We start from the raw sequence: 72,089 nt of genomic DNA, 5'->3' as shown, positions 1-72,089 counted from the left end.
AAACTGTGGTAAAATATTTTATCTGCGTTTGTTGTTAACTGTTGTCAAAGGGCCAAGATCATTTCAATGTTTATATACAGTTAACAATATTTTGCATGAGACGTTTAAATCAGCATGTGTTGCAAGCGTCTCTTAGAAGATGATGAAGAATGGATATAGTGCCTGAAAGAGGCTGTAGCTATGAAAACCGGATATCAATTGAGGAGATTGTTTTGTATTATTCTAACTCAATGTTTTCCACTACAACCACATACGTTATGAAATAAATTTTCAATTCATATCTGTGATGATCTTGCACATAAGCTTCGTAAATTGTTTGCCATTTCTAACCCAACTGAGGCTCAAATTGAAAATTATGGTTTGTATCTTTTGAATCAAATGCTTCAAGAATCAGGAAAGACGTTAATTGACTTTCCGCCCATGGCACAACCTACAACAAATTGGAGTGCAACAGTTGGTAACCGATTGATATTCTAACATCAACAACTACAGAATGAGGCACAACAGACAGATGTGCAAATTACTATTGATTGCCTCAATAATGGATAACGAATTGCTTATAACGCAATCACTTCTTCAGTCTTTGAAAGTAAAGGGACTATTTTCTTTTTGAATAAGGGTGCCGGAACGGGAAAAACATTTTTGTATAATACGATTACATTAAAATGTCGCAGCCTTGGCCATATTGTTGTTACCGTTGCTTCATTTGGAATTACATCATTGCTATTAGTAGGAGGTCGCACTGCACATTCAACATTTTTCATTCCATTAGATGTCTTGGAAAATTCAGTTTGTGGGTTTAGAAAGCAATCATTATACGTTGAATTGTTTAGAGAAACAAAACTCATAATTTGGGATGAAGTTCCTATGCAACAAAGACATTGTGTTAAGGCGGTTGATCGCACACTTTGAGATATTTGTGATAGTGAAAAGTCATTTGGGGGTATCACTGTTGTTCTTGGTGGAGACTTTTGACAAATCTTACCAGTTATAATCAAAGGAGTTCGTGAACAAATTGTGAATGCGTTATTAAGACATTCTATTTTGTGGAAGGATCTACATGTTTTATCTTTAGATTTCAATATGCGCTTGAATCATGCAAACCTTGGAAATGCTATTTTTGCAAAATTCTTGACGAAGGTAATACTCATTCGAACTTTTTCCTTATCAAATGGTGTTTCAAATTGAGGATACTTCGATTATATCATTTCTTTTTAATTTATTTTATTTTATTTTATTTATTAGATTGGGACCAATTCACAAGAAATCATTAAAATTCCATCAACAATACACAAATGCCAGGATCTAATGGAATTACTCTCAGCAATTTATCCACATTTAGATGTGGTGGATACATCAACCCCATCATTTTTAACTGAACGCATCATTCTTTCAGCACGAAATGATGATGTCAGTGCTATCAATAATGCTGCATTGAATATTTTTTTCAGGGAATACATATGCGTATCTTGTTGCAGATAAGATAGCTGAAAATGATGAAATTGATCTTTCTATTACAAGCAAATATCCTAATGAGTATTTAAATTCATTAGATCCTCCTAGGCTACCAGCTTTTAAGGTATAGTTGAAAGTGGCTTGTCTTATAATGTTATTAAGAAACATTGCAAAAGATGGACTATGTAATGGTACAAGATTGATGGTTTCAAGGTGCAACACCTGTATAATTGAAGCTCGAATCTTAACTGGAGAGAAATTTGGCAATTTGACATTTATACCAAGGATATCATTGACTCCGTCTTCTTCAGAAATGCCTTTCCGAATGACAAGACGTCAATTTCTAATTCGATTGGCATACGCCTTGACCATTAATAAATCTCAAGGGCAATCTGTGAAATTTGTTGGGGTTGATTTGCGTATACCTGTTTTTAGTCATGGGCAACTATACGTGGGATTATCCAGATGCACGTCTTTCGATCGTATCAGTATCCTCCTTCCCAAGGATGAGCCAGATTCCACTACAGATATTGTTTATCCTGAAGTTTTGTTATAGTGATATGTTCGGAAATTGATGAGGTGTTCATAAGAATTGTGGGAAAGAACAAATTTGAAGACATTGTCAAACACATATTTTTGTAAAGTATACACATTTTGTAAAGCAGACGATAGCTATGACCCATTTTTTGTGAAGCTTTCCACCGATGTGGACTTTGTTGCATTTCTAATATTTTTGTAAAGCCTTTTATTCCCCAATATTTTTACATTTTCAGTATAGCTAAGTTTAGCTTAAGTGTATTTAATAAAATGTTTGTTTGGATTATGTAGTGGCAAATCTTATTTTATTTTTTTACCTCCAGTTATTTTAATGGCTTTATTTTTGTCTAAAGATGCACACGTTAATTTGGGACAACTCTGTATGGGTGTTTTTAGGTGTGTTTGTATTTTGTTTTCATGCATAATTCTTGATTTCTCATCTAGAACATGTTTCTTTTCTATAACAGGTTTAATGCTTCTTTGTACCAATTAAACGTATCTAAGGTCAACTACTTCTCATGCTTTTTTTGAAAATTTAGTATTGTCTGATATTATTCTGCTTTTGAAACTCCATACCTTTTGTTTTCCTTTTGCACTTATACATGCACAATTTATAGATTGTGCTACGACGGATTTGAGCAATATATTTTTGGTACCTATTAATAGTTGGAGCTATTTTATGTTTATTTAAATTGTTTTTTGTTTTTTGTTTCAATATATGCTTGTAGCATTTCATTACACCATGTTAACCCATTAAAGGTATCCTCATTCTTTAATAAAGTAATTGGCTTCCATTGGGAATGAAATTGTGTAACTTTTTTTTTAGTTCATGAAATTTTTTAAGATTTAATATTGTCAATAGCCATTTCCTATTGCATAACATTTGTTTAGAGTGCACTGCAATGTGGCATATGGTTGCTTGGTCTATTTATTACTTCAATTTTTGAATTTTTTTAAATTTTTTTTTTAAAGTTTAATAGGAGAGCTCTGTTTTTGGTTAGTTTACTTTTTTGTCTTGTTTTGTTTTTTTTTTTTTTGGACAAATTTGTTTGGGTTTACTTTAAAGTGTTTATGAAAGAGATCATGCTTTAATTACACCTGAAAGTCATGTGTTCAACCCTTTACTTGATTGGTATATTCAATTGCAACTCTATGTTTTGACATGTGTCTTGGATATTGTTAAATGGATATAGTATGAACTAGAAATTGACGTTTTATTAATATGCCTTTCTTTTATTTTTATCAATCAAAAGAAAACACAACATAATCATAGTCTATTGCCTTAGTTGTCCTATTGTTTTTTCTACTTGGGAGTTGATTATTTAAAATTAGAGGAGGTTGATTATTTACTTGGGAGTTTTTCTACTTGTGTTCATTTTTTGTCAAGTGCTTCGAAGAAGGTAGTAAAAATAGAGGAGGAGAACATGCTAAGATCAGGGTAGCGGGACTATGTTAAGATTATAGGAGGAAAACATGTTAAGATCGGGGGAGCTGAACTATGTTAAACCTATAGAAGGAAAACATGTTAAGATCATTTTCATTTCAGGTATTGATATTAGCAACAGTTGATGGCTATTGGATGACTTTAAATCTTTTAATTTGGCTATTTATTAAAAGCAACAATTTTTATTCTAAAGTTGTCTATAGTTGATGTTATAGCGATCCCGGGTTTACCCTTGTTGTACAGTGATCCGGACATGTGTCCGTGGATGTTGGTAGTTGTTTATTTTCTAGTTTGCATCCTCTTTACTTTGTATATTGAGTTATAAGATGCGTTGGGCAGGTTTGTTTCAGGTTGGTTGCGTTTGGGAGCCTAGTGTTGCTGCCCAGATTTTTGGTCCTTCGCTCGAGCGAGGAGAATGTCGCTCGAGCGAGAGTTGTGTTGCACCTGGTTCTGGACCTGAGAGTTGTAGTTTCTGGCTCGAGCGAGAGTTTCGTGGCTCGAGCGGTCTGGGTTTTTCTTCGCTCGATCGAGAACTTCTTGGCTCGAGCGAGAGTTTTCTGTGTCTGGTCGCTCGAGCGACCAATCCTTCGCTCGAGCGAGAGTGTTTTATATCAGCGGACAGCAGCGTCTAAAACATCACTTTTTCACTTCTTTTCTTTGAGCAAACCCTTAATTCGGCACTCTCTCTCTCTAAACTTGCACTCTCTCTAAGGTTTGATCTCCCTAAGGTGTAAATCTAGCCTAGGGCCTTTGTTAAAAAGATAGAGGGCGTTGAGAGCTTCGATTTAATCTGAAAAAGTTTGGATTTGGAGCAAGTTGATCTTGGAGTCTTCATCTCCTTTTTGGCTTAAACTTCAAGGTAGGGATATCCTACTCCTCTCTATGGGTTTTGTCTTTAAATTTTGGTATTTTGAGATGTTGGGCTTGGTTTGGTAATTTTGTGAAAGTTTGGGGCTTTTGTGCAATTTTACAAAAGTTGGGGTTTTATTCATAATAAACCTAGATGCATGTTTGGCATAGAAAAATGGAATGATTGTTGAATCATTGATGAAAATGGGACCTAAGGGTTGAAATGGTAATTATGGAAAATGGCCTAATTACATTGCTTAATTAATTGGGATAATTAATTGGTGAGAAATGAGGAAATGAAATGTTGATTGAATATCCATTTGTGCATTTATTTTCTGTTTTAGAAATAACTGCTTTGGGCTATCGGTGGAGGATAGTCGAGATTGTTGTAGACAATGCATGATGATTAGGTAAACGAAAACTAATAAATGGAATGTGTCATGGAACTTGACGGTTGATAGAATACATTAATTGTGTGTATTGTGTGATTGTATATAGAACCAATGTGTTTATATACGTTATGTGTAGAGGAGGAGATAGGGGATGTACTCCGCGGTTTAGGGGAAGATAGGGGATGTACCTCTAAACCGGATAGGTATTGGGAGGAGATAGGGGATGAACTCCGTAGACAGAGCTCATATGCTTGTCTAGAGAAGTGAAGATAGAGCTCATATGCTTATCTTTGTGAAGTGAAGTGTGGATACAGCTTGTATGCTTATCTGTGGATATTGTTGATATACATATCTGTTGTAGAGTGTGGATACAACTTGTATGCTTATCTGTGGATATTGTTGATATACATATCTGTTGAGAATGTGGATATAGCTTTTATGCTTATCTGAATGTGAGATATAGTTTTTATACATATCTGTGGAAATGATGATAGAGCTAGCATGCTTATCTGTTGTTAAAGGGAAAATGAAAAGTAATTGGGACTTGTAAGTCGTTGACATAAATATGTAATTTATGTGATTGTATCAGTGTTGTCCAACTATCAATTGCTAATGTTTTAGTCATTGTCCATGGTTAGTTTAGTGTATTTCTACTGGGCTGTGGCTCACCCTATATGGGAATATCATTTTCAGGTGCAGGAAGCATGCCACCTCCAAGGACATAGCTGGGAGGCTAGTGGCGGGCATAGTTTTTTCGTTTTACTTTTGATGTATTACATGTAATTTCAAGCCAAGGGCTTAATGTGTAAACGAGTTAGAACTCTTCGTTGTAACCAAGTGTTAACTTGGAAAGCTGTAAGCCCGTAGGGCATTTTGTTATGAGGTTAACATGTAATACTTATGTAATGGAATTCTAATGAATGAAAGGAATGCGGTTAGTTTAAATGTAAATGCATGTCTTATCTGATGGGTTTATTGTTATTATTTTGAGGGCGTTACAACTTGGTATCAGAGCGTACCGGGTTCGAATACTTTGGGTACGTGGGAAGTGATTAGGATCACAATGGGTTTGTCTCGTTTGATAGAGACGTAGATGTAGTACCATATGCTATGTGTTTATTTGATAACATGCTTATGTGACTATGTGGGTATGGGATTTAATTTCTAGGATATTGATTGGATCCTTGAGTTTCTGGGAGTCTTGTTGGAAAAGCACTTGATCAATGCTGTTTCTAACCGGAACTCTAGTAACGTCTCGGGACTATCATTATCCGGAAATGAAATTCGTAAGTGCTTATGTGTTTATGTGCTTATGTGGAGTGAATTACAGTTGTCCATGCATTAGGACGTGAGTGTTTAGTTTCGGCACACTTATGAATGTGCTAACGTTCTGTGTTGCCTTTATTAGGATGTCAGGACGAGGAAGAGGTGCTAGGCGTGGTAGACCTGCGAGGCAGGAAGTACCGTTACAGGGCGAGATTCCGGCAGTGCAGGAGGGAGTTGGGCAGGCCAATGTGGCCGAGCCAGTGGGTCAGCAGGCTATGGGTGCCTTGGCCAGAGAGATAGCAGGAGCTTTGGGTATTCTTAGAGCTGGGAATCAGGCAGCTGAGACAGGGCCTTCTTTCTTGAAGAGGGAGTTCTTCCGGTGTAATCCGGACGAGTTTATCGGGGATCCTAAAGAGCCGCTTAAGGCAGATGAATGGCTCGAACAGACAACGAAGACGTTTGAGATGCTTGGCATCGAGGACGGAGCACTGAAAGTGACCTTGGCATCCTTCCAACTGAAGGGAGATGCGGGTCAATGGTGGAAGTACGAGAAAGCTCGTGTTGGTGGTACTTGGGAGGCGTTTGTGAATGCTTTTCAGGAGAGGTTTTTATCAGCAGCAGCTAGGGAGAAGCTGAGGGATCAGTTTAGCCGGCTTAATCAGCAGGGCTTGTCAGTGGCCAAGTTTGAAGCTACTTTTACCAGTCTGTCTAGGTTTGCACCTGAACTGGTGGCGTCTGAGGAACGCCGTTGCTATGAGTTTGAGCGGAAGTTGAGGCGGGGCCTCAAGTTGAGAGTTGGTGGGTCTTATATTCGAGACTATAGACACCTAGTGGATGCTGCAGCTCATATGGAGCTTATGATGCAGGAGGAGGATGAGGGTCAGAGAGGCTCCAAGAGGAGCCAGGATAGTCAGAGTGATGGCAGGAGACAGAAGGGTAATAACCCTCAGCAGTCTCAGGGTACAGTCTCTAGATCGACCTTTCCAGTGCCTAGTGTAGGCTCGGGGAGAGGCAGTCAGGGAGAATTCACTTGTTACAAGTGTGGCCAGCTGGGTCACAAGGTATCTGTTTGCCCGCAGAAGGGTGGGGGTCAGAAAGCTGCTTCTTCTTCAGCTAGACCGCCGAGTCAGAGTTTGGGCAGGGGGCAGCTCTTGACTTGTTATCAGTGTGGACAATCTGGGCACATGAAGAGGTTTTGCCCACAGTTGAGTGCCACTTCGGGAGCGTCTGGTTCTAGGCAGACGCAGGGTTTTCAGCCAGCTCAGTCGGTGCAGGCCTCGAGGGCCAATCCGGGAGCTTCGTCATCCCAGTCTGTGCAGCAGTCTTTTGCTCCGAGAGGTGAGCAGGTAGACCAGGGGCCTACGGGGCGCGTGTATGCTGTTACCACGCAGGATTTAGTACCGGCTCCATCAGTAGTGAGAGGTACTTTTCTGTTTTGCAACTCAGTTGCTAATGTGTTGATCGACACGGGCGCATCTCATTCTTTTGTATCTGCTGCATTTGCATCTGTTTTGGAATTGGAGTTAGCACAGTTAGCATCTCCTATTTGTGTGGTATCGCCTTTGGGTGGTGAGTTGATCCTGAAACAGGGTGTTAGAGGATGTGATATAGAGGTCGCCGATTATAGGCTTCCTTTTCCGTTTGTTGTCATGCCCATGAAGGGTTTTGATGTTATTTTGGGTATGGACTGGTTATCGTCATACCGGGCTGTTATTGATTGCTACCGCCAGAGGGTTACATTGTGTACCTTGAGCGGGGAGTGGTTCCATTTCTTGGGAGACCGGGTTGGTAGTGTTTTGCCACCGGGGTATGATTCGCGAGGGCGAAGTGAGCTTAGTGGTCTACTTGCTAGCTTTGAGAGTAGTAAGTGTGATGAGACACTGATTGTGTTACCGAGGGTGGTTTGTGAGTATTCGGATGTCTTTCCCGAAGATCTTGTTAGTTTGCCACCTCACCGAGAGATAGAGTTCTCTATTGATTTAGTGCCCGGCACGGCGCCGATTTCTATGGCACCTTACCGTTTTGCTCCAGCAGAGTTGGTTGAGTTGAAAGTTCAGCTCCAGGAATTGCTCGATAAGGGCTTTGTTCGCCCTAGTGTTTCACCGTGAGGAGCACCGGCCCTCTTTGTTAAAAAGAAAGATGGTGCCTTGAGATTGTGTATAGACTACCGGAAGTTGAATCGGGCTACGGTTAAAAATAAGTACCCTATGCCCCGTATAGATGATTTGTTTGACCAGTTGAAGGGTTCCCGTTGTTTCTCTAAGATAGACTTGAGATCGGGTTACCACCAGTTGAGGGTCAGGGATGAGGATATTCCGAAAACGGCATTCCGTACGCGGTATGGCCATTATGAGTTTCTGGTGATGCCATTTGGGCTTACCAATGCACCGGCAGTCTTTATGGACTTGATGAACCGGATTTTCCGGGAGTTCTTAGATCGATTTGTGGTTGTCTTTGTGGATGACATCCTTATCTATTCGTCTTCTGAGGAGGAGCACGAGGCACACTTGAGAGTGGTGCTTGAGTTACTTAGAGCCCATAGGCTGTATGCCAAGTTTGGGAAGTGTGAGTTCTGGCTGGGGGAAGTCAAATTTTTAGGTCACGTGGTATCCGGGGAAGGGGTGTCTGTTGATACATCCAAGGTTGAGGCAGTGCAAGATTGGGCACAGCCTAAGAGTGTGTTTGAGATCCGCAGTTTTCTGGGATTGGCTGGGTATTACCGTCGGTTTGTGAAAGATTTCTCCAGGTTAGCGTCACCGTTGACTAGACTGACTCGGAAGGGAGTCAAGTTTGTGTGGAGTGAGACTTGTGAAAAGTCGTTCCAAGAGCTGAAAGTTAGATTGACCACCGCTCCGGTATTGATTATTCCGGAGAGAGGGTTGGGTTATGCGGTTTATTGTGATGCCTCACGAGAGGGTTTGGGTTGTGTGTTGATGCAAGAGGGGAAAGTGGTAGCTTATGGCTCACGTCAGTTGAAAATACACGAGAAGAATTACCCTACTCACGACCTAGAGTTAGCAGCAATGATCTTTGCCTTGAAAATCTGGAGGCACTACCTTTATGGTGAGAGGTTCGAGGTATTCTCGGATCATAAGAGTTTGAAGTATCTGTTTACACAGAGAGACTTGAATTTGAGGCAGAGGAGATGGATGGAGTTTATCGAGGATTATGATTTTGAGTTACATTATCATCCGGGAAAGGCCAATGTTGTGGCCGATGCCCTTAGTAGGAAAACCATTAGTGATGTAGCTTGTATAGCCATCCGGGAATGGGAGATGTTGGGAGCACTTGGCGAGTTTGATTTGCTACTGGGCGAATCTGTCGAGGCTGCGGCCTTGTTTTCTGTTGTTGCGCAACCTACACTTGTGATTAGAGTGTTAGAGGCACAGAGAGGTGACCTTGAGGTAGAATCCCTCCGAGAGAAGATCTCCAGTGGGAAAGTTGAGAAGGGTTTGACGGTGTATCCCGACCTGAGTGTGAGATACCGAAACCGTTTGTTTGTACCGGAGTCTTGCCGAGAGGAAGTACTTCGAGAGTTTCACCATTCGCGCCTTGCGGTGCATCCAGGAGGTACTAAGATGTATCAGGATTTGGGTCGCCAGTTTTGGTGGCGGGGTATGAAGAGAGATGTGGCTGTTTTCGTATCGAAGTGCCTTACTTGCCAGCAAGTGAAGGCCGAGCATCAGAGGCCAGCGGGTTTGTTGCAACCCTTGCCTATTGCCGAGTGGAAGTGGGAGCATGTCACTATGGACTTCGTTGTAGGTCTTCCGAGGACTCAGCGGGGTAGTGATGCTATTTGGGTGGTTGTAGACCGGTTGACTAAGTCGGCGCACTTTATTCCTATGCGCGTGAGAGATTCGGTAGATCATCTTGCCGACTTGTATATTCGGGACGTAGTGAGATTGCACGGGGTCCCAGTGACGATTGTCTCAGATAGAGATCCTCGTTTTACTGCTAGGTTGTGGCAGAGTTTGCAGAGTGCACTGGGCACTAAGTTGACCTTTAGTACGGCTTATCATCCTCAGACTGACGGGCAGTCCGAGCGTACTATTCAGATCCTCGAGGATATGCTTCGGGGTTGTGTCCTGGACTTCAGTGGGACGTGGGAGAGGCACTTGCCATTGGTAGAGTTTGCCTACAACAACAGTTTTCAGTCTAGCATCGGTATGGCACCATTTGAGGCCTTGTATGGCCGACCGTGTAGGTCTCCAGTTTGTTGGGCCGAGGTGGGTGATGCACCTTTGTTGGGTCCGGAGTTGGTTAGGGAGACGACGGAAAAAGTTGAGCTTATCCGTAGGAGGCTTGTTACAGCCCAGAGTCGACAAAAGAGTTATGCCGACCGTAGGAGGAGGCCTTTGGCGTTTGAGGTAGGTGATCATGTCTTTCTGAAAATATCACCTAGGCGAGGCCTGATGAGGTTTGGGAAGAGTGGGAAGTTATCCCCTCGGTTTATTGGTCCTTTTGAGATCCTTGAGAAGATAGGCGAGGTTGCTTATCGATTAGCCTTACCACCGCAGTTGTCCGGAGTGCATGACGTGTTTCATGTGAGTATGCTTCGGAAGTATGAGCCAGATCCATCACATGTGTTGGATTGGACTGATTTAGAGGTAGATGAGGATGCCTCGTATGAGGAGAGACCGGTTCGGGTCTTGGATAGGCGGGATCAGGTCTTGCGTGGCAAGACCATTCCTTTGGTGAAAGTCTTGTGGAAACATCACGGAGTGGAGGAAGCCACTTGGGAACGTGAGTTGGAAGTCCGAGAGAAATATCCGGACTTGTTTGTTGATATGTAATCTTGTATTTAAAACTTTACATTTTGTTGAACTTAAGAGCTTTTATATATGTCTTAAGTTGTGAAACATTGAAAATGTTTTGGTTATTGGAAGTATGTTTTGGAACTTGCCTCATATGCAAGTTGAATGTAACATTATATGTGTTAAGTATATTGTTGACATTGGAAAGTTAGTGCATAATGTTGGTGCATGTTAATAATACATATGTTGTTTACATATTATGATATGTCTCTTGTTAAAGGGATGGGATGACCGGTAATGGGTCGAATTGTTGAATGTTCAAGTGTAACATTGTTTTAAAAAAAAAAAAAAACTTGTTTTTGAAAACTTGTACTTAATTTCGGGGACGAAATTCTTTAAGGGGGGGAGGTTATAGCGATCCCGGGTTTACCCTTGTTGTACAGTGATCCGGACATGTGTCCGTGGATGTTGGTAGTTGTTTATTTTCTAGTTTGCATCCTCTTTACTTTGTATATTGAGTTATAAGATGCGTTGGGCAGGTTTGTTTCAGGTTGGTTGCGTTTGGGAGCCTAGTGTTGCTGCCTAGATTTTTGGTCCTTCGCTCGAGCGAGGAGTATGTCGCTCGAGCGAGAGTTGTGTTGCACCTGGTTCTGGACCTGAGAGTTGTAGTTTCTAGCTCGAGCGAGAGTTTCGTGGCTCGAGCGGTCTGGGTTTTTCTTCGCTCGATCGAGAACTTCTTGGCTCGAGCGAGAGTTTTCTGTGTCTGGTCGCTCGAGCGACCAATCCTTCGCTCGAGCGAGAGTGTTTTATATCAGCGGACAGCAGCGTCTAAAACATCACTTTTTCACTTCTTTTCTTTGAGCAAACCCTTAATCCGGCACTCTCTCTCTCTAAACTTGCACTCTCTCTAAGGTTTGATCTCCCTAAGGTGTAAATCTAGCCTAGGGCCTTTGTTAAAAAGATAGAGGGCGTTGAGAGCTTCGATTTAATCTGAAAAAGTTTAGATTTGGAGCAAGTTGATCTTGGAGTCTTCATCTCCTTTTTGGCTTAAACTTCAAGGTAGGGATATCCTACTCCTCTCTATGGGTTTTGTCTTTAAATTTTGGTATTTTGAGATGTTGGGCTTGGTTTGGTAATTTTGTGAAAGTTTGGGGCTTTTGTGCAATTTTACAAAAGTTGGGGTTTTATTCATAATAAACCTAGATGCATGTTTGGCATAGAAAAATGGAATGATTGTTGAATCATTGATGAAAATGGGACCTAAGGGTTGAAATGGTAATTATGGAAAATGGCCTAATTACATTGCTTAATTAATTGGGATAATTAATTGGTGAGAAATGAGGAAATGAAATGTTGATTGAATATCCATTTGTGCATTTATTTTCTGTTTTAGAAATAACTGCTTTGGGCTATCGGTGGAGGATAGTCGAGATTGTTGTAGACAATGCATGATGATTAGGTAAACGGAAACTAATCAATGGAATGTGTCATGGAACTTGACGGTTGATAGAATACATTAATTGTGTGTATTGTGTGATTGTATATAGAACCAATGTGTTTATATACGTTATGTGTAGAGGAGGAGATAGGGGATGTACTCCGCGGTTTAGGGGAAGATAGGGGATGTACCTCTAAACCGGATAGGTATTGGGAGGAGATAGGGGATGAACTCCGTAGACAGAGCTCATATGCTTGTCTAGAGAAGTGAAGATAGAGCTCATATGCTTATCTTTGTGAAGTGAAGTGTGGATACAGCTTGTATGCTTATCTGTGGATATTGTTGATATACATATCTGTTGTAGAGTGTGGATACAGCTTGTATGCTTATCTGTGGATATTGTTGATATACATATCTGTTGAGAATGTGGATATAGCTTTTATGCTTATCTGAATGTGAGATATAGTTTTTATACATATCTGTGGAAATGATGATAGAGCTAGCATGCTTATCTGTTGTTAAAGGGAAAATGAAAAGTAATTGGGACTTGTAAGTCGTTGACATAAATATGTAATTTATGTGATTGTATCAGTGTTGTCCAACTATCAATTGCTAATGTTTTAGTCATTGTCCATGGTTGGTTTAGTGTATTTCTACTGGGCTGTGGCTCACCCTATATGGGAATATCATTTTCAGGTGCAGGAAGCATGCCACCTCCAAGGACATAGCTGGGAGGCTAGTGGCGGGCATAGTTTTGTCGTTTTACTTTTGATGTATTACATGTAATTTCAAGCCAAGGGCTTAATGTGTAAACGAGTTAGAACTCTTCGTTGTAACCAAGTGTTAACTTGGAAAGCTGTAAGCCCGTAGGGCATTTTGTTATGAGGTTAACATGTAATACTTATGTAATGGAATTCTAATGAATGAAAGGAATGCGGTTAGTTTAAATGTAAATGCATGTCTTATCTGATGGGTTTATTGTTATTATTTTGAGGGCGTTACAGATGTAATTGATGATTTTTACATTAATATGTAAACAATTTCTATATACTACTATTTGTCAAGTTATGATTTGTATTTGGCCTAATCCATGTTATTTGTTCTATGTTGTTTCAATCAGATATTTGTAGTTCGGGGTATTGTGACACTCACCAATTTAGAGGAGGTTGGCCACAAACTAATGGTAAGAGTATTGACTTCATCTTTTATTTTGAGTCAGTTTATTACAATTGAGTTCTCCACGTGGTATTAAAAAAATATTGTTTTTCTTTTGAATTGAATTAATTTATTATTTTGGACATGTAAGTTGTCACTACTTTAGACATGTCAGTTGTTTTTTTTTATTTTTTTCTTTTTTAAATACACTTTCCCCTCCTCTAATTGTCTTCTAATAAAATTATGTTCTCTTTTATTTTCATAGGACGATGAAGATTTGCACCAAACTGTAATATTGGCTCTTTTTACTCATCTTATTTCATTAGGAAAATTACAAATTAGTGAGTTTTTAAATATTTTGTGAAGTTATCACCTATTTATAATTTTTCTTATTTAATTTACTCTTCTTACTATACATTTTCTTTCAGGTATTGATACTAGCAATACTTGATGGCTATTAGATGACTTTAAAATCTTTTTAATTTGGCTATTTTGTAAAGTAACAATTTCTATTTTATAGTAGATGTAATTGATGATTTTCATATTAATTTGACAAATCCGATGAGTTGCAGGAATTATTTTTTTACAAAATTAAATTTCACCATTTAAGCGGTTTTATGAAAAATGTATTGCTATATTGTTGGAATGCTATGGCATAGAGTTGATTTCTTTTTCATAATATGATACATCTAGTTTTTCAATTTATAGTTGATTGCAAAATTCATTGATGTAGGATGACGATTCGTGTGTTTTGTTATATAGATTGTCTATTATTTGTTGCAGAAAATTTAATATTGGGGCTCCCTCCATGATGTAAAGATGTGTCAATGCTTTCTTCAGATTGATTGGAAAATTATTTCAAATATTTGCTTTCTGTATCTTAATATGTAAACAATTTCTAAAAATTACTATTTGTCAGGTTATGGTATTTATGTTGTCTATATTATGTTATTTCAGTAAGATATTTGTGGGTTAGCGTACTATGACACTCACCAGTGTATCAGGTGTTAGCCACAAACTAATAGTAAGAGTGCGGACTTAATCTTTTATCAAGTGCTACAGACTCTACAAATTTTAACATGATAGGTACAATTTACAGTTACATTTTGATCCCAATATTATTTACATCGTGTCTTCAGGCACGGATATACACTAGTAAAATTATATTACAGGATGTTTTGGGAAAGTAATTAAAAATTAATTTTTTAGATTTTTTAACTTTTTTATGAGAGCGGTAATGTAATTTAAAATAAATAAAAAAATTAATTTTAACTTCTTCTTTTTTATGATATTCTCGAATGACTCCACAATTTAAGAGATAGTCACTGATTTATTCATCAAATCGAATTCTAAATCTTTCACTCACCGCACTTTATAGTATGACTATATATCACTCGGCCACCACGGCCTCGACGTCCCAAAAGATGGAATAAAATTGAGCGAAAATTATTCGGTGCTCCCACAACATCATATCATGCCACCAATCAACAAAAAAATAAGGAAATATATATGGCTAAAATGCTTTTTTTTCCGTCAAGATATATACACATAATTTAAATTAAAAATAAATTAAGAAATTATCATTTAAATTGATATAATTAAAAATTAGAAGTTTATTTGGTTATGATAGTCAAATATTTTTGTTTTATATTGGATATATAGATAAATTATAGCATGAAACTAAAAAATATTTAAAAATCAGATATAGGGAGTTGAAATTTTCTGTTAGGATGTTATAAATAATAAAATAGAAAATATAATTATTTTAGTTTTAAATGGAGAAGAAAATTAGTTTAAAGTGACCTAATCTTTCTAATACCACCCTCAATCGGTACTTAATGAAAAATGTTGTGGGTCTTGATGCAATTTTCATAATGATTTGAATTACTACGCACATCGTACCATAGAAGGAGCTCAATGGGTCGTCTTCAACAAAATTTTGTATACAATCACAAATGAACTTATGCAATGTTTAATTAACAAGAATAAAAGTAAAATGAAACAGAATAGATTACTAATTCTTTAATTTCTCTGAACATTCACTGTGAATGATGATATCACTTATAAATGTATTTTTTATAATTTTACAACAAATAGTAATAAGCCGTCCACAAAATTAGATTAGAGCAGTCAATATTAAGATTGTAAGCTTGAATGCTACAAAGGCTAGCAGCATAGACAAGACAAGTGAAGAATACAAGAAAGAAGTGAAGAATCACTCATTAAAATATCCATCTCAACGAATAAATTGTTGTTATAACATCTCAAGTCATCAACCCTTTTGAATGACAAGAACCCTTCAGGGTCACTATGATGACCCTATCTCTACAAAGTAAATTTCAAATATCAACAATCACTGACAATTCATCAGAATAAACCATAAATACTTGTAATCACCAACAATACACCACAAGGTAAGCCAAGATGTTGCCAACACCAACAATCCATAGGTATCAAATAAGCCAAGGTGTTACGAACAAAAGTTGAACAGTAAACATTCAGATGTGGGTTGATGTGGGTTTATGATTGGTCTCCATGACAATCTTAAACCAGTAGGCAACCCCTCATGGTTCTTTAGTCATCAACCTATGTTATCTGATGCAGAGTAATCTTGTGTGTGTGTGTGTGTGTGAGAGAGAGAGAGAGAGAGAGAGAGAGAGAGAGAGATCACTGGAAATAGCACAAGGTGTTGCCTCGAACATTCAAGTGTGATTTTGAAATCGTTCTCCCAATTTGCACCCATACACACCAAAAAGGAACTGTTAAAACGTTCAATTCAGCAGTTTGAACCAACCAAAAGGATCCTATAATAAGAATAAAATCTGAACTTGATTAACCAACTACTACAAACGCTCCAAGGATTGGGAGTTGGCTCATTGAACAAAATATTAGTCTAAAGACAACACTCGGAATGATTTCTTTTTTTAGACAAGAACTAGACATTGTTGCATATAGAATAGACAAGAAAGCAAAATGACTTCCTGGCAAGCATTGGCCTACTGCCAACCTAGAATATCCCTGCAAGAAGGTTTGCGGCGGTGGAGATTGCTGCACCAGTAATAGCACTTTGCACTATCTGCTCATGGGAAGAATCTTCTGATGTAAGTGCCAGCGCCATGCCTGTTATTGCTCCTGCCACTGCACTATTTTTCTGCAAAATAAGAAAACAATATGCTGTTACGAACAAATTAAGATACATGAAATAGGAGACGGCATGGTATCTCAGGATATGAATTTAAAAAAATGTAATGAATACAACACATGATTAGAAACATTACCCAATCATGAGTTCCACGAGCCTCCTTTAGCCCATAGGTGACACCTGAGTACATTCCAGCAGCCAGTCCTGAAGTAGAAGAATGATTGTTAGCATCTTTAGGATTCATCAGTCATATCATATGCTACAAAATTATCCGACCTTGTGGAAGCACCAGCCGGTCAGCCATCTATAATCCACAATTCAAATACCAACCTAGCTATCTTCATTAGGGGGGAAAGAGAGATCCTTTCAATAGATGAGAGAGTGAAAGTCCACAAAAACTTCGAATTTTTAGAGTTTGTCGAAATGTCTAGAGAAACTGCAAAAAGGGTTGATCACATAGATTGCTGGTGTAAAATCAATAATATATCTCCCTCTGTTATTCCTTATCTTTATTTTAAAAATAAAAAATAAAAGATTCCCTGGTTTTGTTTTCTGTGCTTCAGGGTGAATTTGTAAGATCAACATCCATACCACTAAAAACAAGAATGCTAAACATGGTAGATACATTATGAAAGCTCGACATGAAGACATGGTTAAGCCTATGGTAGCCACTAGGCCAGATTTCATTCATCTAACTTCCTTTGGATCTCCAAGAAAGACTTCAAATGAGGATGAGGACAAAACAGTATCAGCTTACCCCACTGTAGAGATTCTTTTCCGGTGTTCTTCACCTGAAAGCATTGTAACAAGAAGGGTTTAGAAATAGAACTGCACAATAACACAGTAATGCTATGAACATCAACAAATATACCAACAAGACACAGCTTGCATGAGGATCCTACCACTTGATCTGGGCCCACCTAACATTGTGTCTAGTTGATATGTTTATTGGTATTTTTGTTATTATTTCAACATAAATGAGCCACCCAGCCAATACACAAAAAGCCAAATAAAATTTCCTTTCACTAACAATAAATATCAGCTGCCAATGCCATTTACCATCCATTCTAAGTATTTATTGGTTGTTCCATGACACCATGTCATGGTTCCATCAAAGACCTGATTTGCTTCTTGTTTTGTTTTTGGCTAGTTATTTAAGATCAAAATGTAACACACTAGTTTTGAATCTTACCAAGGCTTCAAGAGATTTTTTGTTGGTTTCCCCTGCAAAGCATTTAAAGGAAAATCAAATACATGGCTAAAGGAATTTCTCAAACAAACTGATTTCAGCAGCATTCCACATAAAATTAGAATAGCATGCTATGATAGTCAAATGGTATACCACCCATGTAAAATGTTTAGATGAATTTTATACTTAGTCCTCCTCCCAAAAAAAAAAGCCAAAATGAGTGGAAAACAAATGCATAGTTCATCAATCTGCCCCAACAAACACAGCTCCAGACCAAAACTGTAGTTCATTCACTATATCCATCAGGTTACAAAAGCTATAAACGTTTCTGATCCATTTTCTGACATAAACACCCCAAGACAACACCAGTCCCTTCACCCGAACACAACACAACCCAACCCTCCAAAAATGAATGTTTAATTAGTGAAGTCTATATAAAGGATTTCTATATTAGCTCAACATCTGCTGCTATATATCATTTGCTAGATAGTAAGAGACATGGGGAGTTGCCATGCACATACAAATTATCAAAACTCTAGGGATAAGATAAGACGAAGAAATTCTCTACAAATGGAAGAATTTGTAGGGAGTGAAAAGAGACAATATAAATTACAAGAATACCAAATCGTGCAATGTGATTGAAGTTGGTTTCCCTTTTTCTCCTCCGATAAAATGCAACTAGGTTCAGCTCATCTATGCAGCGCATACCAACATTTCTTTGATGTTTTCATCTGTGTTGATAGTTGATATGGCAGGTTTTCAATTATGAAGTTATCAACTATCAATGAAACATTCTAGCAAGATCATGGGGAAACCCCTTACCATTACCAACAACAAGAAGCAGGCTTTAGCAAACCTAAGCTAAGCTGAAAAGAACAACTGAACCATTCCCAACAGTCTCATTTAATAGATATCTTAGTCATTGAAAAGCTAATAGATCATTTTTTTATAAAAAAAAAAAAAAAAAAAAACCCTTATATAATGTTAATAAACGCCGATCTCTCAACGAAGATCTCAGGGCAACATTGTACAGTGACACAACATTTCACAAACAGGTTATACAGTTCTGTTCTTACTACAAGAGCAAAATTCAGATATACATCGATAATGCAAATTGTAAGGTGTCGAAACAGAGCAGAAATCACGAACCTCTTAGGTCCGGGAATCGCTGCTTCTTTCCGGCCGTGATCTCCGGTGGTAGACCACCGCTATCCGCCCCTGTTCCTGATTTACTCGCAAGCATTCATACAACTTATATATATATAAACACATTCAAATCAACAAATTCATGATTCGATATACCAAAAACAAATTAACAAACACAATCGTATCATCACACCTTCAAGGGCTGTGAAATAGGCCTCGCGCGACACCGCCTGGATTGCTCCAATCTGTTTGACAAAAGAATCGTTTAGAGAGAGAGAGAGAGAGAGAGAGAGAGAGAGATACAAAGTTACATATATATTTATACCCCAGCGGCTTTGACGAAGCTTTCGGTGATGCGGTTGAGGAGAGGGTGGCCGAGATCGAAGAGGCCTCCCTTGTCGAAGCTGCGAAGCTCATCCAGAAGTGTTCTTGTCTCTAAATCACCGCTCATTGCTCTTATGTTTCTTCTTTGATTTCAAAACACACGACACCACCACACCATAAACGCAGCAAATTAACAGTTACAGAATGCAGAGAGAGAAAGAGGGGAGAGTGAAGAAGAAGAAGAAGAAGAAGAAGAAGAAGAATGTGTGTGTGGGTGTGTAGGTTTTGCGAGTGGACGCGTGGAATAGTGGCCTTACGTGTCTGAGTTTCCGGTGACGAGAATGCGAGCATCATGCCCACTTTCTAGAACTAACCCACCGCTTGTTGAATCAATTTTGAAATAATGAATAGTTTTGAGCAACGCTGTAATAAAAAATAATTATTAAATATTTTACGTAACGTAATATATATATATATGAGTAAAATATTATGCAAAATATTTGGCTTTTTTTTTTTTTTTTTGTGTGGAGATCTATAGTATTTTTACAAAATATTATACTATTATGAAAAATATTTGATATTTTTTTTTGAGATCTATAGCATTTTGTATAGTTTTTGTACAAAATATTAAATTAAAGCAAAGTAAAATATAGGAATAATTCGGGAGGAATTTTCACATAAATGATAAATAAGAAAATTAGTTGTAAATTATAGTTTTAACTTATTACTAATTTACTATCACTATTAATCCAACAATAAAGAATTAGAATCCTCGCTAGTTTTTTTTTTGAATCAAATCCTATATTAATAATTTAAATTCTCACTAAAAAAAATTTCAAATCAACCCAGGCAACAATTTCTAAAACTAGTCCTTAATCATCTCTCTTTTGTTTTGACATTTCTATTTTTTAGACTCCAATCAAGATCCAATTAAAAGTAGGGTTGATTCTCCAGCAATTAGAAAGCTTGGTAAAAGAAACACCAAAAATATCACATAAATAAGGCAAACAAATTATTCAAGCTTTTGTTTTTGTTATTTGATGAAAATTTTTTAACAAGCAATGTGTAATCAAGATCGGGGCTTTTTCTGATTTTTCATGATTATATATTGTATTAGTTTTATTTAGTGTAATTTTTATTAATTTTGACTTAAATTAATAGTCAGTGAATGGTTATCGATAGGCATAACGCTAGGTATCATGATAGAAATATCATGAAAAGTCTTCATGACGATTCTCCACCCTTAGATTAGTTTATAATATTTATAGTGTTTTATTGTATGTTATACAATCACCCTTAGATTAGTTTCATGAAACTTTTTATGATATTTATTTCATGATGCGTAACATTACTTAATTGTTGGGATACTTGTCTTGTTCGAGGTGAAACAGCTTGTAATAAATTTGTTTATGAAGCACTTTAGTGCCAAAATAGAACCCAAAAAAACAAATTTGACGCTCGCAGGTAACCTGCTATGCACCTGCTTGCTATAGTTGAAAACATATCCTAATGCCAGGTGCATCAACAAAACAAGCAGGTCTGGATCATTGATGCTGTGTTGATTTGAGGAGAGATTTAACAAGAAAAATAAATAAAAAAAATTGGTTGAATATGAATAAAATATATTTACATTTCATTTAATTTTATATATCTTTTCTCTTTCTCTTTCCCTTTTCAAATCTCCCAACCAAATACAACGTAAGGAAAAACAAGTATAACAAAAAAAGAGTACAAAAGAAACAATGACTTGATTCGGATATGGAAAATCTAAGCTTGTCAATGTATCAAATTTAATCTTAATTAGGGAGCAAATGCCCAATCGCAAAAACCGATCAGACTGCAGACCCATGCCTGTCAATGGCCTGGATTGACCACCAAATCTCACAATGTACAATGTACTATAACCTGTGTAGTTTAACATGGCAAAACTATAATCTCAATAGGCTAGATAAGAGACCTTTCCCAGTTAACAGTCTGATTGGAAATATCACTTCAGAGAGAGTTTCAAAATGTACAGATGGATGTCTATAAATAAAATTATACTAAGAAAAATTAGCCTCAGACCCCGTCACTAAAACTTTCTCTCAGTTACAGCCCACACCCACCAAAAAACAAAAAAAAAACAAAAAAATCAAAATCAAAATCAAAAACAAAAACAAAAACAAAAACAAAAACAAAAACAAAAACAAAATGAAGGGAAACTATACGGGGCCATGTTGGTGCCCTATCTATCACATATAGTTCACATATAACTATGCAGAAGTGAGTAGAAGCGCAAGGAAAATGTAAAGGGTAAAGAAAAGAAAAATTCATGCTAATGAATGTTTTACAGCAGAAACAATAACTCGGCTCAAAGCATCAGAAAGAAGGGGAAGTTCGTGCATACAATACAAGGGTATGAATTTCTCCCTGCCATTTCAATGGCACTGTACAGTAATCCTCTCCCAGCATAGGTGGAAAGGGGCGTAAAACCAGTCATCTTCATTATGTCAGTTCCATTCTTCACTTCTTTGGGAAGAAAGCTCCTCGAGCAGCACAGCACAGGGCTGATTGCCAACTAGAGCATACACTGGCCAAATGTAAGAGATGATAACACAACTTTAAGACCCATTAACAGCCATTTCTGGTGAGGAGTTTGGCGGAATTAATGGGCTGTCCTCTCCACTTAGCTGTTTATTGTCTTGAATATTGTGCAAGCTATCAGAGCAGCTTCTAGGACCAGTGGGTTCTGTATCTTTATGGTTCTCCTCATCTAAACTAGGAGAGTTATCAGAACAGCTTATGGATTTCTTATCTGGGTGATTCACTTCATCTGAGCTATTCTTGGAGTCTGGGGAGCAAGGAACCATATGCATAGTGTTTGCTGTTTTTTTACCGGGTAGCACTGCATGACTTAGAGTTGAGCACAAGGAAGCAAATACACTATCTTTTGACTTCGAGATTTTACCTATCCGTTGCTTCTTTATTGGCCCAGGCTCCTGCTCCTCCTTCGAAGCCAACTTCCGTTTCAGCCTAAAGGACTCCATTGTTCCCTCATCTCCATCAGAAATTTCTGACTGTTTCCTTGGTGGTGGCTTGTCGTCTTCATCATCCTCGTCATCATCATAATCAACAAGTCCACCAAGTCCACCAGATCTTGAACTACAAAAGTGAAATGAACACATTACATGCATATTCTCCGAGTAATGCAAAAACACATTTAAAGGAGAGGCAATTCGAATACCTTAATGATGGGCAGCTCACAGCAGACCCATTGGATAAAACAGGTTGAGCTTGTGCACTGGGGGAACGTGACATGGATGCAGAAGCTGAATCTTCTTCATCACTGTTCAAACATCAACATTCAGTGGCTAATGGCTAAAATGCTCAAGGCAGAGACTATTACAAAATGATAAAAACACACCTGTCCTCGTTGAAGTAGTCTTCCTCTTCTTTCTCCAGGGCACGCTCATCTATTCGTTTTCTGGGTTCCAACACATCGATGGAACTTTTCGGTCCAGAGTTCTCCAGGGACTGCAAATGCACTCATCATGAAAAGATCTATAAAACAAGATGGAAAAACTAGATGAGAATTGGAGAATACCTGTTCATATTTAACTTTCAGAGAGTGAATGGCAACTAGATTTTCAAATTTAACCAACTGATCCCAGAATGAATCAACTAAATACTTGAGTAGTATCTTCAAGTTCTCCTGCATGAAATAGACTCATCAGCTGATTCTCCTTCCTGATATATCCATTTAGCAAGTAAATACATATAACGTTGAAAAAATAAAAAAAAAAAGTTGACGAGAGAACGTCACCTTCCGGATATACTCAAAAAGTTCTAGAACAGCAGAGTTCAACAAGTTATAACGATTCCCATTACAAATAAAAGCCTCCACAATTGGTTTCAAAAGGTTGTTCTTCACAATATGATGCATCAGGTGCTCATCCTGCACAATGCCATATAAAGTTACCAGCATGAGATTTCTCTCTTCCTATGCACTTCGTGTTCATTAAGTACTTATCATCGTGTTCATCTAGACAAACTATATATACCACGAAATCACAGGGATCAGTCTATGATCTTTCATCTATTAACAATCACACCTACACAACTTTGACAGATGCACATGCCATCAGATTACATTTGGGAGGAAGGGGAGAAAAACTGGCCAACAAGAAAAATGAGAGAAAAAAGCAATATTGAAAACAACTAGAACTTTATTTCCGTTGTAACCAAAAAAAGAAAACAACTAGGACATGATAAATATCAATACACACAAATATATAAAATCAATTTCCAAATAAAGAGTTCCAAAGAAAGAAAAAAAAAGAAGCTCCAAGCGAAAAATAAATCCCTTTGTAGAGATGAGCGTCAAGGAATCACGAAATAGTAATAACATCTAAAAAACTTGGCACAAGACAAGTCAACCCAACGCATAGGGATAAGAGTGAGCAAATAAGCAAACAAAAAACAGACTAGAACAACTTGAAATTGGAAAGGATGCACCTTAGTGAAATGAAATCACTAACAGTAGAAAAATCAGAAAAACTTCCAACAGTAAAAATATGCCAGGAATGGAAAATATGTTAATGATAAAGCTAGTCCTGTGTGAACCTTGCCAGTGGTAGAACAAACTTCAGTACTTGACAGCATCTACTATGCATAGGTACCCTCAGGCAGTAAGCAGATCATCACTAAACCTTTGTTGTCTCATCCAGGATAGACAACAGATGCACAATATCAAATAAACCCTACTCGAGTGTTCAATAATTGCGATACCATTTTTTTACATAATCTATGGAAACTTCAAAATCCAAGTTTGAATTAGAACCAATGTCATAGATGATCCATGGTGGAGAGGTAGTGCTTTTGAACTTGAAGAATGATGTTTTTACTGTTAATTAAGCTGGTTTCACGGTTGGGCAGCTTAACAAGCCATCGACTGTTAGACCATGATGTCACAAACAGAATAGTAAAACAGGTGAAGTACAAAAAAAATTTTATAGCAAAGGAACCCCAACATTCCTGATTTAAAATCAAAATATTTTACAACAAAACTCCAAGGGTTCTTTTCCACAAGGAAACAATGGAAGAACCAGTCATTTGGGAAGAAAAGAAATTACATAAAATTGCGGAAGCGTACCAATAACAAAACAGGAAATGTGGAATTTTGCATGGATCACACAAAGAAATTTGTGTAATCAAGTTTTGGTTCAATTTTATGCTGCTTTTAAGCTCAGAAAAAAAAATAAAAAAAAATAAAAAAAATAATCATTGACATATTGTATGTGGGTCAGATACTACTATTATTGGGTGGTTGGTCCTATAACAAGCCGTCATTCAGTCTAACAAAAAGTCTTAGTAGTCAAAACTCCTATTTCAGAGTCTACCAGCCTGGCTAATTAAGTATCAATATATCCTTTCAACTAGAAGATAGTTAGGCCGAGGTGCCTACCATGAAGGCGCCACATGAGCAGTAATTCTCAAGTTCCACCATGACATGTCATTCCAAGAAACATCAAGGAGGCTGTGGTTTTGTTGGGCAAACAAGGAAGTGCTATCCAGAGAGTCATTAGGACAAATGAGCCCCAAACTCTGGCTAGCATGATCTTATCTAAAAAAGACAATGAAAAGTGATGAATAGACGCGTCACTAGAAAGACTGCGCCTTTCACATTAATTGGCTGCCCTCAAACCCAGGCCTACATTGCCAAAAGTTCATATGCAGAGGACCACTTTGAAATGTTAGTACCTCCCCAACTTAGCTGATCTCAGACCCCGATCAGAAAAGTTAGCGGCTTTCTAGATTAGATAGACCATGGTCCCAAAACCAACAAGACCACATATCCTTTCCCAACTGCAACTTGATTAACACAAATTCATCATCAATCATTAGGCCAGATAGAATTTCAGCCACAAAAGTTGCTTATTTTTAATGCTCATATAGAAGTAATTTCAAATTTTCAGCTTTTGTAATTCCTGCAACAGCCTAATCTACAAATAAGATTAGAGGTTATACAGTCCAATCCCTAAGTGAGAAGAAGTCTTACTAAAGATGCACTTCCAGTCGGTCATCCCAAATTTTGTTACCCAACAGAGAAAAATGGGGGACAATATCACCCAGCAAATGAAGACCAATGGAGACTTGCACTCATGCTCTGAGGTAAATACATATAAATTTTGGAATACATCATGACAAGATTCATGTCAACCATCAATTTCTTTCAAGTATCAAAAGAAAATCACTTACATTACGGGAAATAAGAGTCCGAAAAAATCGAACAGCCGCAACTACAAGGTATTTTTCCCTTCTACGAGTCAGGAACAAAACTTTATCTACCATGTTATTAAGAAGAAAGTTGCACCTGCAAACAGGAGGAAACACGTCAATCCAAAAATCATTGTCACCACAGATCAAACTAAATGACACAGAAGCAGAGTACCAATAGATTACTTTATTCTATATTGATGGTGAAAAACACAAAAGCACAGCAGTTCACATATGTTTAAGAGTATTTCAGGCTTTGCGCGGATTTGATTTTCAATGCATCCATTGGAGCCCACAGATTTGCTGACTGATTGACCCATGCCGTTAGGAGGGCATGAAGAAGTTATAACATCAATTAATTGACCCAAGTGCTTCTCATAGAATATCTCAATGATAGTCTCTCTCTGCAAAAAAGAAAAAGAAATGATCAAACACTTCATGATATGATACCAAAAGGTGAGAAAGAAAATCAATATACAAGCAATTCTCATCCAATTTTCTTTTAGAATATTATAGTGCAAATGTAAATGAATAGAAATGAACCTTCAGAATGTAATTGAACAAAATTGCTGTCCGATTTAGACCCTATATTTTCTGGTAAAAAATCTATACACAAACTCCAAACTGATTCCAATATGTAGTACTGTCTCGAAGGAGACATCCCAAGTATTAGATGTATTTTTATTTTTTATGCATAGCTACAGGTAACAAACTATGTGATGTAGCACACTGTAGGAAAAAAGAGAAGAGAAAAGACAAAGAAGAAGACTCGGTCACTTTCAGTAAACCTACGTCAGTGGGAGATCGGATATTGTCCCCGCTTTGAATACGGAATCTTGTAGATTAAGCTCCTATTTAGGGGTGTAACTTGGGCGGGTTCAACCCGAGTAATCCGAACCCAGTCCGAATTTTTTTAGGGCTTGGACAAAATATTTTCAAATTTGGTACGAGTTTGGGCAAAAATTCAGAAGCCCGAATAAAATTTGGGCGGGCTTGGGCAAAGACGTCAAACAATCCGAGCAACCTGAAACCTGAATTATACATATATAGATATATAAAAATATTAAATATACATATAAATTATTAGCCATTACATCATATTAAAGTAATTTAGATTATTAAATTATATTAAATATATATTATTATATATACAAATAACATAAAAACTTACTTTTTCTATTTTCACTCATAAATTGTAAGGACTACTATAACGACATCTCTTTTACATTATATAAATTATTTGTTTTGATGGTATTAATGATTTTCTATAAAGAAAAAAAAAATATATATATATATAGTCAAATTTTAATAATTTAATAATGTAGCTGCAAAAACAAAACAAAAAAACTGAAATTCATTTACAATTCGAGCAACTCGGATTTAACTCAAGTCGGGCTTGGGCAGGCAACTTCAGGTTACAATTCGGGTCTGGGCAGGTCTTTGCACAACTTGGGTTGAACTTGGACAACCTCTCAATCCGACCGAACCCACCCGATTACACCCCTACAAATATTAACAAAACTCCTAACTAAAATAAGACTATGATTAAAAATAAAATAAATAAAACATTAAGGACATAAAATTATAAAATAGGAAATAAATTTTCCAAGTCAAAATTTTTTCCTGCTCGTTCAGCATCCCTATGATGCCTAGCATTGGCCAACACTAACAAAAATCTACCAAAAAAAATTTTTTTTTTGGCACAAGAAACTTAAAAATACTTTTTATTTTTTTTTGTTCAGTTTCTTTAAGAGGACTTAAAATAACATTTACTTCTATCAAGACTCCCTCTCATGTTGCAACACCCATGAGATGTCAGATGAAACGCAAAAGGACTTTGAATGGTGAATGAAAATATATTTCCAGTTTCTCCAATGACTGTAAATATTTCTTCATGACACTTGACAAAAAAAACAAAATTCTATGAAGCAGAAAAGTATATGATATTACAAATAATCCAATGCATTATCTTACTAAATATATAACGATATTCATTTCACCAATTATCATCATCCTAGTCTGTGTTATTTATGATTATGAAATTCCCATGTTGTTCACTTTTTATGATTATGAAATCTGTGTTACTTGACCAGAATTTTAAACATTCTTTGTGTCATTTAACCTAACAACGAATACCAAGTACAGATAGTGCTACCAATGTCATTGACCAAAACTAATGCTTGAGAAATTGTATATGGCACAGACATAGTTCAAAAGGGAAACATATATAATAATGGCATGAAAGTTTAACTACAACCTATCATATATTAGACGACAATAAAAGATATTTCAAGACCTATGGACTACATTTGGCAATCTACAGTCATTTAAAAAAAAATAAAAGTGGAATAACGAACGAGAATAATCATGGCACCTGTGTTCCTGATGTATAAGAATCCAAAAGGCTTCGAAGAATTTCAAGAAATTGGCAATGCATGTCATCCCCAAAATCTGTTATCATACCTTTAACCTACAAATACACAACCACATAGTAATTATTTCTTTCAGCAAAGAGAGTAGTAGGAGAAAAAAGTAGAACCAAAAAGAAGAAGAATAGAAAAAGTGAAAAAATAATACATGTCTACCAATTTAAAATAAGAGAAGAGGATACTCAAATTGAAATTGCAAGGATAAACAAAGAAGCAACTACAATAGTAATAATGACCACATAATAAACAATAGCAACAAAGGGATTACCAAATCCTGAAGCGCTACATAATGTAATAATATAGAAAGGGACAACTTCCCTTGTTATGGCACATTAGGCGCGTCTCAACTCTCAACAAATTTTAAAAAAAAAGGAAAAAAAAAAAGCCCTAATTTCTTAAAATTTGCAGGCCCTATAGATGTCCTGGGATCTGATGTCTCACAGAATATAATGTATGCTTGTCCTAATAACTAGCATGAAGAACGCTTGACAGACCACATGTTGAAAAGCAATTTAGACTTTGGACAATAATGAAACACAAAACATCTTCTCCACACGTGGGAGTAAGTATGTATCAATGCTTTAATTTTTAAAATATTACATATATCGTATCTTGATTTCTTATCATCAACATAAAAGAACATACACTTGTAACTCTTAGGGTAGCTCCTATCTTAAAGTCCCAAGGAAGATGTAACTTTAATAAAGCATGAATAAAGGGAATCGAGGGGGGTGAAAAACGTACATACCAGAAGTCCAAACAGAAGAATCCCTTCTTGCCGAGCGAAATAAGAACGCAAAAGATTTGGATCCTGGTTAAGGAAGAGAATAAGGATGTCTGTCCTGCACACATCAAAATGACTTATCATTCGGACAAATATCATTGAGCAAAAATAAATAAATGCAAAGAAGAAAAAGAAAAAGAAAAAAAAAAAGAATACTAAAGCATGAGATAGCCAAAATCATTACCCAATTAATACAAGCTTTTTATCTTGACTCTGCAAAACCTCAGCCATGATGTCAAATATCCCTTCATTAACTAAGTCTCTACAGTCATTCAAAAATTTTGATATGAATTGATGCATATAAGATTTCAAATACGTGAACGCATAATTAAAGATGATGGTATCAAAGATAATATACATATATTGGAGTTTCAATTTTGAAAGTTTTAAGCAAAATAAAGCTCATCGTGACCAAAATATGACTTCTGTGATGCATACCTAAATAACCGTTGTTGTTGGACCATCTGCAAGCTTTTGCTTAGACTACAAAACTCATGCAAGAAAAGTACCTATTTCCAAAAGCAAGCAAGTTCAATTCACGACAAGATGTATCATAAGGAAGTTAAGAGTCACAATCTGCCCAAGGATGACAGTTAAATGTATAAAACAGCAGCGTATGCAACTATTTTGCTAGAACAACATGGTTTACAAATATGATTTAGACTTCCTCAAAATCATTACTTTGTTAACAAAAATTTCTTCATTTTTTCTTGACTAAACAGCACATGCTGATTTATGAATTATATGTAACACAAAAGTAAATATTACCTTTTAGCTCTTTCATGTAAGTATGCCAGCACATATATTCTAATAGCGATCAAGAAAAACTTGACCGATTCTCAAATGACAAACTGTATGACACACCTATTACTCTAATTATTTGACACCAGATAATCTGAAGGGAAAATGTCCAGACTAGAGCAAGAAAAATGATGCCGTCATTGCAACCTACCATGTAAATATAAAATTGTACAGTTTCATAATAACCGGAGGGAAATCTTATTTCATGCTTGTTGAAGCACTTATTCTTCGAGGGGACTAGACATACCACTACATATTTAAAGCATTTATAGTTCAGCTCTTTGTTCTATTGATTGGATGGAGCCCAATGCCACATCTATTGATTCTTTACTAGAGCTTTGGGTATCATGATTCTTTTTTTTATTGGCCTTCTGTTGTGTACTCTATGCACATACAAGTTGCTCACATCCTCTTTGGTGCATTTTAATGAACTACTTCATTCATGTATTAACAAATGACTCTCAGGAGAATTGAGTTCTCAAAATCAAACGAGACAATTATTTGAGAATAAAATATCTACACTTAGGAAACAATACAAAGAAAGAATGTACATCATACAAACAAAGCATGAACATTTGTCATGCTTATTAAATAAAAAAATAAGAAAAATTAAAATTAAAAAACTTGTTTTTTGTCTTGCATACTGGGATATAACCAAATGCAAGATAACCTAGTGAATAATAATGGAATTTCAGCCTAACAAATAACCAGGAACTCAATAAGAGGAAACAAACACAGTAAATGTACACCCAGTTTAGTCCCCCATTGGATGCAGTCTGGGAAGGAACAAAACACAGTAAAGGACTTAATTAACAATGCTCAAAAAGAACAGAAGAAAAGGTGCAAACCAATCAACGTTCCATATGCTGGAACCTGCATCGCACGTACAGTGGCAAAAAGTCAAGGAAAGACATGAAGTTATTCAGCAATTACCAAATTTTTCTTTGACTCCGCAGAAGTGGTAGACAACCTCAACTTTGCAAACAATTCCTGAAAAAAGGTGCTGTCATCTTTTAATAAAGAAACAACCTGCAAAGAAATAACACAATCAGGAATGAGAGAACCGCCAAAGACACTGTATTAAAATTTGAATTTAAAAATCTTACAGTGGCATTATTTGAATGGATTATGGAATTGAGATTTGCAATAATTGCGTCATCCAGCACTCTAGGCAAAATGGCATCCTAAGAAAGATAAAACAAGATAAGATATATATTCCAGCTGGAAGCAAGAAATAAACAACATGAGCATTGAAGATTTTTGCCTTCAAATAGCCAATTCTATATGTTTGGTGTATCTTCGACAGGACCAGTAGACTTTTAATCGGTATAGCCTGCAAATCCAACAACAGACAGCAAACAAATAAGATGCCAGATACACCAAAGCTTGATACCAAAAGGGCGCACTCAACTTCAAAAAAGCACAAGGGGAGATGAAGGAAAAAATATAAAGGAACCATATGTACCTCCTTAAACACCACATGCTCTTTCAGAAAATTGCGATGGTGTTGTACATGAGGTATATCTGGATCATCTGCAGGCCAATTTTAAGCAATTCATCAACAACCAACAGAGCAACAAATCACAGAGAACGACGGACCAAAATATAAACCACATGCAAGTGTTACAGCAAATACACCCATGACATAACTGACCCTGTGTTTATCATCAACCAAGAGGTGTTTGGACGACAGTAAGACATAGAAGATTGTTAAATAGATGCATTTTCAACTAAAAAAACCACAAACAAACAAGGAGAGTGTAATTGAGGAATCACAAAACACATTCACATGCAAGTATTTCATTGAACACACAGGTATAAATGTCAATAAATCATTACTGCCAGAAAAGAGGAGCCACAAATAAGTGTCAAATAACAATGAAGAAGATGACTGAAATACCAGCATGTTGTAAACACTAAAAGCTGATAACCTATGAAATCAACAATCCATGACAAAACAGCATAACAAAGTCTAACATAAAAGAAGTTAACGGAAGTTATGCATATTGCAACAATTTTCTGCCAGGCAACTTGCAGCTTGGCATAAAGCAAAAGAGAACTTGGGCAGTCAATCACATCAAGGTAAGACAGCAATTACAACATTGACAACAATATGTATCAAGGTAAGACAATTGCAGCCAAAACCACAAACAAGAGTCTTCTGAATGTTGATTATTATAATTAATAACCAGCACATGAAAGAAGCCAAAATGCATAGTCATCTAAAGCAATAGCACTAGGAACTTACACACAGTAAAGACATTGACGAAACCACAAAAGGTAACTAAGAGTATCTTTCCAACCAACAGCAAGACAACTTACATTCAAGAGACCCAATAATATCCATGATCAATTCATCCCCAAATATTTTCTCAAAGATCTGAGGACTATTGAGAAAAACTGCAGGTCAACATACAAATGCATTAGTATGAAGGAAAAAGACGGGCAAATGAGTAACATATATGAAGACAAGATAAAAAAAAATCAATAAAAATAAAGAACATTATTATCACAATAACAAAAAGAAACTAAAGTAAAATGTGGTACTAACTGATCCCTCTGACAATTTTGAATATCATGTGAAGGCCATCAATATTTTTCAAGTCTTCACAGATTCCAAACAGGTCCATCAGCTTCCGGAAAAAATCTTGCTGCAAAGAAAATAAATTTCCTCTTCAGAAAAATCTAACAAGAGTAATCGAAGTTATAAGCCAAGTAGAAAAGGAACATAGGATTTTGTCGCCAGGTATTTGACCTCTTCAAGACCCCAAAATATTAAACTTACAAAAATAAACCTCATACAAAATTACAATAACAAATCAGGCCATCAGTTTTATTTTTCAATTTCTTTTCATGTATAATCTATCACATCAACAATACAAAAATCACAAAAAAGATGTACAAGACATACATCATTTAATATGAGTTCTGCTAGACGAATCTGATCAGCGACACCACTCCCAACCACAGTCTGCAAGACCAAAGGTGATGAAATTGTGTTAACTATTACATGTACACACATGAATATTTAATATGCATATACACACCAGAAATTCAAAAACTAAAAATGACAATCAATTTTGCCATAATGAGGAAAAAGAGATGAGCGGGGGGGAAAAGTGAATCACAAAATTGAATAAAAACATGATTTTTTTTAGTGCACATAAATGTCTTTCCCTAATTTACCTCCAATAACATTTCAGCATTCATTTTAATTTAATTTTAACTAAAACAAGAGTCAATTAACTTGTTTTCACATAACATCTTAGAACTAACAATGACATACACAACACAGACACGCCAAGATGAAAATTTTAAAAAATATATAGGATACAACATGTGGGAACACGCGCAAAATATATAATTTTATATATTTATTTAGACGTTATATATAAGTGAGTATATGTTATACAAAGACAATAACAAAATGCAATGTAACACTAATTTCTAAAATCTAAAGAAGGAGAATATGTATAAAATTACATCATTTTTCTTTTATTATTAGATTTCCAGTTATTTTATTCAAAGTTGTAATGTATTTCGTGTATGTTTAAATAATGTTCATGTGTTCCTCAAGGGTCTAAAACATGAATCACAAGCCTCTGATAGTGTTATATTCACTTCAGTGATCTCAGTTATACCACAGTTATCGGATACGCTGCCCAAGTAGGAATCTGAAAAACTTCAGTTAACTACGAAAACAAACTTTTTAATAATCAGCAGGCTTTTAACCATATATGTTTAATGTTAATCACTCAATCCAGCAGCATAAAAATCAACATTAAAAATATAATAACCAAAAATTGAAAACAAGGAATCAGTTTCAACCTTTAGTATTATAGGAAGTGTAGACAGCTCAACTGCAGGCAACTCTCTCAACTCACTATTGACGCTATGATAAGTCTCATCTGCAGAAGTAGCAACAAAAATCAACCATCCACAGCACCATGAATAATACATGCATGTCAAAAGATGCAAACCAAAATCTTCAAATAGTTGATCAAAGATCTGAAGAAAAATATCACTTGCCAGATTGACTACAGCAACGAACCTTTCTTTTTGTGCATGAATATTTAAAATGCAAACATACAAAACTGTAGAACAAAGGCCCCATATGGAGTTGTTGAACTTATCTGAAGGTGTTTTAAGTAATGGTGCTTAAGAAATGCCGAAATAGAGACGTCTATGGAATGATCTCTTTTACTTGAAACCAAGTTTGGAAGTTCGGATAATTCAATAAGTATGAGTGGGACTCCCTAATAAGCACATAACTCCCTTATGCCCTACATGTGCTTCACACTTGTTAACTAAACGGAACACATATGTGGTTATTTTCAAAAGATAGGGGTAATTAGCACAAAGGGTAAACCACAAGGGGATAAAGTGAATTTTGCCCAATTTAGATTATCGATCATCTAAACAACTCAAATTGCACTGCTAGACCACCCCAACACAACCAACCTAATAGTTAGACAAGTTCTAACTTTACAAAACTTCTTTTAGAGTGGTTCATAGCAAACACTTACTGTTAAGAGTACTAAACTGCAGATTTCTTTGCACGTTACAAATGTGATCCCTACATAAAAGAAGTGTGTTATTAGATAATAAAGAAAGAGGAAGAACTTATAAATTTACAAAGCAATAGAAGAAATTGATTAGAAAGATATTACCATATGTAAGAGCACCCTGTAGTCTCCTGAAAGCTAAGAGCTAATTCGGTCGAATACTCTGGATCTCTCCAAGAGATTATTGTTTCTGGAAAATAAAATAAAATAACCTACAATAAGCATCTACAGAAAAAGTTAATTACAAGAATAACTTGCATAAACAGAAAGAATACCATCTTGCTTTCGATAAATATCATCTGAACTGATGCGGTGCAAAAGTAATGTTTCATTGTCTTCTTCATCAATGACAAACAAACTCAGTTCTTCTGCTCTCTGTGCCATGACATTTGAGTTCAATCAAAATACCAGTCAATTTTTTAGAAATCATTTTGACAAAGAACCATTGACCATAAATTAAGTACTGTAAGGAAAACTAAGCGCCAGGTCATGAAAACTATCACACCTCCATATAATCGACAGTAACATGCCCCGTTCCTTGGTCATCCCACTTCCCATCATCATTTAAGCGGTAGACCTTAACACGCTGAAATTTCATTGAAAATAAAAAATAAAATGATAAGCACTCTAATCGTAGCATAATTCTCACTTAATGCACCTAAAAGAAACCCACCACTAAAGAATGATACACAGCGATCAAATGCACCTATGCATGAAGAACAGACATTGATAGTGTATGCATTGACTAAAAGAACTTTTAGAAAAAGCTTCTTAAAAGATGACTCCTAAGCATAGAGAAAACATGATTCTTTCAATCATTGAACTGCATATTGGTCATTTTTGTGTTGGGTCGGGAATTTCTTTCCAGAGATTGTGTGTAATTTTTTTTTAGCTTAGTCGAGTCTCTTGAGCAATTATGTAATTAGGAGTTGGAGATTGAAGTTGATCACTCAAACTATGAATGGAAAGAAAGGACAGACTCTAGGTAAAAGATAAAACTCATACATTTCATTTGCATCATTTAGTGGGCTTTTATCTTAATGAGTTTTGTTGGGTTTGCTATAAATTAAGTTCTCAGAAAATTAAGTTTTGGACTATAGGCTAAACTAACTAATTTACTTATTAACCTTTAGTACCCTTAGACTTGGTTTTATTTACCTATGTGTTGGTTTTCATGATCTATGCATCAGTGTATTATTCATTCAAATTCATGGTTTTATCATTTGAATGCATGATCCTTAGTTCGTTGGAACGCACGATGCTTCGCTTGAACGCATAAAGTTCTATCTTGAATGTAGCTTTAAGCAGTAGCTTGTCCATTCCAACATGGACATAGCTCATTCAGACTTGTGTGTTTTTACATGATTCCTTGTTCCCTAACCTTCAGGTTTTCCTTATCTAAATAGAAAAACATCAACTTCATTGTTTGGATTACCCTTTTGTTTCTAAATCTTTATAGAAGTTTATGTGGAGTCCATAATGGCATTATCCATCAAAATGAAGTCACCAACAGCCTTAGTAGTCAAAGAGTCAGGTTTCCTACTTTAGGAATCTTACACATAATAGAGGTAAGAAAATTATAGCAACTACACATCTACATGTATACTCTTTCTATTCAATGAAGTTGACAATAGATAATAGGAAATTCATCCACACACATTACAAATAACCTTAGGTGGCAAGGAACTTTTGGTGAGATTCTTGGTTTTCAAGGTCCAATTCATAGTAACGTAGGACAGCTTTAGAAAACTTAGAATCATGCCACCTAGAAATGGTGCTATGATGATCTAGGACCATGAAAGGTTTGTTGGTTCAGGGGTTTAACAGGTAGAAGAGACGTTATAGGCTTCTGGAATTGTAAAGGGTCGGATTTTGATTAGTGTAGAAAGTGATAAGTTGTTGAAGTTGCAACCAATCGGTTGCTGAAAGTGCGAAACTTTATGGGGTTTTGGGTTTAGACCATAGGTCAAAAGGAAGACAAAATGTTAGAACCTTCTACAATTTGCTAAGAATACAATTTGAAAAGAATAATATGAAAATTCCACCTTGACTTCCTTAAATTACTTCAAACACTTCATGAAAGTTCAAAACTTCTCACGAAGTCTCAAATTTAACTCCTTTAAATAGAGAGATCCACAGCATAGTCATAGGTGGCAAGTCTTCTCCCAACTCTACCAAGATTAAGACTGCAAATTTTTTTTCTTTTCTTTTCTTTTCTTTTATTTTTTTCAAGTATGCCCAGTTTGGTTTCCATTAAGAGGGGTCTAGGATGAGTAAATTGAGTACAAACTTAACCTTTGACATTATTTGCACATGGTTGCCCTCATATTCGAACCCACAACCTCAAAGTTAATAGACCACACATCAAAGACCTAAATATATAACTTGAGAAATGATGTGACCTATGAAACCTTACTGCAAACCTACAATCAATGTGTAATGAATCAAGAATTTACCAACACACCCTTAACCTAAAAGACCAAACAAAACATTAAATGAACTTCTGTTGTCATCATTTTAACCTAAAAAAACATAAAAATAAGCTTAAAATTGAACCTAAACTTCATAAACAATGTCCAAAACGTGCTTTAATGCAAAATTCCATTTATATTCTTTTCTAATTTTCTTGCTCTGCATTATACAACCTCCAAAATAGCCCTCATTTTATGAGCAAAAACCCTGTGTAACCAATTAATAATCTTTCCACTATCTATTAGCGTCTTGATTCATTGCCAAGATCACAAAAAAATTGTTTTCCAATTTTCTGAGCAACTAGTTTCTTAAGTATCCTGCGACCTTGAACTTTAGAAACCAAGTCAACTTCGGCCCTTTTCCATCTCCAAGGTCTATAACCTTCCTTATAATTATTAAAAGGTAAACCTATTATACTTCCACAACATTCTGAAATAGTCATAAGAATAGTAGAGAAGTCCCTACCCCCAAAAAATAACACCACACGCAAACAGAGAGACAAAAGTAACTATGGCAGGTATGAAATCTAAGGATATCATCATAGAAAAATCACCATGCGATGATAATAAAGTATTACATAAAGGTATCTTACAATAGTAATCATTAGACTCAAAAAATAGTAATCATTAGATTCAAGGATGTAATAAGTAAAAATAAATTAAGATAGAAAGGCTCCAAAACGATGCTACCTAGAAGGCTGGAACACGGGTTGTTCCGATCTAAGAAACAGGTGTGTAAAATTGGTACTCACATGCTCTAAAATATGATACAAGGATAGGATTGGATAGATCACATTACTAGAATTTAAGATACTTTTAAATGTAAGAACACTTTTCTTTTAACAATTAGACATCCGATAAAAATATAGACTACAATACTTCAAATTAAGCATGTACAACACATATCTAGGAGCACTATGATCCATTTTTTATATTTTGTTGTGCCAAAACCCCACTATTTCTAAATTTTAATTCAATATATTTATTTTTTTGCTCCCAAGTAAAACTTTAAGAAAATAAATAGGAAAAAGAATGAGATCACTTTGGATCGTAAAAATCACCATTTTGCAATGAAGGTGTACCATGTTTCGGGACGTACATTCCACGATGTAACTCGCTAAGGTACTAGTGTTTTTTTTTTTTAACACTGCTCCAAACAGTGATTATATATTATTGAGAGTACTAATCACTTTGCTTAGTTCCTCTTTTCCAAAAACACTTTTCAGAAAATTCTACTTTCTTGTTTTCAGTGTTTTTTTGTTTTTACTGAATTTTTTTAATATTTTAAGCAAATTTTTTTTTTTACTTTTTAGACATACCTAACATAAATATACCTAAAAAGTAAAAACATTGTGAAAAAACTTTTTAAAAATTCACTAAATACCAAAAATACAAAGAAAAAAAAAAGAAAATTCAGTACATTTTTTGTATTTTTATGTATTTTTATATATTTATTAATTTTTTAAAATATTTTTTCACAAATTTTTTACTTTTTAGATACATCTAAGTAAGGCGTATCTAAAAAAGTTAAAAAAAAAAAAGTTTAAAATTTAAAAAATATTCACTAAAAACAAAAAAACACGAAAATCAAAAAACTCAGTTTTCAAAAAACTTAATTCAAAAAACTCAAACCAAACACACTAGATAGTATTCCAATTGAGTGCAAGGATTTCTTGTAAAAACAGTGAAGAAAATAAGCAACAAGTGTTGCCATCTACACAAGACATCCTACTGTAACTGACCTTATCACTCCTCATCACTGTTCTCGAAGAAAGATTAGTGATTCAAATGATTGAAAATTATATTTTGTTCATTAACCAACGAACCGTAGTATTAATAACTTAGGTAGTTCCAGAAACTTTAGGATAAAAAGGGAATGAATGATCACATGGAATGGAATACAAGCAAAAAATAACAATACTCTACTATTGACCAGTTGTAAGCATTAAAAATTTTGGGGCGGTCATTTGCAAAGTGCCAAAATATCAACAGTTATACTCCAACTTATTGGATTTATATGTCACTTGGCCAAATAGAAGCAAAGCCAAAACTCAAATAGTACCACCTGGACAATTCAAAGAAATGCTAAATCACACATGCCCTCACTACATGGGTCATCAAGATTGTCTCAAGCTCTAGCAAGTATTTTTAAAATTGATTGCTTGACTCAGCTTTCTAGCACTACTAATTCTAGCAATCCCAATCCCATCATGTACTCAGTGAAAAGCATATCGCAAACCTAGACAGTGTTCTCAACCTTTGTCCTATTATGTAATGAACAAATAGCATTGAAATGTTATGTCTACCACTTTTCTTTTAGAAAAGAGCCACTTATTCCAAGTGTCAATCACTTCATTTACAGAAAAGAAATGCCCACCTTACAACATTTCTAATCTAAAGCACAACCCACACAAAAGTTTAAATGCACCATGTCGGCTTAAAAACACCTCCAATTAAAAGACACCAAGTCCATCAAATTCCATAATTCTGCAAATGGAATGCCTCATAATAGTGTGAGCAACAGGAAAAAAAAAAAAAAACGCCCCAACCCTAAAATAGAAGCAAATCAAATATTGTAAGATTACAATTCTTGCTCTCGCCGTCAAAAGCAGGTGAATTAAAAAGGAAACATAATGGAATCACTGGGTTAAAGTCTCTGATTAAGGAATACAATAGTTCGAGTATGTAAACGTGAAGCAAAAACAAAGAACAAGTAAAAACTTCAATTCTAAGACAAAAAGCAATAAGCTTTGCTTAACACTCGCCTGCATCGAATTGTTGGCCGTCTGTGATTTCTCTGGCGCACCCATCACACCGCCGCTCTTTCCAAACTGAAAAAATTCCCAGAACAAAAGCTACAGAGATTGAATTGAACAAGGTGGATTGAATTGAAACTAGGGTTTATGAGGACAAGGAGAGAGAGAAAGAGGGGAAGGGATAATTTAAAAAAAGGAGGTTTAGTTTCGGGCTCTGGAAGGGTCAATGAAAACCCTAAACCGCCATTGACGTCGCAGTGAACCTTCGCTGCTCTCTCTCTCTCTCTCTCTCTCTTGTTTTTTATTTTATTTTGGGTGAATTGTGTGTGTGTCTCTGTGCTCGACTTTTGAAAGTAGTTTAGAGGGCACTGAAATCTCTGTATTGCCCATTTGGTTTTAATGGAACTACACGTGGGTGCCATTGGCCTTGTTGTCCGCGCGCGAGGAATGCTATGCTAATGCGCGCGCTTTGTTCCCGCGATCCAATCATGACTCGTCTAGTAGTGTGTGCGTCCGCCGTCCTCTTCTGTGGCTCCCACACCCAATCGTAAAATTGGAAAATCACTGTTCAGTTGAGTTGGTAAAAAATTACAAATACATGATATAAAAATTTATAATTTTAATTATTAATATTTATAATATATATCTTTATAATTAGCTTTTACTGACATAATTTTTTTTATTATTTGTCATGTTATCATATTGATATGATGTATTAAATTAATAAAATTAAAAAAATTATTATTATTATTGATAAAATTCCTTAAATTTCTACTCCTATCGTTAAGATTGATAAAATTCCTTAAATTTCTACTCCTATCGTCAAGACGCATTACTGATGTCATATGTGGAACCTATGAAATAACTTTTCATACCAACATTCTTCTAGTGTTCGTTAGCCGCACACAAACTCGTGATTAAAAATCTTAATGAATGATTTATGTGGAATATTTTAGGTTGCGATTTAGGTGGGTTGAATCCGAACAATTCAAATTTAGTATGAATTTTTTATGATTTGAATAAGATATTTTTAAATTCAATATAAAATTTTAGAAATTCAAATTAAATTTGACTGGACTTGAACAAAGATATTAAATAATTCAAGTAATCCAAAACTTGAATTATATATATATAAATATATAAAAATATTAAATATACATATAAATTATTAGTCATTATATGATATTAAAGTAATTTAGATTATTAAATCGTATTGAATATATATTATATATACAAATAACATAAAATCTTACTCTTTTTTTCATTCATAAATTGTAAAGACTATTATAATAGCATCTCTCTTACATTATATAAATTATTTATTTTGATGGTATTAATGATTTTTTATTTAAAAAAAAAGATATAAATAGAGTCAGATTTTAATAATTTAATAATGTAACTACAAAAAAAAAAAAAAAAAACTGAAATTTATTTATAACTGATGCAATTCGGGTTTAACTCAGGTCACGATTAGAAAGGCAATCTCGAGTTACAATTCGAGCCTAGACAGGTCTCAGCACAACTTGAACTAGGTTTGAACAACTTTCTAACTTGTCCAAACCTGCCCAAATTGTACCCCTAGAATCTCCCCTCATATTTATCCATTAAAAAATAATGAATTGCGGTTGATAACTGAAAAAAATTACCCAAAACAACAATGATAGAGACCACTAATTTTGGACCTCTAAAAAGACCACTAATAACATGGCACTCAATAAAAAAAGAAAAAAAATACAACACCAAGGCCAAAACATCAAATCATTCATGGTGGGACCCACTGCCACATCATTAGTAATAGCACTAATTAGTGCTCTCGCTCATTTTCCTTACCCAAAAATAGTGTTTGGATCAAAATTTTAAAAATTTACTAATAAGATTGGGAATCAACTATTCACCCAAAAAAAGATTGGGAATCAAAAGTAAAAAAATAATTGTTCAAAAAATTATGAATGACACCTAATTATCTTTATGATTCGTCACTGCATAACTTCAATGGTACAGTATACTCTATTATTCTTCTACTCTTTTTTATCTCATTCCCAATTATCTTCTTTCACTTATCGATAATTGTAAACCATAACCTCTCCCTAGTTTATAAATTCCAACTTTCTTAACCCCTAAACTGCAACCCAATTCAATGTAATGTTTAATACCACCAATCCTCTCGTCCTTTGTTGTCTTAAGGCACACAACCAGTCCACAGGCTCCACATATACTGCCAAATAATCAACAATGATTCAATTCTTTTTTTTTTTTGTTTTCAACATTAATATCATTTGTACGTGCGCGAAATAATCTTCTCGTATAATCCTGTTGATCAAGTTTGCACTCCTCCAAACGTCGTCGCTTTGTCACCTGAAAATACAAACGTGAGCTAGCCGGTGGGTGTGTGCCGAAAACCTCTCCGGTGCCTAAGTCAACAAATAGACAATAGACAAAAACTCTATGTATTTGAGAATAGAAATTATGATACTTGTACATAGGTCCTATTATGAGCTTTTATAGATTCCGCATGGCGTAATCCTAGTAAGACTCTTTTTCTCCTTAGTAAAGCCCTCTTAGGAATCACACTCCTAAGGATAATACATATCCTGATAACACCCTACTCACTACCAACCAAGTGAGATGGCTCAAACTTCTTTACCTCGGCTTGATAGCAGCTCAACTGAGCTAGCATGGCCTTGCGCTACGCCAGACAGAACCAGGACGGTATTCGACCAAGATAAACCAGTTCGATACCTCGCCACCATTGCACCCCGGTCCTTCTTGGATCAAATATAACTACCTCGGTCCAAACATTGGGCCGAATAACCGCCCAGTCTATGACCGAGCTTAATCCATTCCTATTTCCGCTCACAGCGCAGCCCAATGACCAAGAGAATGTACCTAGCTCGGTCTATTTCAAATGGTCTTAGCTCGGCCCAATTTGCACATAAATTGCCCTCTCAATTGCCCATTAATTCCATCTACAGTGCATGATTCAGATTAGTCTTCTCAAGTCGTGCTAAGATATTCCAACTAACTGAACCAAAAGCAACCCAACCGAAGTAAAATACTCCTTCTATCTGAACTACAGACACATTCAACCCTAGGTAGCTCGATTTTTTAGAACCGTGCCTGTTACACAGCCCGTCTTTTCGTGTATCTGACATCATGTCCTTACTGGGACACGTGGCACACGTCCATTGCTTCTTCTTACTGTGACCGCCATCTCACATTTATTAAAAAAAAATGTTTGAAAAGTCTTGCCGTTTTTGTGTCTATACAAAACCCATTTTTTGAATAAAACACTCTCACTGTTCATCTTCTCTCCCCTACATGAGTTCCACATCTGTGCCTCCTGTGCCCCAGTCCCAAACCAAATAACTATAGCATCTGCTTCGCTTGTCCTCTTGCTGGTTGGATTTTGTCTTCACGCTTTTAAACTCGTAAGTTGCTAATGCCTCTTTCTCCCTTTTGCGGATGTTCTTTTTTATTCATCTCTATACTTCCAGTACTTAACCTCCATATATGTGTGTTATATGCACTACAACGTTTGAGCAAAATATTATAAACCCAAAACCTCACGTTCAAACCTAAACACACATATATGACCTTTAGAATATGATCTTTGATCCAAAATCGTACTGTGACCGAACTAGGCACTTGTTTGTGACCTTTAGGCTAGTACTTGACCGAACTAGAAATGCATTGATCACTAACCGTGCTATAAACCTTGAGCCGGCCCTGTTTTATGGCCGAACTAGAAAATGGTCTGTAACCCATTATAACCAAGCTAGGTTTATTTTACTTTGCCTTTTTACTTAACCCGGTCCAGTTATCTGGGCATAACACCTTTTGTTTCCACTTTGCAGACTTGACTGGGTTGGCCAGGCACACCCTTGCACTTTGTCCCTGGGCGATTTTGCTCAACCGAGCCATCCAAAGTCACACCAACGCCGAGCTAGGCTGTCGTGCTCATTTAAACATAACAATCTTTAAGTTTAATGGGTAAATACCGATTCTTGGTGGACTCACCTGGAGCCATGGACGAATTTCGAAGAGACTACCATATTCTAGACGACGTCCGCCTCTCCTTAGCCAAGCTAGACACCACACCCTAGGGCAAACCGGGTTTCGTCCCTTTCACACTGATATCAGTCGTAAAAGCCGGGCTTCGATTCCCCGTACAGCCCCTTATCTGAGAGTTCCTTAGGCAAACCAGATTGTGTCCTACCTAATTATCCACAAACACTTACAGAATAATAAATGGTATCGCCGAGCTAAACCGTCGGCTCAGCATTAACCTCGGATTGGTCGAGCTATTTCATCAATATTCGCTTGGCCAAAATGACGATGGTTAAGTTTACTACCTCAGAGTAAAAAGAGACCGAGAAAAAATTATCAAAAACACACCTGACAAAGATTTAAACGATGATGATTTCTTCTGGGTTTCTGGCCATTTTGAAGATTAGGAAGCCCAGATACCGGGCTACAATATAAACTGGAATAAAAGAACAGCTGGTAAGAACATTCCAGTTTAAATTTCTTTGCTGTTCCAACAACCACTGTGCTAACCCATTACGTTCCTTGTCTCTTTTGCAAATTTAAACCAACTTAAATCAAATTACGCTTATGCCAATCAAGATGCCCTTCATGACGCACTTCGATACCATCACCGAGATTGAATCAAGTTGCTAAATTTTGAGCCGACCCATCGGTATAACGGAAGGAGAAAAACTAAGGTTATTGACTTCCTTCTTGAACCATCACCCGAACCGGACCCCAACTTGCCCCAGATCAACCTTATCCCACTAACAGAAAAGCAAGAGATGGCCAAGAAGAGAGCTTTCTGGGCTTTGATCACTGAACAGGCATCCAACTCAAGCGCTAAGGTCCAGACCGAGCAGACTACAACCGGTCAAACCATTGAAACCATTGTCGCATTGCCCTCCTCCCGGGCTACCTCATCTCGGCCCAGCAAGAGGCTGCGCACTTCGACCTCTCAACCGCAACAGCTGATAGACGAAGAGAACGCTGAACCACAAGAGGCCGAGCCATCCGTAAGCCAACCGAGACAAGGGGGAGGCGCTTCCGACCGTGCTAGCTCTTCTTCGGCGTGGGCGCCAGCTGTAACTTTCAAAGGCCGTGCAATTACCATGGCCGACTCTGTTACCGCCGAGAAAGATCACTTACTGGCTTTTGGTTTATCCAAAAGTTTGTGCCTTCCTGTCGATATGGAAAGGCATAAGAACCTGACCAAGCTGAAGACGATTCGGTCCGCCACCAAGTTGATGGTCCTGGTAAGCTTTGGACTTCTCAGTAAATTTGTTATTTTTCACAATCATTTTGTGCGGTTTAAAACTTATCTTTGTGGACACTGTGCAGGCCATCCAGAACAATCACACTGTGCACCAGTGTGTGATCGAATTGCGAAAAATGGCCAAGGTAGCTGTCGCTGAGGTCAAAACAAAAGAGGTTGAACTACAACTCCTGAAGGCTTCTCTGGCCGACTTGAGCATCGCGAATGAAAAACTCACCGAGCAGGTTAGCATAGCTGAGGTGGATAAGCAAAAGGCCTTAGCCAAGAAAAAAGACCAATATTTGCGCAAACTCGCTAAGTTGGAGAAAAAAAGGACGCCGAAATAAAGGAACTGGGGAAGAAAATGGAGAATGTGGAGGACCGTGGCTTCAAAGAAGGAGAAGAAACCTATGTCCAGCAGTGCGAAACTGCGAAAGCCATATTCTTCAAGTGTAGCTGGAAGGCTGCGACTAAAAAGCTCGGTCAGTCACACAACTCCGAGGTGTTCCTCAATCCTCCTACACATTTCATTCCGGTCCACATGACGGACTACGCAAATGCCGTCCAGAAAAAATTCCTTGAAGTGGAAGTTAAGGAGGAAAAGGTCCCAAATCCAGCCGACGTTCCACCCGCCAACACTGACCTTGGTCGCCAGCCTGGTCGGAAGTACCCAACCAAGTCGTGCTGGACCTTAGTGAAGCGACCGAGACCAATCAAACACGTGAAGGCAAAATTGGAGAAGTCCAGGTAGATTTGGATGCTGAGCTGGATGACCTTTTTGCTTGATTTATTTTTCTTTCTATTTTTGCTTATTAAAAATGTAACCGGGCTACAAGCCCCTCATTTTGTACTCACTTTTCTAATGAATGGAAGTATCTTTGGCTTGCTTTTTTACATCTTTTTGTTTGGTCACAGTACTTTTCTCCTTTAGTATACTATCTTTTTTACAAGCCTAGCTGGCCTAATTTAGCTCGGCCTTCTCTTATCCTGCCTACCTTTTTTGGCCGAGATAATTATCTCGGCTGAATGAGAACTTTGGGATATAACAAACCCTTTGCAACTGAGACTGTTGCCTGGATTATTTATCTTGGCTAAAAAGATATGGATCAACTTGCCTAACTTTTGCAGCCTAGATCCTTAACTCGGCTAAAGAAAGAAAAGTGTTAGTCAAATCTACCAACCTTCTTCAGCCTAGATCCTTATCTTAACTGAAGAAAGAAAAGTGTTTGGCCAAACCTGCCAACTTTCTTCAGCTTAGATCCTTATTTCAGCTGAAGAAAGAAAAGTGTTAGTCAAACCTGCTAACCTTCTTCAGCCTAGATTCTTATCTCGGTTGAAGAAATAAAAGAGTTAGTCAATCCTGCCAACCTTCTTCATCCTAGATCCTTACCTCGGCTGAAGAAGATAAAGTGTTTGTCAAACCTGCCAACCGTCTTGAGCCTAGATCCTTATCTCGGCTGAAGAAGAAAAGGTGTTGGTCAAACCTGCCAACCTTCTTGGGCCTAGATCCTTATCTCGGCTGAAGAAGAAAAAGTGTTGGTTAAACCTGCTAATCTTCTTGGGCCTAGATCCTTACCTTGGCTAAAGAAGAAAAAGCGTTGGTCAAACCTGCCAACCTTCTTTGTTGCCCCCAGTCGGTAACAAGTATGAACCACTTTTATAAACAGAGGAAAGAATTTTGCTAGAAAAAAGTCTACTTTTTTTATTGAAAAAGAAAAATTACAAGTGTTTTAAGAAAAAGCTAAAAATAAAATACTTTGAGATTGGCCATGTTCCATGGCCTGGGAATAGCTTTGTTATCCATATCTTCTAGGTGATATGCCCATTTTTTCCTGCTAAACCAATCATTTTGTATGGTCCTTCCCAATTAGGCCCTAACTTGCCATCTCCAGGTACTAAAGTGTTGCCCATTACTTTGTGTACCAATCTTGAATTGTCTTAGGTGCACTATTTTGTTATATTTTCTGGACAACTCTTGTTGATAAGAGGCAACGTGTACCAATGCCTTTTCTCTTCTTTCTTCTATAAGGTCGAGTTCGAGGGCTATGGTCTCACCATTCAAGTTTGGATTAAAATTCTCGTTTCAAATTGTGGGGAGGCCCACTTCTAGTAAGATTGCTGCCTCCATGCCATAGGCCAATGAAAAAGGTGTTTCGCTAGTTGACTGTCGAGGTGTAGTACAGAAAGCCCATAAGACGTAGGGAAGTTCCTTAGCCCACTTACCTTCTGTTTTTTCCAGCCTCTTTTTTAGTCCATCCAAGACTACTTTCTAGGAAGCCTTAGCCTGACCATTGGCTTGGGGGTATGCCGGCGTAGAGTTGTAAAATTCTATCTTACATTCTTCGCAAAAACCCTTGAAGATCTTACCATCAAACTGGGTGTCGTTGTCAAATATCAAGGTCTTGGGGATATTGAATAGGGTTATGATGTTCTGCTAGATGAATTTTTTGACGTCCTTTTCTTTTGTGGATGCGAGTGCTTCTGCCTCTACCCACTTTGTGAAATAGTCCATTGCTGCAAGAAAGAACTTTCTGTTACCTGGCACAGTTGGGAGTGGTCTCACTATATCCAGGCCCCTCATTGTAAAGGGCCACGGGCTGGTCAAAGGTAGGAGTTCTTTGGCTAGTTAATATATTTGATGTGCGAACTTCTGGCATTTTTCACACTTCTTGACATATTTCTCTGAATCTGTTTGCATGTACGACCACCAATATCCTTGCAAAATTGCTCGGTAGGCCAGCGATCTTCCCCCTTGGTGGCTTCCGCAAATGCCTTCGTGTATTTCGAACAAAAATGCCTTGGCCTTACTGGGATGAACACACTTCAAGTAAGGTCCTGTGAAATTTTTTTTGTATAATTCTAGTAATGGAGAGAGCCAAAATCTCTGTGACTTTGCTCTAATTTTGTTGGCTTCTTTCTTTTCTTCCGATAAGATGACATCTTTTAAAAACACTATGATGGGATCCATCCAGGAAGGGCCTAGTTTGGCGCAACATGTTTCGGCAGTTTCGGGCTCTTCAATACTTGCTCTAGGTAGGAAGTCAATCAATAATAGGTATGGGATAGATGTATTTGCAATTGATGCAAAACCGGCCAGCTCATCTACTTTACTATTTTCCTCTCGACCGATTTGCTCTATCTGAACTACTTCAAACTTCATGATCTTATTTCTAACTAACTCTTGGTACTTAGCCATTCTATCATCCTTTGTTTTATAGTCACCCGAAATCTAGTTGACTACTAGTTGGGAGTCACTGTACACCATCAGCTCAGTGGCCTTCATGTGAAGTGCTGATTTCAAACCCGCTAATAATGCTTCATACTCCGCCTCGTTGTTGGATGCTGGAAAGCCAAGGTTGACTGCTTGTTCAATTGTCAGGCCATCCGGTGAGATGAGGACTATGCCTAGCCCTGCACTGTGCCTATTGGATGCTCCGTCGACAAAGTTTTCATGTCTCTCTAACGAAAAGCCTCCAGCAAGTAGAGGGATCTGATGATGTCTTGGGATCAGGGGCGCTATTGATGCCTTTTTCCAGGTTAATGTCTGTTGTTAGGCTTTGATCCTCACCGCTTGGCTGTCTCAAGACTTTACTTTTTGGTGAGTCCTTGCTGGCAGTGTTGGGATTTGTTCCTTATTCCCTTTCTTCAAGGCTGAATGGCTTGCTGCGTAGTTGAGCGTCCTGCTTTAGGGGCTGCGCTATTCCTACGGCACTTTCTCCCATTCTTTCAGTTACTTCGGTCAAATCGATTGGGTAAATATGATGATGCCTAGTGCAAACTCAGCCACGAAGTCTGCTAAAGCTTGAGTCTTTATCGCGGTTCTTGGTTAAAACTTACTGTCGAACTACCCAACTCCACTGCCCACTTCAAAATTCGCCCTCTCAAACAAGGCTTTTAAGGGAAAGGCCATTAAGACAATCACGGTGTGGGCATGGAAGTAGTGCAGCAACTTTCTTGACACCATCATCAAAGCTAAGGCCAGCTTTTCCAACGGCAGGTACCTTGTTTCAGCGCCCAACAATGTCTTGCTCACATAAAAGATAGGTAGGTGTTGTATTCCTTCAGCTCTTACCAACACTACGCTAACTGCATGTTGGAAAACTGCTAAGTACAAATGGAGCTCCTCTCCTGGTACTGGGGTCACTAACAACGGAGGAGAGGTCATGTAGTCTTTTAAGCTTTCCAGGGCACGGTCGCACTCATCATCTCACTCAAACTTGGCCTTCAATGCTTGGAAGAACGGTCGACACCTGTCTGACGACCGACTTATGAATCGGTTTAGTGCGGCTGCTAAGCTAGTGAGATGCTACACCTCCTTGACTGTGTTGAGCCTCTCAAGATCTTGGATGGCTTTGATTTGAAAAGAATCAACTTCTATACCTCGATTGGTCACTAAAAAGCCCAAGAATTTGCCTGATCCCACACCAAATGCGCATTTAGATGCGTTGAGTGTCAACTTGTGGGACTTCAAAATTTGAAACATCTCATCTAGGTCCTTGAGATGGTCCCTTTCATCTCTGCTTTTGACCATCATATCGTCTATGTAAGCCTCCATTGTCCTGCCTAACAATGGTTCAAACATTTTGGTGATCATCCGTTGGAATGTTGTCCTTGCATTTTTTAGGCCAAAGGGCATGACCTTGTAGCAATATAGTCCTCTCGGTGTTGTAAACGACGTGACCTCCTGATTCGGTTCATATGTAATGATCTGATGGTAACCGCGATACGTATCAAGAAAGCTAAGTCGGTTATGCCCTGTTGTTAGGTCCACCAGTTAGTCTATTCGTGGTAGGGGAAAGCTATCTTTCGGGCACGCTTTGTTAATTGTTTTATAGTCCACGCAAACGCGCCATTTGCCGTTCTTTTTTGGCACCACTACAGTGTTAGAAATCCACCTAGGATAGTGTACTTCTCTAATTGCCCCTGCTTCTAGCAGATTTCCCACTTCTTCTGCTACTATTTCTGTGTAGTGGAGTGCCAATCGGCAAGTTCGCTGTATAATTGGTCTGGCGGTTGAGTGGACATTAAGTTGATGGCAGATGAAGTTGGGGTCAATGCCAGGCATGTCATACAGCGTCCAGGCGAACACTTCGATGTTAGAGGTCAAAAATTCCATGATCTCTATTCTCTCGGTGCTGAGAAGAGACGAGCAGAGCAAAAGAACTTCTCTGGGTTCTTTTCATCTATCCTCACCACTACCAAGTCTTCCACTGCCTTCTGTTCAGCTGCGTTACCGACGTCTACGAATAACTCATTACTTTCTGGCTCTTCTACTATTTGTACAAACCCTTTTGTAGCCCGGCTACCATTTACTATAACGAAGCACTATTTCGAAATGATTTGGTCCCCTAAGATTTCTTTAATCATTCCGATTTCGTTGGGGAATCGTAACACCTGATGGTAGGTCGATGCCACTGCTCGCATGGCGTGCAACCATGCTTTTCCCAAGATTATGTTGCAAGTGGAAGGGACTTTCAATACCCAAAATTTCACCTGTTTCGTCATCGTTCCTGCCCTGACTGGTAGAATTATCTTGCCTACCGGCCATTCTGGCATTGAGTTGAAGCCGACTAAGGGAGATGTTGCGGATGCGAAGTCTTTGTCCTCCAATTTTAGTTGCTTGAAGATCTCATAGTACATTATCTCGCAGGAGCTCCCTTGGTCAATTAGGATCCGTTTGATGCTGAAGTTCTTGACGAGTAGAGTAACCACTAGTGCGTCGTTGTGAGGGCTTTGTAACCTTGTTAAGTCTTTGTCAGAAAAGGAGATGACGTTCGTTGCCTCCGTTTTTTCCCTTTTCAACATTAATATCATCTAATGTGTAACAAGTATTTGATTGCAACTAATTGATATGGGTGAGATTTGAAACAGTGTGGTAATACAAATGATATATTAGAGGGACTAGGATTACGTGTAGTTAGGAGTATGTGAGATTAGGTATGTAAATAAAATCTTAAAAATTCAAAAGTAAAAATCTTTAAACGACAATACGTGAGTAAGTTTGTTTGTCTACAACACCTATATAAAAAATCAAGATAATTAAAAAAAATCTCAATAGAAATCTCTTCAAATATCAATAATCTCAGTAAAGTTGGATGTAATTTATCTTTTATTTATTTATTTATTATTATATAAAGGCCTATTTTTGAAAGTAGGTTAAAAGTCAATTTTCTTATTTTTTTTTATTTTTTTTAAACGTGAAAAAATAGAGCGATGATGTGATTTAAAAAAAAATTAAAAGATCAATAAACTGATTTTTAACCTAATTGTTAAGAGGGGCCAAAGTATACAACTTGGTGCAAATCATTGTCGCATAATTTTGATTCATAAAAAAACAAGTGTTATATTTCATAAATATACTTACATTTACTTATTAATTATTGAAAAAATTAACAAGTAAAAATAAATTGCTAGATACCACTCAACATAAAATTGATATATTTTTACTTTCATCGACTCCCGATGATTTTATATTAACAATTTTAGTTACACATAGAGCATGCTCAGTTTTTTAATAGCATGTTCATGGGAATATAACAGTACCTATGGCTTTATAAATATGATGATTAGTTAAATCTCAAATAGTTATATTACCACATGGCAACAAAGAATAAAACCAGCCCTTGTAATTATCAAGGGAGTAAAACACCAAGTAATCTAACTATGCTAATTGAACTATGATCGATTAGGGCTATGCGTGGTTGGGAATTTAAGAAAGAATTTGAAAAAGGAAAGAAAATAATAACAATAAATAAATTGTGAATAAAATATAAATATATTTTATATAATTTTATAGAAAAATTAGTAATAAATTTAATTTAGAGAGTGACTAAGGTATTAGGTCTAGTGTATTATTATTTTTATTTGTGAGAGGTCCACCATTTGTGAGATAGTTTTGTGAGAGATCCTTTTACTTGTTTTAAATGAAATTTTGTTTTCAATTTTATCTCTTAATTTATCTGTTGAATTTTTTAACTATCTGTTCAAATTATTTTCTATCTGTTCAAATTTTTTTGTCTATCTGTTCAAATTTTTTCTGTGTAAATTTTCTATTTATCCAAATTTTATCTATACAAATTTTTTAATTGTCCAAATTTTACCAATCTAATTTTTTATCTATTCAATATTTTTATGTATATAAATTTTATATTCTATCTATTGGTTCAATTCTTTCCTTAAATTCTATTTATTTGTTCAATTTTATATCTATCTATTTAATTTTTTCCCCTACATTCTATCTATGCGTTCAATTTTATAACTATCTGTTCAAAATTTTTGACTATCTACTCACTTTTTCCCCCTAAATTCTATCTATCTATTGAAAATCTATGTCAACATTTTTGTTTATTTGTTGCAATCATCATCATCAACATCAATTTTTTTTCTAGATCTATCTCATACATGCACACCCTCATAGATATACATACATACACTCACATATATAAATATACACTCAAGATATACATATATACTCACACTTATAGATGTACATACATATATGTATGTATGAGTTATATAAGTTTAAATACAATTGGACAACAAATACTAACACACACACACACACACACATATATATATATATACATAGACAGATATACATTCTCGTCGATATATACCTATATACCTATATACATTCTGTTTGTTCACATAGATACATATATATACAGAATGTATGTATCTCGTCACCGATCTCCTCTGATGTCCGGCTATGCTTTCTTTGACGACGGAGATGGTGGCAGAGGAGATCGGCAACGAGAGTCACTATAGATCGGTCCATTTGGTCTCCCGTCTTCGATCTACCTGAAGTTGTGAATAAAATGAAGAATCGATTCTTGCATCAACAATGGAGATAGTGATGGAGATAATATGTGACGGAGACGGAGACGGTGACGGGACAGCAACAGACACTAATTTGAGATTTACACTCTTTCTCTCTCTACTTACGATGGAGACGATTTGTCTGGCAGTGACTAATGAAGGCGGTGGCGATACCATCAACAGATAGGTAAAGGAGAGAGAGAAAGAGAGAGAAAGAGAGAAAGAAAGAGAGAGAAAGAGAGAGAGAGTTTTGATTTGTGAGGTTTGTCCATCATATATATATATATATATATAACAAGAAAAGGGTGTTTTTGAATTGGGATGGGACATGTGTCCAAGCTGGCATACTTAGATGAAGGGCTGATAAATATTGTACTAGAAATCAACGATTGAGATTACACCTACGTTTTCTTTGGTTTCTTTTGTTTTATAATTTATTTTTTTATATTTTATATTTTCTTTCATTCTCTATTCTGTCTGACCCTTCTCTTATCAAATTTCAAGCACCCTAACCCCCCACTCACATCTCTCTCTTGACATTTTCCTTACAAACCATCGCTCTCTCCGTGTCTCCACTATGGGTTTGTGAGTAAAGAGCCCCTTCAGTCGAATTCGTCAAAGAATATCCTGCCAAAGCTCAAATTTATTTCTATTCTATCTAAATCTCTCTTTGATTTGAAAACCCCAAATCTAAAGTTCATTTATAGTTGGGTTTCGATTGTGTCTCTAGTATATATTCGTATTCTGTCTAAATCTCATTTATAGACATTGTCTGTAAACTTCATCTACATATATTATTCTTATTCTGTCGAAATCTTTCTTTGATTTGAAAGCCTTTGATTTTGTGAACAGGTGTAAGGTTTTGATGGTGATTTCTCTCTCAATCTATCTAAGTTCTATTCTATCTAAGTTTTGGAGCACAATGTCTTCTCTCTCAATTTCCCTTTCTCTCTATTACATATGGAGTACATTTTTTTTTCTTCTTATTGTTCAGATTCATTTTGTTGGAAAAATAATGATTTTTTGGTGACTTTAATGTAATATTAAAGTGGGTGTCAATCCTCAATTGAGGTGGAGTAATGTGGGTTTAGATTCTTTGTAATGAAATCTTTACACCACAAAAAGAATGACCAAAAACCATTAAGGTTTGAATGAGAAATTGACTCATTAAGTTGGCCTCATGAAAGAGATGTTGGGAAATGTGTAAAACTTTGTATCCCACATTGATTGTAAAGGAGAGCATTGATGGGTATTTAGATCCCATTTTTTGTATAAGGGCGTAAGCCCTTTAGGGCATCCAAATTTTTCGAAGGAAAGGAGTTATGAATGCTTCAAGGATAGACTTAGGCCAAGACTATGGTCTAAGTTGGTTATGCAAAAATTGCCACATGTGCGGGCCGCATGCCCGAACAAGACCAAGTCGGGTTCATGATCCATGGGTCTTGGATCTTGGGACTTGGACTTGTGCTTGCTGGAATGGATAGAGTGTGGGGGTTGAGCTTGTCCCACACATCTTAATCTTTTTAGGCCAAGCCAGATGTATGGGCTGTAGGAATGTATACACAAAACCTATGTGTATAATAGAGTTGGTAACTCCTCCATTCATGATGGATTTATTCCATCAATTTTGCAAATTAATGCAAAATTAATTTCTCAATTTGTGAGGGGCTCTAATTACTGGAGCTTTTTCCTCTCTCCCTCCATGTATATAAAAATGAGACCCTTTTCCCTTCATTCTTTGGACCAAGAATATTTGTTCTTCTTGTCTTCAAAAGTTTTCCTCTAGTTTGTATATTATATTCTTCTTGTGAGAGAATACTGCAAAGTTCTGTTCGCCGAAGCTACTCAGTCGGTGCATTGCTGTAGCTGGTCTAATCGTCGTATCCTAGGAGATAAATGTAGAACAACCTTCAGCACCCAATCGGTGAGGTGGCAAATCTGTTTTAAGGCCACTGTCTAGTGCAGGCTTCGGTTTGTTTTTCTTTGCTATTTTATTTTATTATGTATTGTAATTTTCAGCTTGGTTTGTTGGTTCTGAAATTTCAATTAACGAGTATGAATCTATTTGTTCACATTATCACACAATTTATACAACAAGCTTAAAACAAATTATTTAAAAAATTAGGCCTTGTTAATTCTTATAGAAGCGGCCCCATTTCACACTCACATAGGTGACTCTACTTGAGTATCCTTCTATACTCAACTTAACTTAACCTCTACATTTGCAGGTATCACTAATAAAATGAATGGCTGGAGGTTTAATCTCCTCAATGACATACCACTGTTACGCGCAATTAGGTTGTCCCATTAAACCTAGATCTTGGGATCTCTAGTCAACTAGGTTGGGTTTCCATTTTGGTAACACCTTACACTAAAGGCCTTAACCCCATTCCTTCACCCCATTCCTTCTAACGACTTCTCTACTAACACTCGATTTAACCCTTTGGTTAGCGGATCCGCAATGTTGTCCTGAGACTTTACATAGTCTAAAGTGACAACTCTGTACAAGAGTAGTTGCCGTATGGAATTATGTCTACGACGAATATGTCTAGACTTTTCATTATACATATTACTTTGTGCCCGTCCAATCGTCGATTGGCTATCACAATGAATACAGATTGCTGGCACAGGTCTCTACCAATGAGGAATATCCTCAACGAACTGGCAAAGCCATTCAACTTCTTTAGTTGCTTTATCCAAATCAATAAACTCAGATTCCATCGTTGATCTCGATATACATGTTTACTTGGAAGATTTCCAAGACATGGTTGTCCCTCCAAGGGTAAACACATAACCACTAGTGGATTTGGAGTCTTTTATACCATATATCCAATTAGCATCACTATACCCTTCTAGTACCGCTGGATATCTGGTATAATGCAGCCCATAACCCTAGGTGTAACGTAGATAACCTAACACCCGCATAATGCCCCTCCAATGAGTAGCAATCGGATTACTTGTGTATCTACTAAACCTGCTAACAGAGTAGGCTATATTCAGTCTTGTATAATTCATTAGATACATCAAACTTCTAATGACTTGAGAATATTCTAGCTGAGAGACATTCTCACCATTATTCTTGGTCAAATGTAGACTCATGTCTACCGGTGTCCTAGACACACTTGTATCTGATTTACCAAATTTTTCAAGTATCTTTTCAACATAGTGAGATTAAAAAAGTACAATACCATCAGATGTTCTGGTAATCTTAACACCCAGAATTATATCTGCAAGGCCCATATCTTTCATGTCAAACTTAGAGTTTAACAATCTCTTGGTAGCTCTAATCATCTCATCATTACTACCAACAATGAATATGTCATCAACATATGGACACAAAATGACATAACCTCTGTCAGTGTCTTTGACATATACGCATTTGTTACACTCATTGATTTTGAACATAGCGTTGTCAAACTTCTCATGCCATTGCTTGGGAGCTTGCTTCAAACCATACAATGATTTGACAAGGTTACAGACTTTCTTATTTTATCCTAGAGCTGAGAACCCCTCGGGTTGCTCCATGTAGATTTTTTCATTCAAATCTCCATTTAAGAAAGCTGTCTTTATATCCATCTGATGTATCTCCAAACCACGTAAAGCTATTATCGCAATCACCATGCGAATGGATATAATCCTTATCACAAGTGAATACGTATCAAAGTAATCCAAGCCTTCTTGCTGCTTGTATCATTTGATAACTATTCTAGCTTTATACTTATCAATTGACCCATCAGCTTTCATCTTTCTTCTAAAGATCCACTTACTCCCTAAGGCCTTACTACTTGAGGGTAGATCAACCAACTCCCAAGTATGGTTCTGTAAGATGGGGTCAATCTCACTCTTAATTGCATCTTTCCACAAAGGACTTTCAGGTGAAGCCACAGCTTCATAGAAAGTTCAAGGTTTTCCCTCTAACATATAAGTCAAGAAGTCCAGACCAAAGGACTTTGTTGTCCTAGCCCTCTTACTCCTTCTTGGCTCATCTACATCCTTATCTTGATTATCAACTTGATCATCTAAGTGATCATCTAGTTGATCGGCTATATGATCATTGTCACCTTCAACATCTTTCATGGAACTCGGAATCCCTTCTTGGAGACGGCAAGAAAATACATTTTCAAAGAAAGATACAATTCTTGATTCCATGATAGTATTCTTGTGTATATCTGGAATAGCAGACTTAACCACAAGATATCGATATGCACTGCTATATTGTGCATAACCGATGAATACAAAGTCAACGGATTTTTAGACTTATCCTAACCCTCTTGGGTTTAGGTATTCCTATCTTTTTGCATGACACGCCCACATTTGTAGAAATTATACAAAGCCTTTTGGCCTTTCCCAAAAATTTATACAGGGTCTTTAAATAATTCCTTGTGTCACAATGATTATGAAACTCTCAAAATCATATCACAGTAAATACATTCTCAGAATGTCATCAACCGAATTAGGCACCCAAACATATTTGGTCCAACCTATCACTCTGAAGCCTTACTATTAGAAAACACAAATCCAGTGTTTAATAGTCTACTATTTGGAACTTCATAACATGGCTAGTAGTTTTATCACTAGGAATCACTAATTTTTCAGCATGTGGTCAGTAGACTTTCTACTACTAGGAATCATGATGTCTTAACCTTTGATCAGTAGTCACTTTACTACTTGGAATCACAACGTCCTGACATAGGACCAATAGACTTTTTCATTACTCGGAATCATCGTGTCTTGACATATGATCAGTAACCTCTCCACCACTAGGAACAACTATGTCTTGACATGTGATCAATAATCTGTTCACTACTAGGAACCACAATCTCATAACTGTGTAGCCAATGGTCTAACACCTCCTAGGAACCACCAGTTTTCTATCTCTATGATTAGTGATCTTGTACTCACTAGGAGCCACCAATTTAAGAATATATTTAGAATTTAAAAAATTCAAAAAAAATATATTCACCCACCCTAACGGGTTGTTTAAGCAAAGTCACATAGCAATCATATGTGCTATAATTGACACAAGAATAACATACTAATTGCCTCTGATTCATTCAAAGATATTAACATGCAATCTTATGATTTCCTCTAATCACACTTGATCTCTCTAGATCTTCTTTTAAGAACCTTGTAAGGCTTAAGGTTGTCAGGTGGAACAACATTTTCTATTGTCACCTCTTAAAGCCATTTCTAAAAAATCACAACAAAATTTCACTATTCTGTTTTTTCAGAAACTAAACTTAACACTAGAAAATTTCAAAGTCTAAAATTTAATTCAAAACTAATCTCATCACTTACCCTAGAATCGAACATGATCAGGAAAGTTTTCAGGAAGACTGGAGGGGTTACATCGGACCCACTTAAAATCCAGTTAACCTTTGGACAAAACTTTCAAGAGTATGTTGGCTCCTAATCCATGGAAAACAATTTTAGAATTAAGTTTTCCAGGGGATAAACCAGGTTAAAACAAACCAATTCCCAAGCAAATAAAATTTGCTACCAGAATTACACCACTCATAAAAGTTAACCGGTACTCCCGAAACTGAGCCCATTATTTCTGAATAAAAATCAGAAATATTTTAGCTAATGCTAAAATTGGTTTCTTTTCTCAAAACCAAAACACTTTGGAAATAATCAGATTGTAACCAAAGACTTTCTCCAAACTTGGTTTTCTAACACTTTGGGAATAAAATGATTAAACCCAATGGCTTCCTCAAACTCCAAAGGTTTGAAACCAAATCCGCCTTAGTTGTCATTTCTGAACAAATAAGAACTACTCTTTGGCCAAGGCTAAACACTTTGGTTTCTATTACAGAAAACCAAACCAAGTTCCAAAACTTACAAGCAATTTAACAATTGCTAATCGAATTACAAACGATGTAAAAAAAAAATTGCTACAACAATGATTAAGAAAATAAAATGCTTCACTACAAGAAATTGCATTTTTCGCAACGCAACAAAATATGTTGCTAAAAGGAAAAACTCGTCGGCAAAAAGTTTCGTCGACACATAAAGCTACATTGGCAACCCATAGGTAAAAATGAGTCAGCAAAAGTTTTTGTCAACGAACTTATCATTGCATTGGTAAAAGTAATGCCTTTAGCAACAAACATAGTCATCGATAAAAGCCTTCATCCATTGTAGGCAATTTACCTTGCGTCGGTAAAAATAGTTCAAATATGATGATTGTGTGGCACTTTTCCCTACACAAATTTGCATGGGTGAAAAATATACTTTTAGTAACAAAATATGCGTCGGCAAAAGTAAACTTTTGGCGACACATTTACGTCGGTAAATGTTGCTATTTGCCGATGATTTGTTTGTCGATAAAACTTTACTTTTGGCAACGACAAATTGGCATTGGCAAAAAATACACTTCTAGCAACACAATATAAGTAGGCAAAAGTAAACTTTGGACGACACATTTATGTCGGTAAATATTGCCATTTGCTGACGACTTATTTGTCGATAAAGTTTTACTTTTGGAAATGATAAATTGGCATTGGCAAAAAATACACTTATAGCAACACAATATGAGTGGGCAAAAATAAACTTTTGGCGACATATTTACCGACATGTTATTTGTTGAGAAAGCTTTACTTTTTAGCAACGACAAATTTGCAACGGCTAAAATAACTGAAAATCATTTATATTTTTTTATAAGACTTACAGATTTACAAGAGACATCCCTCAGGCACCACTATTACAAACTAATAACATTGATTTGAAATCACCTAAAGTTGATGTGCAGGCAAAAAAATATTGCTGATACTGCTTTAAGAAGCATTGTATAAAACCTAAAAGGGTAAACTCACTAAAATACCCAAATACATCCAAATTGTGTACCCATAGTAGAAATAACAGATAACAAAATGAAAACATGAAACTAACAAAGACAGGCAAAACAGCACGACAATCACCCACAAACTTACAACAACCCAAATTTGTAGCAGACCAGTATCTAGTAGTAACTGCCTCACAGCAACATTGCAGCAGAAGCCACCCAACAAACATTGGCAAGCATCGGTCACTAGTAGATCCACTTTTAGAGAGACGCTCACTACCAGCAAGGTCCATAAGATTTAGGGCACCTTGTACTTGTTCAGTGCTCTGAAAAATGAGAGAAGAAAAACAGTTAATCATTGACTGGCATATTTGTGCAAGTGTGTGTGTGTGTGTGTGGTAAACAAGAAAGAGAGAAAGATGGAGAGAATCAGTGCTAACACGCTTGAAAATGTGACAGTCCTTATTAGTATTCATACCTCATTAATACCAGATATTCGAAGAGTGAAGACAAAATGACTTCTTGAAGACATGCTCATTCATCTGGGCCTTGCCTACAGACCTGAATGAAAACAAATACAAGTCTTGCAAATATAAACAGAAGGACATGGATCTTTTGGACCAAACAGCCCCAAAATTTTTTTTTAAAAAAAAAAACAAACAAACAAACAAACAAACAAAAACACTAGCACATGATATACTAGTAAAGTGGTAACAAATTATTTATGCCAGAGGCCACAAATAAGATCTAAACTACTTTCTCAAAATAATTTTCTTTTGCAACTTGTAAAAGAAAATAATTAATTTTTTTTTTTAAGATTCATCATGCCTTTACTTGTTTAATTTTCACATGTGAGCACTAAGTTGTATGCACAAATCTACTTTCCTTCATTAACACAGTAGAAATTTCTAAGAAACTCTGGATCATATATTTTTTGAATGAAAGTAGTAAACAATGGATCATATACTGTCAAATATTTTTTAAATGAAAGCATTGAACAACAAGTACAAGGTGTTCACTTGCAACCCTAGAGCGTCATACATGCTTTACCATTTCAAGGGAATGAATACCTTCTTAAGAAATCTTTATTTCAAATCTGGTACATGTTTACTATTGTCGAAATAATGATGAAAAATGCTGTAAAATTTTAAAAAGACCAATCGCAATGCTATGTATCTCAAAACATCGGTCATTAAATGTGTGTATCCCAGCCTTTTTTTGTAATGTAGTGAAAAATAGCATTTGGCATTGCATTGTAATTCATATCTCCCCATTAAAGAACATACAATACAAAAGCCACTAAAGAAAAGTGATGCATTTGTACCTTGAGCCGATTATCAAATTTGGAGACGACAATTACTGTCTGTCTAAATGTTGGTTCACTATCTGTCAGTCCTCAATCCGTAAGGACCAAGTTTTATATATGGATCAGCCAATCCTAAAAAACAATTCCAGACTTCCAGTTATTATGCATATACTTGGAATATTTTCGATGGTTTAAAAAGGTAAATATTGTAGCATAAACCAAGCATTTAAATCTGAATGCTTGAGGTCAGCTGCATCAATAACTTCCACCAAGGCATAAGCAACAATTGTCTCCTCCTCATACATACATGACGGGTTTTCTAACATATGAAATCCATATAATTTAAAGATTAGAAAACCCTCAAGCATCTAGAAAAGGAAGAAATGACAGCATATAATTATCAAACTCATGTACTAAGCTACAACAACACCAGAACGCTCAAATTTCAGAGAAACTTGCACAAATAAAGTAATTTGTTGCAATAGCAAAAGAAACTATGAACTATGCTCATCTAACCCCAAAAGAGAGAGAGAGAGAGAGAGAGAGAGAAGAAGAAGAAGAAGAATACCAAGATCTATCATTTTCTGAATCATATGGCAATCGTATGTTTCACTAATAAGTTTTTTTTCTCTAGCAGCTTAACAAATCACTTAATAAGAAAGCTTATTTACTGTAGTTAAAATCTAGTAGCCAAAACAACAACAACAAAAAAGAAAAAGAAAAAGCAACCCAGTGCATGAGACTTCTGCCAAAGCGAGGCATATGAATGATAAGATATACCAACCTTACCCCCATTTTTGGAGAGGCTATTTTTGTGACTTGAACCCGTACCACTGGGGGCACTAACAGCATACTACTATTGGGCCAAGCCACACCCTTCCAAAAAAAAAGTCATATTTTGAGAATTGAACATCCCCCTAAAAATGTTTGAAGGTCAAATGAATACACCACATTATCTGAACCAAAAGAAAAAACCAATTAGTTAATATATAGCCCTCCTAAAAAACAGAGATATTCTTTTAGCATGGACATATGAAGTAAACTACTTTTCATAATCTAAATGTCATGCATTTTCCTCTCCAAAACATATAAGTAGTTATCAGCAAGTCTTTTTGAAACCAAATTTATTCCATGCAAACAACAAGATGATATCATCACATTCTAAAGAGTTATAGTCTACATTTCAACCATAATCCACTAAATTTCCAAAAAATCTAGAGCAATTTATGCTCCGTATTCTTTAACTACTTGTTAATGGACTTTCTAGTGTGGGAAACTGAATTTGTCAAAATCAAATCAAATCAAATATGAAAAAAGGAAACAAAATGAGAAACATTTACCAAAGGTTCAAAACACTCAATATTTTAGATGTAGTTAGCCCCAAACTAAGTATAATAAATAATATCCTCTACTATTTCAAATATTATATCAACATAGTTGTGGATTTATAATCCTTGGGAAATTTAAGTATTTGTTAAGCAACAAGCCCACTTCCTGTGATTATGCATGTAGTGCTAATAGCTAATGCCATTCTTCATAAAATTACCTGGTTGTGGCAGAACGAATTTGTCCAGGTCAACAACCAGCATATTGGGCTGCAAAGATTGTGAAGATTCAAATAAAAAACACTTTATGAGGAAATGCATCTGCCACATAAGCCTACATAATTGAATCCTCTACTGCTAATGTCTCTGAGCAAATAACAAGAGAATCTCTGAACTGTCCCAGTGGACTAAGGAAAACACTAAAACAATACATTATTGGCCAAGAAAATAAAAAATAGATGATAAGAAGACTTTCTAAACAAATGGAATAGCAAAGTCTAGAGAACTTTACCTCAACTAGTGTTTGCTCAAATACAACAGCGAACAACTCATCCTAATCAAGGAGAAAAAAAATTATAGAAATACAATTCAAACAGAGAGCGAAAGAGATCCCAAGTAATTATTGCACATCAATTATGAAAGTAACTTACTAGCTATCCAGCAACCCCTGGAAATTCTGTAACATCAAGCCCATGAGTGAATAAAGGTTTCATAGTCATTTGAAAATATGGTGGCTCAACAAAGCATAACCTTAAACAGCCAAGGAAAGGCCAGTGATGAAGGAACTTTACCCTAACCAGGACCTAGAAGAGAACATGCATTTATGGGCATCCCGTGCATATGAAACAGAACTGTCTTTTTAGCAATCAATGGAAAAAGTTGATGATACTAATTTAAAAAATCATTGTAAAACCAAAAATAGAGTCTTTACAAATATTAGAGTGAATTTTAGAAAGAATAACAATAAGAATAGATATGATGAAATTTAAATTCATTCTAGGATGATACTTTACATCAAAAAGTAATGACATTTCAGATGTAGTGAAAAAACAAACGAGGGAAAACAGTATTACAAGGAGCATAACAAATGTGCAATGTAAAAACAGAAATAACGGAACAAGTTCCTTGAGCATCCCCTAAATAAGCCAAGATGAAAACTAGGATTCTCATGCTTGTTTTGTGAGTTTCTATAAGTTACTTTTGTCCTTACTAAAGTGTTTGAACCAATTCTTGGGTATTTTTATGGCTAATTCACAATTTTGCCCTCCAGATGCTAATTTTCAATATTAAGTGTTAAAAAAGATGCAAATTTGAGTTTGATTTTAAAATGGGGAATCCTATGATTGTTCCACAAGTTTTTACATTTTAATCCTTACTAAATTGTTCGTACTGATTCTTAGGTATTTCTGTGGCTATTTTATGATTTTGCCCTTCAAATGCCTATTTTCAAGGATAAATGCTCAAAAAAACATTTGAGCTTAATTTGAAAGCTGGGAGTCTCATGATTGTTCCATGAGTTACAACAAGTTACTTTTATGCTTATTAAGGTGTTCATACTGATTTCTAGGCATTTTGTGGCAATTTCTTGATTTTTCCCTCTAAATGCCAATTTCTAAGTCTAAGTGGTTAACAAATGTAAGTTTGAGCTTAATTTTAACATGGGAATCTTGTATTGTTCTATGAGTTTGTACAAGTTGGTTTATCTTCACTAAGGTTTTCATATTGATTCATGACCATTTTTGTGGCTGTTGCATGATTTTCTCCTCCAAATGCTTACTTTCAAGACTAAAGTGTTCAAAAAATGCAAATTTGAGCTTAAATTTAAAACTAAGAGCCATGTGCTTACTTCGTGACTTTCAACAAGTTACTTTTATCCTTCCTATTGATTCCCAAGTATTTCCATGGCTATTTCACAATTCTGTCCTTAAAACGCCTATTTTCAAGCTTAAGGTGTTATGTTTTACAATGCTTAAGACCTTAAACTCTGCTGCCTTTGTTTTAGAGTCAAGCTAAAAGCACCAAACAATACTTAAGACCTAAACCAACAAAATTAAACCTACTATATAAGCACCACAAATCAGCACCCAAAGACAACAACCAAACCAACTTGTTTAATTGTAGGTTGTTGACACATGTTATTCAAGTTAAATAAAATACATCAGTCTAATTAGGGATTAAATTTATCTGTATTTCAACGTATTAAATTTAAACTACGTTGGCAGAATTCACTACGGCTATTTCAATTGATATTTCAAAAAAAATCTAAAACATTGTGCAGTCCAGTGCCACCTCTAAAAATGCACTATATTAATTGGGTTTGCAGCAACAAATATATGAAAGAACACATATCATAAAAAATGGAAATAGAAAAAAGATAAAAGAGCTGTTAAAAAATCTTGAGTTATTTGTTCCCTTCATCATTTGGAGTTGCTTGGTGAAGAGACTAATAAGAGCAGTTGAATAAAAAATAGCTTTATATTTTTGGGGTTCTACATTATCGACCATTGGAAGTTATTGTAGAAGACAATTACAAACATGTGAAGTTTATAAGCACATCTACATAATGTTAATTTTAGAGCTCAACTCAAATCCCAAATAGGTTAGAACCATTTACTTGTGCATCATAAGGTGCAGGACTAACAATGTCATTTCGAGTAATTGATGTGGCAGGCACTGGAATAGATTTTTCTTCCATATGAAGCAACAAGAGCAAGATTTGATAATTGTAGAGTTTATTCTATAATCTTGACAATAGATGCAAGTGTACTATCAATCTGCATTTGTATAGACATGTAATTTCATAAATAAAATTCAGGACAAAAGAACAAGAAAGATTGACAAATATTGTTAGAGACATAGATTGGTTACATCGATTTGACATCAGAAGTTTGCATCTAGCTTGTAATATTTTGGAGTCTAAGAAACATACCAGTGAATCAGTGATAAAGTTTGTCTCTTCCACAAAATGCTAACACTTTCCATCTTCATTGCATACTCTTTCACATTATCAACTTGTTCATTTACTGACATCAAGTCATGCTTGGCACGATGGCACTTTTCTATCTTATTCAATTACAGACAAACTCACAATCATTCTTTCCTTGCTTCCCTAGGTCATCACTTTTTTAAGAACTTTCCACGTCAAAAATGCAACTCCCCTAGTTTTCTAGGTTACTTATTTTTTGATACTGCTCTAACTGCCCAACAAATACTGGAGGCATAAGATGAACATGGAGCAAGTGCAATGGGCATATAATTTGTGAATGAACCCAGGTGGAAAAAAACTAATCGAGAAAAGTTCAAAAACATTTTGTGACTCATTTAAGTCGAGTCTAGATGCTCCTCCCCCACCCCCCCAACACACACACACACACACACACACACACACACACTTAATGAGAATACATGAAGGAACATCACTTATGAAAATAAATATAACTTTAAAGCAAACCACCACATAAAATAGGCCTTGTTTTATGCGCCAAATTTACAAAAATTAAATCCAGGGTTTCTCACATCAAACAGAATTGCGGAGTTGTCACGAAGTTCATTTGTTAAAACAATGCACGTAGAACCAATTGTTTACTGTTACATCTCTATTCATATGCATGAAAAGAATGTACTCCACTAAATCTAAAGGCTCCTTGCACGCTAAAGGCAGGACAAGCATAAATTTTTTTTGTAAAAGAACTTACCCACATGGGAGTTAAATACGACGATAGCTCATCAAAAAAAGTCAAGAAATAGGCCTTGAAAGTTTTGATCAAAGTGCACAAGCAATCACCAACCTAGATCATATAATGACATATGATGTAAAACCAGATAACATTAGTATGTATTTACATAACAAACAAAGCAGTCAAAGGGTATAGGGTAAATGTCTCCAGTAGATATGCTCCAATAACATACTTGGTCAGAAAGTTCCTCTTCTTACTCATTTTCCTTCTTCAGCAGTTCCCTTTCTTCTGCATCGAAGTCTTCTGCTTTGGCTCTTTTTAACCTTTCTCTTTTTCTAGTTGAACTAGTTGTGATCACTCATTTTATCTCTTCAACTACTGACCTTACTAGGCTTTCATCCAGAAGAGGTCCAGCAAACCAAACCAAACCAAGCCTTAAGTCCTATCAAATGTGGTCGGCTACATGAATTCTTCTTCTCCAAGTGGCCCTATCAAAGGCCATTTCATTAGTCAAATTAAGTAGGCCATATCTCTATTTATCCAGTTAAGGCTAAAAACTCTTTTAAAGTTACATAAGCTTGCTCAAAGTTATCAATTTGCAAAAGGAGAAGAGGGAGGGGCGGAAGGTTTTGTGATTATAAGATCAGCACCAATACAATAACATGCAACATTAACTTATATATTGTCCAGATAAAACCAGTTGACCGATAGTGTGCATCACAGAATCCCAAACAAAAACTAGCTGTGATTTAATTAAAATTATTCACCTAGTCAAGTTAGCAGGAAAACGGTGGGAGCAAGTAAACTGCATATTTCAACAGTGACAGTCAGATCAGTGCATGTTGGTGTACTGCAAATTACTTGGTCCTTTAGGCATTAATTAATAATTGGCAGACCCCAACCCACTTGGCTCGATCGACCTTACCCTTGACCTGGCCGACATGAGAAGAATGTAACCTGCCAAAACCTGTTTAACCCGGCCATTAAGTTATTCCTTTGGTCTGGGAGGTTTCAGAACTGAGTGGCTTTACTTTCTATTGAACCCCTTTTAAGAATGTTGCCTTAAGCACACCTCTTCTAAGGGAAACAGACACACAACATGACACATACACAATAACTTTTAAATAAAGCAAGACACAACGAGTAGGGGATACACAATATATATAAATGCAACATAACACTAATTCATACAAATTATATTGTTTTTCTTTTATCATTGTATTCTAAGTTACTATGTTCAAATTTAAAATTAGTTGTCCCCAAGAGTGAAGTATTTCAAATCTAAAAAAAATCAAATAATAATAATAATATGACACAATTGAATGAGAGATCAACACATATCACGGAGTATCCAACAAGTGTCAATGTCCAACATGTGTCCGACATGGACACACTACCTTATAAGTATTCATGCTTCTTAGCACATACATATATATACACATATGAAAATGCACATAAATGTGGATTGTATAAACACACAAGCATGAAACTTGTTAGTATATAGGTATATACAACACATATACAAATAGCTAAATATTTATAATCTTACAATTATTATATACATTATCATACATAAACTTTAAATTTAAAAAAAAAAATTAATTTCTTAAATGTCAATTTAGTTCTTCTTTTTTTTTTGATAAATAAAAATAGAGCTCAATCACTACAGATCCAGACTTGAACCCCCGTGAAATCCAACCAAAAAAAACAGTTGAACATAAAAAAAATATATAATTTAACAACACATCAAATTGAACATGAAATCTGAAAAAACAAAGACGGAACATATTGCATCAATCGATAAAAACTGATACACAGAAAAATTCAAAAAATAAAAGATAAAGCCATAAATTGATTAGAGAACAGCGACTAAAATTCGAAAGAAGAAATCCAAGAGAGTACCTTCAAGATTCATACCAGTCGTATAACTGTGAGAAAGAGATAGAGAGAGCAAAGAGACTGATTAGTGTTTGTGAAGGAGCTAGGGCAAATATAAGGAAAAATCCAGAAAAAATAAATAAATGTTAAGGTTTACTGAGAAAGAGAAACAAGAGGATATACATACCAATTATTATGGAGAGGTTGGTGATAACAAGAAGCCATGCTCACCGGTGGTGGTGACGAAAGAACAAAGGAGATGAGTTGCGCAAAGGTGGGGAGAACTAAAGAGAGCGATGAATCGCACTCAAAAAGTCAGTAGAGTTGAGCATGAAAAGAGAGAGAGGGAAAACGACATCAGAGGTGCCAAAATGAGATAGGGTTTTGAGGAAAATTCAAACATTAGGGAATTTGGGAGCGGGGTAAAAAATTGAGGTCCTGTTTGGTTGATTTTCTTTTAAAAAATATATTTTTGAATTTTTAAATATTTTCGTATCCTTTGTAAAATTATATAAAATTAATAAGTATGGTAGTTTTGATTTTTTAAATTTTTTCACAAATCTAATTTTTAGTCTTTAAAAAATAAATTTGAACCAAGTTCCAGAAAATCAAACCAAACATGACTACCACCTCAAAGATCCCAAAGAGTTTCGATTCTCTTAATTCGGTTATGTCAACTTTGAGTTTTGTGGGCTCATTTTGAGATTGATCTCGGCGATCCAACCATTCACTTTTTGCAAGTTATTGACTAGAACATTTATGAAAAAAAATCAAGAAAATCGGATATCAGTAACTATATGTTTGAAACACATTTAGATAGATAATTTGAGAGAATCTAAACTCCTTTAGAAAGTTCTAATAAAAACTCAAATCATGAAACCATCTTGTTTCACTAACAAAACTTTTGCCAACGTATAATTTTGTCGTCACTAAATATTTAATTCTTCACCTACGCAAACTTATTGTTGCCAAAAGTAAACAAACTAATAGCAATGCTTATCGTGTTGCCAAAAAATAACCCTCGTCACTAAAAGTTTCGAAATTTTGGCGCCACCCAATAATTTTGGCGCCTGGTGAATGTTATGATTTTTTTAGCGACGGTAGTAAATTGCGTCGTTAAAAGTCTATTTTTACCGATGAAATTGATCACTGTGTCGCTAAAAATATACTTTCGGCTATGAAAAATTGGCATCGTCGCCAAAAGTAGTTGCCAAAAATGCAATTTCTTGTAGTGTTCTAACAATACAAACAAATAAAACTTGCTTTTACACAATTGGTAAAAACCAACTAAACCCAAGCAAAAAATTGCTTTAATTAAATAGAGTAATCGATCCATAAAGATTTTATATAGCCCAAAATCCTGTTCATCACAAAGGTTAGTCGTCTATACTTTTTGTTTTGACATCCCAAATACTATTCATTTGGTTTTGTATTTGTTTTTCGAATCTCTTTCGCATAGGTATTCATGTAGAGAAAGTTAGCAGAACTATAAAAAAAAAAAAAAAGCCAAACCAAACCAAATAATCTAGGCAAAAAGTAAATATAATAAATTAATTGAAATCATCTAGCAAACTAATTAATAATAAAATTAACTAATCAATTAACATGCTAGATGAGTTACAAAAATTAATCTATAACTTTAGAAATTAAATTAAAAATTAATACTTATCAGTTATGTATGAAATTATTACACAACTAAAACTCCAAAATTAAATTTACAATTTAATTTACATAATAAACAAGTAAATAAATATAGACAAGTTATAAAATTAAAATTTATAAATTAAAAATTTTAATTAGCAAGAGTTACATATACCTTATAACTTCACATAATTAAATTCAAATTATGAGGTAATTATATATGACATTATTACACCAATAAAATAAATTTACAGTTTTATTTACACAATAAACATGTACATAAATATAGACAAGTTACATAATTTTGATAACTCCAAAACCTTAAATTAAATTTAATAAGCAACGGCTATATATGAATTTAATCCACAATAAACATGTAAATAATTCTTGCAATTAAAATCATGCAAATTGTTTTACAAATCTAGAATTTAAAACCATATTATAACATTATATTATAACATTAGAAACAACCATGGAAGGAAATTAAAGCCTAGACTCACAAAATTAAACTACACTGGAAAGCACTACTAGGACCAAACAACATAAAACTAATATTTAATTTGTTAACCAAAATTAGAGCATGAGCCTTACTTTTATATAATAAAACCAAATGGTCTTTTCGGAAAAATTAGCACCAGGTTCTCCAAACAAAATAGTAGCACTTTAATAAAATAAATTTGATAACATATATTATAGAAACCACAGCAGCATGCATATCAAATTAATTTACAATCATATTCAGAGATATCAAAGAAACAGTAACCTTAATTATCAAAATGAAACCGCGCAATAGTAGCAGATTTATGGGAACAATGCACTACATATTTACTACCCACATGAAGAGATGTACATAATGACAATTAGAATTTCAACGCATGAACCACATATTCTCCAATTACATATGAATTTATTTATTCAAATTTCATTAAGAATAACTCATTGAACCAAGCTAGTATTTCAGGGCCAAACTGGACACAACAGAACCATGGTTGGAGTAATTCCTATGTGAGGTCTATTGTCTTGGTTTATATAAACGGTAGAACAGTTCAAGATTTCGTGTTCACTGGACAGCCAGTAAATCCGATAGACTTCACTGGGAGGGGTTCAAAACCAAAAGCTACCTTTTCCGAAGTCGGGGTTATTCTGTTGCACTATCTCCGAGTCTTTGTTGTTAAGTGTTGTCTGTTTGTTGTTATTCGGTCAATTTTTATTCATGTGGGAGATTGTTGAAAAAATAATGATTTTTTGGTGACTTTAATACAATATTAAAATGGGTGCCAATCCTCAATTGAGGTGGAGTAAAGTGGGTTTAGATTCTTTGTAATAAAATCTTTACACCATAAAAAGAATGACCAAAAACCATTAAAGTTTGAATGAGAAATTGACTCATTAAGTTGGCCTCATGAAAAAGGTGTTGGGAAATGAGTAAAACCTTGAATCCCACATTGATTGTAGAGGAAAGCATTGATGGGTATTTAAATCTCATTTTTTGTATAAGGGTGCAAGCCCTTTGAGGCATCCAAATTTTCCGAAGGAAGAGAGTTATGAATGCTTCAAAGATGGACTTGGGCCAAGACTATGGTCCAAGTTGGCTATACAAAAATTGCCACACGCGCGCGCCGCCCACCCGCCCAGACAGGATTGGGCCGAGTCCGTGATCTGTGGGTCTTGGATCTTGGATCTTGGGACTTGGGCTTGGGCTTGGGCTTGGGCTTGGGCTTGCTGAAATGGATGGAGTGTGGGGATTGAGCTTATCCCACCCATCTTAATCTTTTTAGGCCAAGCTAGATGTGTGGGTTGCAGGAATGTATACACAAAACCTATGTGTATAATAAAGTTGATAACTCCTCTATTCATGATGGATTTATTCCACCAGTTTTGCAAATTAATGCAAAATTAATTTCTGCATTTGTGAGGGGCTCTAATTGCTAGAACTTTTTCCTCTCTACCTCCATGTGTATAAAAAGGAGACCTTTTTCCTTCATTCTTTGGACCAATAATATTTGTTCTTCTTATCTTCGAAAGTTTTCCTCTAGTTTGTATATTATATTCTTCTTGTGAGAGAGTGCTGCAAAGTTTTGTTCACCGAAGCTACTCAGTTGGTGCATTGTTGTAGCTGGTCTAACCGTTGTATTCTGGGAGACAGACGTCGAACAACCTCCGACACCCAACCGGTGAGGCGGCGAATCTATTTTAAGGACACTGTGTAACGCAAGTTTCGATTTGCTTTTCTCTGCTATTTTATTTTATTATGTATTATAATTTTCAGCATGGTTTGTTGGTTCTAAAATTTCAATTAATGAGTATGAATCTATTTGTTCACGTTATCACAAAATTTATACAACAGATTCTTAGCTTTCAATCGGTAGAACTCTCTAATTTTTTTTCAATATTTGATTACTTTGATCATGTCATTCAAATTGAATGTAGATTCTTTGGTTGAGTTTAATTTGAATTATGATAGGAATTTATATTGTGAAGATGTTAATATGTTGCATTTTCTACAATTGTCCATTTTTGGTCCTCCTTCTCTTTCGAACATGTATGTGTGTTTTACACAATTTATTTATGCAATTTATTTACTAAAAGAAATTAGGTTTTAATGTTTAGCTAATATTTGTTCGGGTCAAGAAATTTTCTTTGGTTTGTGATATGGTGACTAGCCCATTTATGATGAAATGCCTCCCCTACAATGGTATTTTTTGAGAAAATTTTGTGATTTTTTTCTTTCTTTCTATATTCTATTGTTGGTTAGAAGGGTGGGAGGGTCCTTCAATTATAACATTTTTTCATATATATCATGCCATTTCATGGTGCACAGTCTTTTACTCTATTTTTATTTTTTGTGTAGTTTTAGAGGATTTAAGGAGTGAAGGAATTGAATTTGCCTAGAATCATTCTAGCAAAGACCTGACAATTTAGAGGTTGTGTTGTGAAATTCATGTATTCAAGACCATAGAACACAATAAGATATGGTCGGCTTTGGCTTTGCTCTGTTCATTAAAATATGAATTTGCTCTTAATCCGTTCATCATTTGAAAAATCATCTTCCTTTTTATTTTTTGATTCAAAATCCGTTTTTGTTTTTCTATTAAATTTTAGCACTTTGATTATTACTTTGATTATTCTAGCTTTGCCCTTTAGTACTTTGATTATTTATTGATTAAAATATGAAATATGCTTTGCCAATGAGGGACACAATAATCTAGATTTAAAATATGAAATAT

General features: G+C 35.9%; 2 protein-coding genes and 1 long non-coding RNA gene across 19 annotated transcripts; all 3 read right to left on the bottom strand.

Annotated features, from left to right (window-relative positions):
• Positions 1-15,979: 15,979 nt before the first annotated feature.
• On the bottom strand, positions 15,980-19,514 carry ATOEP16-2 (Mitochondrial import inner membrane translocase subunit Tim17/Tim22/Tim23 family protein). 4 transcript variants are annotated; one of them, XM_082875860.1, is made up of 8 exons: positions 19,093-19,514; positions 18,961-19,012; positions 18,771-18,845; positions 17,625-17,656; positions 17,190-17,223; positions 16,763-16,868; positions 16,569-16,636; positions 15,980-16,441 (listed from the first exon to the last, which is right to left on the bottom strand). In XM_082875860.1, exons 1-7 carry the CDS (start codon positions 19,216-19,218, stop codon positions 16,573-16,575), a joined length of 489 nt encoding a protein of 162 aa, XP_082731986.1. In that variant the 5' UTR covers positions 19,219-19,514; the 3' UTR covers positions 15,980-16,441; positions 16,569-16,572. The 4 variants fall into 4 exon arrangements, with proteins under 4 accessions (XP_082731986.1, XP_082731987.1, XP_082731983.1 ...); XM_082875861.1 differs by having other exon boundaries at positions 18,771-18,839; positions 19,093-19,493; XM_082875857.1 differs by lacking the exon at positions 16,763-16,868.
• Positions 19,515-21,049: 1,535 nt separating this feature from the next.
• LOC114277623 (binding protein) lies at positions 21,050-39,522 on the bottom strand. Of its 4 annotated transcripts, none has more exons than XM_082875855.1 (24): positions 39,162-39,522; positions 34,431-34,511; positions 34,201-34,300; positions 34,031-34,115; positions 33,887-33,936; positions 33,189-33,268; positions 32,272-32,331; positions 31,912-32,011; positions 31,683-31,760; positions 30,826-30,893; positions 30,625-30,693; positions 30,467-30,544; positions 30,294-30,389; positions 28,998-29,068; positions 28,744-28,821; positions 28,524-28,617; positions 27,721-27,816; positions 25,533-25,750; positions 25,329-25,443; positions 22,894-23,025; positions 22,675-22,782; positions 22,495-22,604; positions 22,315-22,416; positions 21,050-22,232 (listed from the first exon to the last, which is right to left on the bottom strand). In XM_082875855.1, exons 1-24 carry the CDS (start codon positions 39,204-39,206, stop codon positions 21,692-21,694), a joined length of 2,655 nt encoding a protein of 884 aa, XP_082731981.1. In that variant the 5' UTR covers positions 39,207-39,522; the 3' UTR covers positions 21,050-21,691. The 4 variants fall into 4 exon arrangements, with proteins under 4 accessions (XP_082731981.1, XP_082731982.1, XP_082731980.1 ...); XM_082875856.1 differs by having other exon boundaries at positions 21,050-22,226; XM_082875854.1 differs by having other exon boundaries at positions 30,625-30,893.
• A 19,362-nt stretch (positions 39,523-58,884) lies between these two features.
• Positions 58,885-67,608, bottom strand: LOC114277645 (uncharacterized). 11 transcript variants are annotated; one of them, XR_014333810.1, is made up of 11 exons: positions 67,409-67,604; positions 67,246-67,271; positions 65,576-65,831; positions 65,362-65,454; positions 62,317-62,469; positions 62,178-62,219; positions 61,888-61,936; positions 61,131-61,297; positions 60,360-60,473; positions 59,514-59,596; positions 58,885-59,361 (listed from the first exon to the last, which is right to left on the bottom strand). It is a non-coding gene; the product is annotated as an uncharacterized LOC114277645 (long non-coding RNA). The 11 variants fall into 11 exon arrangements; XR_014333805.1 differs by adding an exon at positions 66,111-66,310 and having other exon boundaries at positions 62,317-65,831; positions 67,409-67,608; XR_014333808.1 differs by having other exon boundaries at positions 64,596-65,831; positions 67,409-67,608.
• Positions 67,609-72,089: the final 4,481 nt, after the last annotated feature.

This window comes from Camellia sinensis, chromosome 6, assembly GCF_055761805.1.
Source record: "Camellia sinensis isolate YWXY chromosome 6, ASM5576180v1, whole genome shotgun sequence".
In the NCBI taxonomy this organism is placed as follows: domain Eukaryota; kingdom Viridiplantae; phylum Streptophyta; class Magnoliopsida; order Ericales; family Theaceae; genus Camellia; species Camellia sinensis.
The sequence above is the reverse complement of the archived record's forward strand: the minus strand, read 5'-3'. Positions and strand labels throughout refer to the sequence as shown.

Coding starts and splice junctions, on each gene's coding strand:
- ATOEP16-2 (XM_082875857.1), bottom strand. CDS start 19,218: ATGAGCGGTGATTTAGAGACAAGAACACTTCTGGATGAGCTTCGCAGC. Junction 19,013..19,092: donor GCTTCGTCAAAGCCGCTGGG/GTATAAATATAT, acceptor TTTGTCAAACAG/ATTGGAGCAATCCAGGCGGT. Junction 17,657..18,770: donor GCGATTCCCGGACCTAAGAG/GTTCGTGATTTC, acceptor AATGCTTTGCAG/GGGAAACCAACAAAAAATCT.
- LOC114277623 (XM_082875854.1), bottom strand. CDS start 39,206: ATGGGTGCGCCAGAGAAATCACAGACGGCCAACAATTCGATGCAG. Junction 25,751..27,720: donor CTTATACATCAGGAACACAG/GTGCCATGATTA, acceptor TCTTTTTTGCAG/AGAGAGACTATCATTGAGAT. Junction 22,233..22,314: donor GTGAGCTGCCCATCATTAAG/GTATTCGAATTG, acceptor TCACTTTTGTAG/TTCAAGATCTGGTGGACTTG.